We start from the raw sequence: 54114 nt of genomic DNA, 5'->3' as shown, positions 1-54114 counted from the left end.
CTACTTGTTTATGTTTTGGATTATCCTTTTGGATTATGTTTTCTCTTGCTTGTTTTGCTTGTCTTTTGTTTTTAACTTTGGTTTAGTTATTTTGGTATGATTTTTAAGTTATAACTTATGAAATTTGATCTAAGTTTTTCAATGTATATATAGGGTATTTTAAATATATATGGGTATTTCGATTCTAAACAGGTGAAAAATACTAGATCAAACTGAAAAATACTTATACCGAACCAAACCCAAAAAATACCGGGTATTTTCCGTATTTAATATCCGAACTGACCCGAACCCAAAAAAACCCGAACCGAATCCAAACCGATATTTTTATAATACCTATATGATTTTATAAATTATAAACCCGAAATACCCGAACCGACCCGAACTGATACCAAATGCCCACCACTAATGGAGTTTAGTACGACACGTTTAATTAAGCATCATATGAAAAAAGTTATCAACAATAATAAAAATGATAGAACCCAATTCATTGATGCGAAGTTATGCCAAGTTGCCATTTGATGACTTTTTAAAACAATAGACACAATACTGTATATATTCCAATATTTTGATTTTTTTTTCTCATAATTTAATGTCAAAAATAACGAACGATTATTTGATGATAATATATATATATATATATATATATATATATATATTTTACATTAGAAGATGTCAAGTTTTTTAATATAATAAGGGCTTTACTCTTTTTTTATATGGTCTATTTGGTATTTTATATTATTTTAAAATATGATATATTTATTTATATACTACTTAGTAGTCAAGCTAATAAAATCCATAAATTCTTGTGAAATATTTCATTTATAAAGACTCAGCTCACAAATTGTTTGTTAAAATGACCCAACTGAACATGTATTTTTAATAAGAATGATATCACAAATTGAGAATGACCAAACCAATAATATTAATACGTACATTTATGCAAAGTCGTATTCAAATTATTTTCATATTATGGCTTGCGTAGACCAACATATAATACCAATCCATGGGTAGTTCTTAATTTTTTTTTTTTTTTTGTAGACTACTAAAAACTATATATAGTCAATTTTTTTAATGATTCAGTCGTGTCACTAATCACTATTAATAAAAATAATTTGTGAGTTAGGTCTTTCTATATATATATATGTACTATTATTTGCACGTACGTTCGATCGTTCTATTTAGAATATTAGTAGTAGGTTTGGATCATTCTCAATAAACATAATTTGTAAGTTTGGTTATTCTTAACAATTGTAATTAACAAAGGTAAATAATAATTTTTGACAAAAAAGGTAAATAAATAAATCATATACATAAAATTAAGGTTTTGGTCTCTCCTTATTGGTTGATTTTTATTTAATGCTTTCTAATTTTATTTTATTTTTAAATTTGATTTCTAATTATTTAATCGCTTAAAACAATATTTAACACCCAATCAACACAATACATTTAACTCACACATTAAAATAAAATTATAACTGAAAATAAAAGAAATTATGCATTAATCATATTCTACCACTCAATTTTATTCAAACACAATAAATTATTATTGTAACATCATAATTCTAAATCTAATTTACATCAATTCTTATCATATAAATAAACATTCTCTCATTTTCTAATATTGGCACTCTTTTACTTCATTTTCACATTCTCTCATTCTCTTCCACAATACTTCAAATCATTTTTCATTTTTTTTTTTGTTTTCGATTTCTTACTTTTGTTGTATGAGTTACAAAAAAAACAAATGAAATATCATTGTAAATTTTTAATGCTAAATATAAATTTTAGAGACTACATGATATATATTTTACATTGTTCTTATTTTTAAAGATTCATCTCTATTATCTAATTTGGATTATCATCTTATAATTATAAGTAATCATTCTCTCCTCTTCTCCCACAAATATCAAATGTTGTTATATCTCATATGTGTTGTAAGAGTTTGATTCTATATTTTAATTTAGAAAGTATTATATATATTTAACATTTTTTCAATTTTTATTTTATTTATGTAAAAATAAAATATTTCTTTTATATTTCTTGCCTTTCTAATCGATTCATATTTATTTTTTAAATTTCCATAGTTAAATTTAAATTCACATATGTTAGTTTTAACAAAAAAAAATTCAGTTTATTTGAGAATTAGATGTTCCTATTCCTTTTAAATGATTAATGTGTAACATATTATACTTTTGAATCAAATTATGGACCCACCAACAATCACTTTTAAATTAAAAGGGTTTTAATTTTAGGAGTTAGAAAAGTATAAAAGTTTGTTTGTAACTCTCATAATAATATCATAGTAGTGTTCTCAATGAATTTAATTTAATATAATAGAACATGTTAAAAATGTATTAGTATGCACTTAATTGCACCTTTGTAACTCTCAAATAGTTACCTTTGATACATCGATTTATGTATTATCTATTAAAAGAAAGACACATATCTCACTATAACCCTCATGACCTCATATTTCAAATCTCACATAATTTTTTTAATTCTATAATATCATTATTTTTCCTTGATTTAACTAATGCTATCTTAACTTAATAAAAATTTCAATTTATTTGAATAGGATACATATAATATATGATATATAGTTTAATTATTTTTTTCTATATGAAACATTATCCTTTCATTTAAATCAAAGTTCAGACACAATTAAAGACTTTAAGATAATAACCTAATAAAGTAGTTGCTGTTTTTTATTTTATTTTTATGAAAAATGTATTAGTCTAATAATCTATTGTTAGACTCACTTAGTTATATATGTATGAGACACTGCAAACCTACTATCTATTATTTTGATTTTTTCTTAATTGAAACATTTTAAATCTCTTTAACCTACACCATAAATAAATAAAAATATGCATAACTAACACCACAAAATAAATTTTATGAAAATATGTATCACAATGATTTTGAAATATGATTACAACTACAAAAATATATGGCATGTCCGATACATTATGACTTAATTGCACTAAATATATTATCATCAAAAAAAAATTTGATTTTTTTATTTTATTTAAATTTTGATGTACGCCGAAAAAACAAAATAATAAGAACATATTAATATATATTATTTTTTCAAAATAGAGTAGCGATTTTGTAAGAACTAACTCATAACGTGGGCTAACATCTAGTAAATATAATTTGTAAGTTGATTGGGTCTGGGGTGACATACTTCACTTATAATTACGATACAAAAAAAAAAAAAAAAAAAGACGACGATATTAGTTATTCTTCTTTAGAAATTTCTGTTCTTTTTAATATGCATTTAAATGAAATGATGAATAGATGCATTGAGCATTTGGATGTGACTAATTAAATAGATTATTAAATTTATGATGTATTACGTCATTGTATAATGTAAGCACTCTATTATAATGAAACACGTAAATAATACTACCTCCTCGTTCAGTTGTCCCATGATTTCAACCATTAGATTGGAAAGGAATGTTCAGAGATCTGAGCCGTTAAGATCAAAATGAGAAATCTATTTAAGAAGATGGTTTCCTTCATTACTTCTCACATCAAAATATTTGAAAATATTTCTTCTATATACTATAATATGCCTCCATATATACAGAAGGTTCATAATAATTCTACGAAGCCGGTGCATGTAAACACGATTTCTGGTGGTGAGGGATGGGATATTGCTTATGGAGAAACTAAGGATATTAATGATTTTATATTACTTCTGATGTATATTCGGAGATTAATGTAGAAGATGGAGATAATTCTAAAGGATATCGGCTGAGGTACAGCTGGCCGAGTCAGATTATTTCTCTTAATGATAATATTGGCCTCAGTGCTGGTGTTGCAGATTCTGAAATTATTGCATGGAAAGATAAAATAAATATTGGTATACATGTATATGTAAGTTCAATCCAGATACATGGTAAGAATGATTATTTAGGGATACGTCAAGCTGATGAATCTGTAAAATATTATCATTCTATTACTGCAACAATCAAAGAAGGAGGAGGTGTTACACTTGAAGGATTTGAGCCTCGAGGTGGGAAAACTAAAGATGAGGTTGAAAAAGAGGAAGAAGCGTCAGCGGAAGATGGCGCAACTCAAAGTACCAGCAAGACTAATTAAGTCTCCTTTTCCCTTTAAGTTCTGTTTTCTTGTGCAAATAACACAGTGGCTTTATGTTCCTACCTTTAATACAGTGGCTTTATGTTCCTACCTTTGAGGGCAAAAAACCACGTTTTCTTTTCTGCTTTGTGTGCTTCCAAGTGTGTAGGAGTTGAGACTCCTTTGTAAATTGAAAATAAAACATTGAATAAAGACTTATTATGTTTGCTTATTGGAAGATTTGTTCTTGTGTTTGTATTGTAGAGTAGATATCACTAGAAAAGCAAATAAGAAATTTGTTTTACTAACAAAGTTTAAAAAATTGAGTGAAAGAAACGTAAAAAAAAATTGAAATTATAACATTCTAGAAAATTGAAATTATAACACGTGTTTTCAGGGTCTTTCCTACTCAAATAAATAATGTGCATGGATGTATATAATTTTTGGATGATCGGTTTATACCACACAAAGTCTAAGTCTCTTAAAAATAACTAGAGTTATTTGGGGTTTTAATATGTTTTTGAAACATAATTGGAAAACTAATACATTTACTATTTACAATTATAGAAAACCACATTTTTACTATTTACTTGCCTTACAAATCCCAAACAAACTAACATATTTACATTCATGTCATTAATATTAAATCAAACTTTTTTTTTCTTCTTTACCATCTTCCTTGATCATTCTCATTTCTTCCTTTTTCTTTATTTCTTTTTTTTTTAATTACAATTTAATTCTCGGACCACAAATCTTTTTTTTCTTATTTATTATTTCTCCCCCTTTCAATCCTATAACTAAAATATTAATTCATACAAATCTGATTAAAAAAATCCAGATATATATAAAATTATTATTTTATTCTTTATTATTTGGTATGCATTTTGTTTGATGTTTTTATTTCGTAATATCAAATAAATTTTACAAATTTTTTATCTGTACAACTTATTAAGTATACAAATATTATAATCCATACAACATTTTAGTGTACAGATGTCATAGTCCGTACAACATATTTAGTGTACAACTTATTAAGTATACAAATGCTATAATTCGTACAATATTTTAATGTACAAATGTCATAGTCCGTACAACATATTTAATGTACGGATGATATATATTAGTACACTTAATGGGATGTACGGATTACATCTGTACACCTACTAAATTGTACAAATAAAAAAAATATATCAAATGTATTTAAAATTATCAAACAAAATGCATATCAAATAATAGAGGAAAAAATATAGATTATTGTCTATCAAAAAAAAAATTTTAAAAAAATTACAACAACTAGTATTTTAATTATTAGAGTTTATGGGTAATATTTTTAAAATAAAAAAAAAATAATAGAGAGAGAAAGAGGGAGAGAACGTATTTGTGTCTCACTCACCTCTCTAAGACAGAAACCTTTTTTTGTAATTTATCTCTTACTCCCTCTACCCACCTCTTTTTCTATCTCACAATATCTCTATTACACACACCTATTTTGCTAATTGTAAATAGTATATGTACTAGTTTTCCTATTATGTTTGAAAAACGTACTAAAACTCTAAAACCATCTTTAGACGAGAACGGGTAAACGTTGCTCAGAAAACAAAACAAAAAAATTTATTATATATATTCCATTTTTATTTATTTATTAATATATGTACCACTGAGTAACTGACACATGTCTCTTTAGTCTGAGAAACGTTTCTCCAGATTCTCCACCAAGCAACGATTTCTCTTGTTTTTTTCTCTCTCTTTCTTTTGTTATTTTTTTAATAAAAGTAATTGCAATTGCAACTCCCACTAATGATGCTCTAACAAACCCAAAAAACTATATATACAATCCAATTAATCGAGAACGACACCAAAATGAAAATCGATCTACAACGACTTTGCATTTAGATTGTGTATGTTTCAATTCAATAACTTTTAAAACGTGATTTAAAATCTAAATTTACTAAATCGACTTCGTTAACCAATAGTACCCTACCCGAAAGACAATGATGAACGACCAATCATTATTTTATTACATTTAATTAAATAACCATCATTATTTGATTGGTCGTTTAATACTATTGTCATCTTCTTTCATAAAATCGTACATTGATTAACCAACCATTTATTTTTAGAAAACGTAATAATTTGCTATTTGCAAATTGCAATCTAACTGTTTAACCTACCATGCCATTTGGTTATTAGATAATGCACATGTTTCAAGTATACTCCTTCCCTTTCCATAGTATAGAATGTTTTAGAGATTTTTCTTTGTTTCATAATATAAGATGTTTTCAACTTTTTAAGTAACTTTTAGATTACTTTTATATTTTCATATTATTTATTTTATACAGTTTTATTTATGATTGATTGAACTTTTTTAAAGTGGTTATTTCTTAATCTGTGTGGTTTCACTCAAAACATGTTATATTTTGAAACGGAGGAAGTATAATCTTTTTTTGCCAGAGTTGCTTTGAGGAACAAGATAATAAAAGCATTAAATCACTTTTTTTAGATAGTTATCTATGTTTGGTCGGAATCTTATTATATAAGTGAAAATTTGCCCAACTTCGAGGAAAACCTTGCTTTCCTCTTATCCTTAGAGCAATCCTATTGCACAACCCATGAGTATGTCTTTTATTTTTTTATTATTTAAGTGGATGAAAAATAAAGTTTTAATTGTGAATTATGAGAGAGTTGTGTCTCTGCAACCATTTTTTTAGATACTCAGATCCGCGACGTGTCACTTATCTAGTGGGTAAGATTTATTTTGTTTTTTTTTTCTTTCTCTTTTATTCATTTGCTACCCTCTCTCTCTTTCGATACAACCAAAACAACGAAGAAACATGAATCGATTTATCAAAATCGTGGAAAACAAAACAATCGACTTTCTGATCGGTTTCGAGATAAAATTGATCACTCGTCGTCGTCTTCTTCTTGCTGAGATTTCTCCTTCTTGGTTTCACGGAACATATTGTATCAGCTATGGATCTCGATGTCTCTTTTCTAAGATGACATGAAGATTTAATTATCTCTATCTGTTTTGTTTGATTGCTTAGCATTAGCCTCTTAATTTGTGGTTTAGTGATCGTGATATACCTTCTTTAAGCTTTTGGGGTTGATGATTTTTGCAACTTTGATTTCAATTTGATCTACTTGCTTGATGAAATTTCCGGTTACATCACAAGTGCTACACCATTATAAACAGATATTCACCTGGTACATGTTTATACTGCAGTGGGATAGGTATTACAGAACAAGGCAAGTACCTACAATTGATGTTCGAACTCCGGATAGAAGAACAAGGCAAGTACCTGCAATTGATGTTCGAACCCAGCAAGTAAGCCTTTTTTTTACCTTTTATTTCTTTGGCTTGTAGTTAGAAGAACAAGGCAAGTACATGTTTTGATTACTCGATTTGCTATTTTTTTTTTGGGGTTTATCTGTCAATTATCTATGGCATTGTTCAAAGGAAAAATCCAACTATCTACAACTTGTTTCTTCTAATAAATCTGTGAATCTATATAGCTAATCTGTTGACATGGGTTTTGTGCTTGTTTTGGCAGATATTCTGGCATCTGCACACGAGAAGCTGTGTGCAACAGAAATGTTCCAGGGATGTTTAAATTTGCCCATCAGTCGAATAAAAAGGTGTGTTTTTTATTCAGTTGTGGATTGATTTATTTTGCTTGCTAGAATAAAAAGGTCTTGATTTATCTAGGGTTATGGTTATGTTTTAAGTCTTGTTTGAAGTCTTGGTTTGATTTTGACAGTGATAGTTTGATTTGTGACACTTATTGTTTTGGTAGTTGTCATTGATTGTTAAGCACTTACTCAAGTTTGAGTTGTTTTGGTAGTTAAGCACTTACTCAAGTTTTGGTAGTTGTCATTGATTGCTTGAACTTAAACACAAAACACACTTAAACTCCACCTAACCGCTTCACCATATGGGTTACGAACGAGTCTATTTATTTAGCTTCAATTGTTCTGTATCCCCAAACCACCGAAACCAATTCTTCTTCTCTCCATCTTTCATATAGTTTAGGGTATGGGTTCTAGCAATTCATATAGCTTTTCTCTAAACTTTACAGACCTCTTGAGTAGCCAAGTTAGAGAAGGCGTGGGAGATCAGGGAGAAAGAAATAGCTGCGAGAGAAAGAATTTCCAAGCAACGACTTCTAGAGAGTCTAGTCAGCAAAACTGATCAGTCCGAGGCTGAAATCAATTTGAGAAAGAAGCTAATTGATGATATGTTAGGATAGTTGGTTGTGTTAAGCTAAAGTTTGTGTTATGTGTTTAGTTAAACGAGTTTCTGTTTTGTGTTTAGTTAAAGTTTGTGTTATGTGTTTAGTTAAACGAGTTTGTGTTTTGTGTTTAGTTAAAGTTTGTGTTTGTGTGTTTAGTTAAAGTTTGTGTATCGTTTCTAATCATTGTTTGTGTTTAGTGAATGTTTAATCATGAGTCGAAAACAATGTATGTATCGTTTTTAATCAAAGTTTGTATCGTTTTCAATCAAAGTTTGTGTTTAATCGTGAGTCAAAAACAAGACACAAGCATACAAGTCGAAAACAGGACAAGCACATGAGAACTGAATAATCTTAAACAACGTACGACACATAACCATTACTTGTATTGTGTGGCTGTTTATTTGCAGGATAGGTTGTGTTTTAATTTTTGGTTGTGTTTTATTTGCAGGTTGTGTTTTATTTTTGGTTCTGTTTTATTTGCAGGTTTTTTATCTAGCACAACTCAATATTAAACCGATGCTAATTATGTTATTCATAATGCTTTCATATGTTTCTATCATTCTATGTTTTTTTTATTATTATATTCAGTTTTAAGTTAGTGGTTTTTTTAGGATTGTAATATATGTTTTAAAATTTTTTTAATGTAATATATTTGTTTTTTTAAATAAATGTATTCTACTACTAGTTTTATTTTCCTAATATTGCATAAATTATATAACCAACATTTATAATATTATAAAATATACTTTAAATACTTTTTAAATAAAAAAATTAGATATCCAAGGATGACTAATGGGAGGACAAAAGTAAAAAATAAGGATGCGAAGAAATTTGTATTATCTTTGGTATTATTAAAAGATAGAAACACTCAAATTAGTATGTGCAGTGGGTTTGCTCTTACTAACGATCATATTGGTTTTGGATCACTTCTTGACGAAGCCTAAACCTACGATTTAGGTTTTTGATATCTCGAATTTCCAACTAGCTAGTCCTAATGTCATATTGTATATTTTGATTTGAGTATGTGGAAAGATAATCTTTCTTTGTTAATCTGGAGCAGCCATGACCATGCATGTGGTTGTCCTAGAAATTTACAACTACAACGAGAGGTTAAAAGAAAAGACTAAACCCCAAACTCTTCGTGAATGAATAAGTTTTCTTTCCAACATACGAACTACCTATATACATATCCAACTCACCAAAAATCCATCATCGGAAACATTTTTCTGACTCTACTTATCTTGCACGCCAGATTCTTTTTTTATGGATCCCAAATATGCTTCTAAACTGTGGATTTCTTAAATTATTACAAACATTGAATTTTTTGCAGTTAAAGAAAAAAAACTCTGAGTTTATAAATTTGTTTAGAGTTTAATTTTTTTCTTTTTTTCGACATCCAGTTTTTTTTTAAAAAAAATCCATATTTCTTCTATAAGAAAAGCCACTTTTCACAAAACTAAGTGAAAATCAAACCAAAACTAAAATCGTTACATTGTTGCAAAAATAATGTGTTTTGTAGAGAGAGATGCATTGCGAAATCTACAAAAGTGATTGGTCAAAGTGAATACTTGGGGGGGGGGGGGGGGTCCTAGCTGGTTAAATTACTTGACAAAAGAAGACGCTGACGTGGCGACGCAGGCTTTTCAGTGTCCTGTCTTAAAGGACGAAATGGACTTTTTTTTCTTTCTTTTTTCTTCAGAAAACAAAATTAAGATATGATGCTCAAAAGAAATTGCGATCACGCCTCAAAACTTTGTATTAAACAGCTTAACCATGAATATGTAAATCAAATTCATCATTAAAATCATATAGGTAACACTTAACACCATCATAGTTAGTACTTAGTAGTTACTATTTTTTTGTTAATTTTATTCACAGTGGATAACTAACAAACAAAATGACAAAACATTATATGGACACCACATTTCAAAGTGATATATATTGATGCTTGTGTTTGGTGTTTAGAGCAAGTGATAATACAATTGTGTAATTTTTTCTATTCATCTTTGGTTTCCATATATATGTTTTTTTCCCTTCATTGAAATATATTGAGTCTTATTTATTTCGCTAAAAAGATTAAGATTTTAAATTCAAAAACTATTATAATTTACTTTTAATTAAAGTAAAATTTTTATAAACTAATTTTTATTGTGTACAATTATCATAGAAAAATAATAAGAAGAATTAATACATACATAATTTTTCATTTTTTAGTCAACTTTTGTTTTAAATTTTCAGAACATCAAATATTACATTTTCAAATAAATCATATCCTCAAATCCTCCAAAAAATCTAAGAAATAGGCAAATTTCCCATATAATATATTTTGCAAATTCGTTATCAGTTATGAAAGATTATTGAGTGGAAGTCCAAAATTGAATTTTGCAGTTCGTCTAAAGTATATGAAACATACGTTTACTCACGATTTCCATTTTCTTTGTAGATATATAAGAAAAGAAAAACATGCAAAGTAATTAGTTTCTATTAACTACAATATTTATACACAAAAATATCATTTCGATCAGTTAAACACTTAGGAAAATTCCTTTATAGTATATAAACAAAAAAAAGAAACTCTTCTACAACTGTTAGTTATATATCAACTATGTATACTTAATTTGTACCATTCAAAACCAAAATTCATATTATTATTCAAGTAAAATATTGTGTATAATTACTATATACTGTAAAGATATAGAAAGCACAGCACACATAATAAAACACTTGGAACACACTAAGCAAACGCTTTAATCAATCTTATAAAAATTTTCGTTTCTTATAACGCTTGAAACTAAGTTTACTCTCCTATCTATCTAACACAACATCCTGTGTAGATCTAAAAGAGTTAAAACACACTCACCTTCAAAACTTTTTGTGTTTGCTTGAAGGTTTACAAATCTCACAACTTTTATCCCACGAGTGCTAGCTCTTTTTGCGGCTAGCCCTCGTCTACTTATAACCCCACAAACGATCTCTAACCTAGATCTTTGTGTATCCTAACTAAAAGGAAATATTCTTTATCTCTAAGAAAATATCATTCCTTATCTCTTCTTATCAAATATACTCTCAATATCTTCGAGTATATCTTGATCTCTTCTTCCTTCCTTCTCACGCACCTTGTCACCGCGTTCCACAATATGTCTCCACATCAGCACGCCATGCCACGTCATCATATCAGACCTCTGAGACACTTCACAGCTTCCTGTTACCTTCAGAGCTCTGTTGCACTTTCTATCTCCCCCTTTTTGACTGAACTTGTCAAACAAGCATCCATTGCATTTAACCTGTCAAAACACAAACAAACAAAAACAACCAAAAGCAGACACAACTGTACCAACAGCGCATCACATCTCTCAAAGGCACCAGACAGTTAAAACGATCCAAAACACGTCTCAAATTCCAAACTAAAGTCAGGACAAAAGTCTGAAAAGAAAAATTAAACTACAAGTCCGAAAAAAAATAAAACTACAGGAGGCAGCAGATAAAAACAGCTCAAACAGCTCCCCTCAGCTCAAACTCCCCCTCAAGCATCTGAATCAGACTCATCTCCCCCTGCTTGGTTGGCACAATTTAGTGAAAAATATTAATAACAGCATAAGAGTGCACACAGAGAAGGGACTACTTACCAGCTTCCAAAGCATCTTGCAGAATTTTGATGGCCAATCAGATGGCTTTGCGCTCTGTAGACGAACCACTGTGTAGAACTGACTCCACAGGACGTGAAGCTGTCTTCTTCCCCTTGGTCTTCTTCGTGTCCTGCGACTGAAGAGACGGAACATGTCGCTGTGCTTCCAGGAGCTGATAGATAAGACTGGGAAACGGTAGACGGAATCCTGACTGAGCTTGCAAACCCAACTGTATGATCTGATCGTAGATCATTCTCCCAAAGTCAAACGGAATGCGATGCATGATCATGTAGATCACCATGGCTCTGTTTGTTGAAATGTACCCGGTATTCACCGTGAGAGACCAGTTGCTGCAGCATATCTTATGCAAATCCTTGATCACCGGGTCCTCTATTGCCATTGGCACCAGCTGCTTGCAGGTCTTCACTTTGCCACCAGATAGAAAGAGAGCGAGATCCTCTTCCAAAATCGCAGTTGTCTGCAGTCTTTGTTCGCGCACATCAACCGACTGAAGACCGAACAAGGCATTGATGCGGCTTGGGGAAAACTCATACACCCAATCTCTGACAAGCACATCAACCGAGTCCCCTTCAACCTTTACTGCTGGAAGATTTACCCAGAACTCATAGACAACATCAGTATCATAAGACCCGATTTGAGTAACGGTTTTCAACAGACCAGTTTGATCAAACAGCTCCCTAGCTGGATCATCTACTCCCAGAGAGTAGCAAACTTCAGCGGCAAGGGTTCGAGAAGCAAAGAAACCATACCTTCGAGCAGCATCAGAGGATATGAATCGTTTTGAGTCAAACTACTTTAAAGGAGCACCGCGAGACGTGGAAACACCCTTGTCCTTGGCAAGATACGGACGCTTGGGGTCGCGGCTGTCGGCATCAGCTGTTGATTGTCGCTTGCGCAGCCAGGACGAGATTCCCTGATTCGACAAAGTAGGCACAGGGACATCACCGGTGAGACCAACCACCGGATAACGAGATCGCACCTTCCTTGGTAGAGAAGATGAAGAGTTGCATGTGTCGTGATCCACCTCGACAGCAGCCTGCCTGGGCAAAGGATCCTCTGGCACCGGAGTTTCTGTAGGTGATTTGTCTCGAGGTTCATAGACGACATCGCCGTGGTAGGATCAATCGAAACATAAGGAGACAGCGGCGGTAGGGTTGACGGAGGGGTGTGAAGCTCCTCATCCGAACTAGAATCATAGTGAAAGCCGCTAAACACAGATTTCATGGTGATCAAGAGTTAGAGTACAAAATCAGAGGAGAAAAGAGATTAGAAGCTTAATCGACAAAGATCTGAAATTGCAAGGATGATGAGAAAAACTCAAAACCCTAGCCACTCCTTTTATACACCCTCGTGAAACCTATTGGGCTGCAAAGCCTCGGCCCACCAACCATCTCAACCCTGAAAACACTCAATAAATCTGTTATGGTACATCGAATCTTTTTCCCTTTTTTAATCTCAATTGCATTTATCACAGGATCCTAATAAATCACATCCTTCACCCCTTTAAGGGAAACTGAATCTGTTCATGAACCAAAAAACATCTGATACACACATCCACTAACGATGAACATAAAGGCACCCATATCGAGAAAAAACACACGTGAGCATAACCAAGTTTTTTTTTTTTTTTTGCTTTTAAAAAACACTAAACATATCTTTGCTGTGTCAACCACTTGTTCAGAACCTTTGCCAGGAGCTATCACAACCTCTTGAATTGTTGAAGTTCAGAGACTTGATGCATGTGGGTAGTCTTTCACACTGGCATGTCTTTAGTCTGCAATCCAACCCAAAATGTTAACGCAGGTGGAGATTCTCTCTTTGAAGAGCACATATATATATATATATATATATATATATATTTGATATATATGTTTCTCAGCCTTCTGTTAGCTGTTTCACCTACATGAACATCAGTGACATCACGAGAGATTGTCAATCACTGATATCAGACTTGTCATCCAACCAGAGTTTTATTTTTGAGAATATATGTACATGTCTCTTCACAGCTCTTTGACCTCCTTAAAACATGACAACATTTGACAGGATGGATAGACCGGCATGACAGACAGCTATTTCCCACAATTGCTTTCAAAGTGCTTATCTTCTATATATTCTAGGATTTCCATGATCTGTCCTAGCGCACGTTCCTGTCTCTGATCAACACAACTTAGGCAAAACATGTTAGAATTCACAAACACCAATAGACTTCCTAGATTTACAAATCTGTTGAAGTCCAGAGGCTTGGTAAACAAATCATCTAACTGCAAATCAGTGCTCACATGGTCAATCTCGATCAGTTTCGCCTCAACTAGTTCACGAACAAAGTGGTGTCTAATATCAATATGTTTGGTTCGTGAATGCTGAACAAGATTCTTTGAAATATTTATTGCAATCAAATTATCACAATGAATTAAAAGAGTATTAGAATTCATACCATAATCAGAAGCCATTTGCCGCATCCAAAGGAGTTGTGTGCAACAGCTTCCTAACGCAATGTACTCAGCCTCAGCAGTTGATAGAGAGACACTGTTTTGTTTCTTGTTGTGCCATGATATCAGGTTGTTGCCCATGGAGAAGCATCCTCCACTTGTGCTGCGATGCCCAATCAGCATCACAATACCCACTCAGACTGGTGTTGGTATCCTTGGTATAGTAAATACCAAAGTCCAATGTCCCTTTGATGTACTTGATGATCTTCTTTACAGCTAGTAAGTATGACATCTTGGGCTTGAATTGATAGCGTGCACAGATCCCTACTGTCAGATATATGTCTGGACGACTAGCAGTCAAATACAGTAGACTTCCAATCATTCCTATGTATAGTCTCTCATCTACATCCTCCCCTTCTTCTTCCTTGGAGAGTTTGTCATTTGCGCCCATAGGAATCTTTGCTTCTTTACTCTTTCCCAATCCAAAGCGTTGTACAAGCTCCTTAGCATAAGTACTTTGAGATACAAAGATCCCATCAGCCGATTGTTCAACTTGCAGTCCCAAAGAGTACCTTAGCTCTCCCACCATACTCATCTCAAACTCCTGAGACATGCTCTCCACAAACTGTTTTACGAGAGGTTGACAAGTGGAACCAAAATCAATCTCATCCACATAGATCTAAACAAACATCAGGTCGTTGTTGCTGTTAAGAACAAATAACGTTTTGTCAACACTCCCTTCACTGTATCCCTGATCCATTAGAAACTTAGTCAGCCTCTCATACCATGCTCGTGATGCCTGCTTTAGACCATACAGGACTTTCTTCAGTCGATAAACATGCTCAGGATGCTTTGAGTTCTCAAAGCCTTTTGGTTGCTCAACATAAACCTCCTCTTGCAGTATTCCATTTAGGAAGGCACTTTTAACATCCATGTGATGCAAGGTAAACTTAAGAGCACATGCCATACCAAACATAAACCTGATTGATTCCAACCTTGCCACCGGAGCAAAGGTTTCATCAAAGTCAATTCCCTCAATTTGAGAATAACCTTGAGCTACCAACCTTGCTTTGTTCCTCACAATACAACCACCATCATCACTTTTATTCTTGAATATCCACTTTGTTCCTACTACATTGACGTCAACAGGTCACTGAGTGTGTTCCCAAATATCACTACGTTCAAATTGTTCCAACTCATCTTGCATAGCAGCAACCTAGAACTCATCACGAAGCACCTCCTTGTGATTTTTGGGCTCAATAGAAGAAACAAAACATGCAAATTGCACTACATCAGAGGCATCCAAACACATGGAAATAGTGCACGGTTGGAGACTTCCCTTTCCAAAGCTCATAGGGAGTCTTACTGGTCCCTGGGCGAACATGCACACGATTGATGATATAACAGGCTTTGTTCACAGCTTCATCCCAGAACCGATGAGGAACCTGATTTCCATGCAGCATAGCTCGTGCCATCTCTTGCAGCGTCCTGTTCTTACGTTCAGCAACACCATTCTGTTCCGGCGTTGTTGGTGCAGAGTATTGATGAGTAATGTCTTGATGCCCACATAATTGTTCAAACTTGTCGTTTTGAAACTCACCACCATGATCGCTTCGAATGGTTTCAATTGAGCATTTCTCACTTTTAATCTACAAGGCAAGAATACGAAAGCACTCAAGAGTATCAGATTTATCACGAAGAAACCTTACCCAGGTGTAGCGAGTGTAGTCATCCACCATCACAAAGATGAATCGTCGGCCAGATATACTCTGAACTTGTATAGGCTCCATCAGATCTATGTGAACCAGCTGTAGAGGATGGCTTGTGCGAATGTCTATTACAGACCCATGAGATGCTTTGATCTGCTTGTCCTTGTTGCATGGACCACATACGAAGTGTGGGTCACCCTTCAGCTTGGGCAGTCCGCGTACAACTTCTTGGTTTGCCAATTTCAACATTGTGCGAACATTCAAATGACCAAGTTTCTGATGCCACAACTTTGTGTCTAACTCAGCAGTTGCATTGAAACATTGCATTTCAGATTTCCACATATAACAATTATTCCCAGATCGTCTTCCTCTGAGTTTGACAGACCCCTGTTGATCAACGGCTTTGCAATCCTTCTTGGTAAAAGTAACATCCAAGCATTTATCACCCAACTGGCTGACACTGATCAGATTGGCCTTCAATCCATCCACCAAGAACACATCCTTCAGATGTGGTTGAGTGTCACCACTTGTTCCACCTTTTTCTCGGATTGTGCCCTTTCCTCCATCTCCAAACGTGACTCTTCCACCAGCAACATCTTCTATATGAGACAAATTGTCAAGAGCACCTATCATATGTCTAGAGCATCTGCTGTCAAAGTACCATTTAGCCTGATGAACTTCAGTTCTATCCGTTGTGTATGCAACATGATAGTAGAGATCATCTTTTTTGACATACCCTTGACTAACTCTTCTAACAGCTAGATAGAAACCACCATTCTGCACTAGATTTGTCACACGATTCTAAAACTTGTAGCACTGGGCCTTATAGTGGTTTAGATGACCATAATACCAGCATCCTCTTCTCCTGCTGAGACTAACAGAGCGATGAGCAGGCTGTTGGTAATTATGTGAACCATATGGCTGTCTTCCAAACAACCCACGCTGCATAATCATCCGCCTGTGATGCGAATTCACCTTAGGAAACTGATTATGTTGAGCGATTGATGCAACAAGTTGTTCTTTGAGTTTTGGCTCAGTGTGCTGCCCTTTAACAAATTGCGTGGACTTGTCAGAGTTGATTCCTTGATACCCCAAACCCCACTTTGCAGTGCTTGATTGTCCAGTACTGAGTAAGATGTCCAGATCTTTAGTTCCATTACTCAACATCCTGATGTTCTTCAGTTGTTCCTCCAGTTGCTTCTCAAGACGCAGAGACTTGGCTTTTTCTTCACTCAGTTCCTTAGACAACATTGCAATGTTCATCTGAAGAGTATCTCTCTCGGCAGACAGCTCACTGTTATCTCGGGTCTTTTCCACAACAGTCTGAATAAGAAGCCCTATCTGATCTTTCATTGACAAGCCAGCCTCCTCTCCATTTGAGTCAAATTCAATCTTCTTGTCAAAGTCCTCTTCTAACAACAAAGCTTCGTCTCCTTCATCTTCCTCGATGACTCCCAGCAGAGCCACAAAGTTGTTCAGAATTTCACCTTTGTTGTCTTCTTCATCAGAATCACTTTCACTCCATGTGATGTAGGAATTCTGATTATTACCTAGTGAGGGACAATCAGTCTTGGTATGACCAAAGCCCTTGCACCCATAGCACTGCAAAGAGTTCTTACGTTTGTAATTTGGACACTCAGCCTTGTAATGTCCATACCCTTCACACTCAGCACATTGACGCTCCGGCTTATCACTTTTCCTGAACCCCTTTTCAGAATCAGCATTTTGAGAGACGTAGTTCCCTTTCGCTGACCTCTCTCCATCTTGCGAAAGTACTTCTTAACCAACAGACCCACCTTTTCTTCGTCTTCAAGCTCCTGAGATTCAGCAAGCCTTTGTTCCTCTATAGCTTTAAGAGCAAATGACTTAGCATTCATCTTCTCTTTCTTCTTTACTTGCATCTCAAACGCCTGCATCATCCCAACGACTTGATTGTACTTGAGCTCATTAGAGTTCAGAGACACATCAATAGCAGATTTGTGCGGTTGAAACTTGTCAGGTAGACTTCTGAGGAATTTTTTGACCAGCTTCTTGTCCTTGTATCGTTTGCCCAAAACAACAGATTCTTGAGCAATACCACTCAACCGGCTACTATAATCTGCCACATATTCGGTTTCAGTCATTTGCAAGTTCTCAAAGTCAGATGCAAGATTGTCCAACCTTGTGCGCCTAACTCGGCATGTGCCTTCAAACGTGACGACCAGAATGTCCCACGCCTCCTTAGCTGACACACAACCATAAACTTGGTTAAAGATGTCTCTTGGCAGAGATTTGAAGATGACCAACAGCTCCAACGAGTTGTGTTTGGAGTCAGCCTTTTCTCCAGCTGTCCATTTCTTTCTGTGTTTCTGCACCAGTTCGCCTTCTTCATTCTTCTCAGTTGGATGAGACCAGCCGTCCTCCACTGCAAACCAAGCTTTCATGTCAATGCTTGAGATGACTTGCTTGATTGAGACTTTCCAGTAACCAAAGCATTCTGGATCCAGTTTCAATGGTCCTTGTAACGCAACAACCTCCAGTGATTTCTCCATACCCTAGTCGCAAGATCTCACCTGTTGAAAAAGATACCAGAAATTTTTATCAGGTGTTTGCTCTGATACCAATTGTAAAGGTATAGAGAACACAACACACACAATAAAACACTTGGAACGCGCCAAGCAAACGCTTTAATCAATCTTATAAAAACTTTCGTTTCTTACAAGACTTGAAACTAAGCTCACTCTCCTATCTATCTAACACAACACCTTGTGTAGATCTAAAAGAGTTAAAACACACTCACCTTCAAAGCTTTTTGTGTTTGCTTGAAGGTTTACAAATCTCACAACTTTTATCCCACGAGTGCTAGCTCTTTTTGCGGCTAGCCCTCGTCTACTTATAACCCCACAAACGATCTCTAACCTAGATCTTTGTGTATCCTAACTAAAAGGAAATATTCCTTATCTCTAAGAATATATCCTTCCTTATCTTTTCTTATCAAATATATTCTCAATATCTTTGAGTATATCTTGATCTCTTCTTCCTTCCTTCTCACGCACCTTGTCACCGCGTTCCACAATATTTCTCCACATCAGCACGCCATGCCACATCATCATATCAGACCTCTGAGACACTTCACAGCTTCCTGTTACCTTCAGAGCTCTGTTGCACTTTCATATACTCCTTCTGTCTCACATAGATTGATGTTTCAATAGTTTCACACATATTAAGAAAAAGTTAAGCTTTTTATTTTTAAACTAATTTATAATTATTTTATGGTAGAAAGAGAAAACATAACCCACTAAATATTATGCCACTTGGAATAAAATAAAAAGTAAAAAAATCATTTTAGTTTTTTAATCTAGAAAATCAATTGTTTAAAGACAAAAAATATTCTCTAAAACATCAATCTATGTGAGACAGAGGGAGTATTATATTAAAACAAATACTTTTTTTTTGTCATGATATGATCAAGCTACTGTATATATATTTGAGGAAAAAAGATAGTGAGCTACACGAACTCTAGGAGAATGCATGGTCACATATGCCAACTATACTATTGTATCTTCAACTACACAAAGTAGATGTATTACATGGTCACATGCATAAACTATATAACATCATGTGGTCAACACCATAAACATATAATTCTGGTACACCGGTCCATTAATTCCGGCGAAGACTGATATTGACTCCGGCGTTGACCAATATTGATCAAAAAAGTATTCTAATTTTCTTTTTACTATTAAAAATCAAAAATAATAAATTTCTATATTAAATCGTTTATGGTTTTTATAATAATAATAATAAACAATTATATTCAATATCTAAATATTTTGTATATATCTTTAATGTATTCATTCTTATAATTAGTTAACTTTTAATTTCAAAGTTAAACTATTATATAGATAAAATCATTAATAACTATTTTTAGATATATATATATATATATATATATTAGTTTTGCTAACATAAATTTTTTGGATCTTCTATATATTAAAAATAAATATTGTGAGTTGTTTTTGTGTCATTTACATGTTATTACGAGTATGTAAACTTTGAAATAACGAGTATGTAAAATTTTCTATAACTTTTACCATGCAAATTTAGACTAAAGAGTCTATATTCAATACTTTGCATAGTATTATTTTCTAACTAAAGTCATTGAGTTTGATTTTCTTGATATTTTATGGTTGAAAAACATTAAATAACATAACATTTTTCTATTTAAATAAATAGATTAAATACTAAGATAATGTTTTTAATTGACAATGTAAAACTAAGCAGTTCCCTTACTAATCTATTATAATAGGATTTTCCAGTTTTAAATTAAATTTTCATATTTTCAAAATAATTATTAATGATTATTATTTTACTATTAGTTTAGCTTTGAAATTGAAAATAATTAAGTATTATAAGAAATGAAACATTAAAGATATATACAAAATGTTTAGACTGAATATAAATATTTTTTTAATTATACAAAACCATAAATGATTCAATACAATAATTTATTGTTTTTGGTTATAATATAGTACATACAAAAATATAAAAATACAAAAAAACTAAAAATTGGTCAATGCCGGAGTCAACATCGGTGTTTGCCGATTTAATCAACCGGTATACCAAAAATGTATGTCTATGGTGTTGAACACATGACATCATATAGTTAATGCATGTGACCATGTAATACATATTTTTTGTGTAATTAAAGGTATAATAGTATACTTAGTATATGTAACCATATATTCAGTGATATTTGGTGTAGCTAGCCATCTTTTTTTCCTATATTTGATTTAAGCATGCTAATTAGGTTCGTGAGTCGTGACTATTGAAACCACCAATTCCTTGCATATAGCCAAATTTCAATTTCATATTTCAAAGTCCTATTTTAATGAACAGAAATATCAATAGCTTGATTTGTTCCAAATATATATATATATATAGATATATATATCAATAGCTTGATCATATCATGACAAAAGGTATTCATTTTAATTTTTTTAAAGGATACACTTTTACTAGGGTTTCATTGTTTTGACGTGACTAATTATAGTGGCATGCATGTCAACCATGAAACAAATACTACAAATACGAGGAGAGAGAAACAGAGACTTTGCATTTTAATGATTGTTAAGGTTGTAACGTCGGTCTTGTAATTGATTCATGTATGCTTTTCATGCTAGATTTGATTTTTATTTTATTTTAAGTAAATAGAATTTGAAGGGTTAAGAGATATGATCTTTACAAAAAGCATACACGATCCATGCATGCAGAAATACATATGATTAAGTCCACTCCCTCCATGCAAGTTTCGATAGATCCTTTACTTGTTTAAGTTCATTCCACTTTCATTTATTTATTTGTTTTACAGGTCTATCAATTATCATTGTTACTTTGAATCACATCATTCTTATAAGTTATAAATATCGATATAGGTTTAACCGTTTAAGTATCTTCTTAAACCATACACACACACATTCTCATGAAAATCTTTTAAACTATTTAAAATTTAATATTTTTGAATTTTGTGTTTCAAACTATACATGATGTTTGTAAGTAGAGTTGCAACAATAGTTATCTAAAAAATACTTCAGATGTTAATTACATGTAAAAAATGGCTCGTCCATGGCCTCATTAGAAAAGTGGTTTTATTATCCTAATTGATTTGTATTTCAAAGTCTTCATCGAAATAAACGATCTGCTAGTTTTATTCGATACACACCTTTTTCGGTATATATATATATATATATAGAGAGAGAGAGAGAGAGAATTAAACTTCTGATTTTAGCATAGATCATCTAAAATAGATGGATTCCAAATGTTACATTTCAAATAATTTCGTATACATTATATTTCCTAAGAAATCATTTGTTTTGAACCTTTTATTGAAAGACTAATAATATCTCTGCATCGTAGATTTGTAACGTGGGAGCTTGATTGTGTATGTATCATTTTGCAGACAATGATGAACTGTTTGTATTTTCCATATGGGATGCAATAATACCTCTCGCCATGCAATGCAACTTACGTAGTGTACGCAAATTATTATGTATATACTAATTTATCTATTTCTGTTGCTGAGAAAGTACTTTTACGAAAATGATACTTTTTTGAGTTTTTAAATACTGCGACATCTAACTACTTTGGAAAATAATGAAATTTCAATATTATATTTATGTGTTCTAATTCATATCTATTTACTAGTTACATACATTAAGAATACTTTAGCTATCCATGAATATTTACTTTTATATGTTTCTAAATATCGCATTTTTTGTTATTAGATAACTTATATAGAAGACTAATCTTCATGAAAACGAGAATTTAATCATGAAGACCAAATTTATATATGAACATTAGTTGAAATATTATTTAAGGTCTTCTAATTACCATTATATGATAGAAATGAGAATTTAATCATTACAAATATGCTTTCAAAATTTTAAAGGATAAAAAGTTGTGTCCTTTTAAAAATCTGTGAATATATATTTCTATACATATTTTGTTAAGGAACCAATAATAAGAATCCTAATCCATGTTTTACTCCAAATCTTTTATACATATGATTTCTAAATATAATTATGTACGTAAGGAAATCAAGCACTGACGTATTCTACACAAATTAACATACATGCATGCGCAGAAATAAGGTTCAAAGGCAGATACATTAAAAGAAAGTAATTATTCTACTTATAGCTCGTGCACATGAGTTAGAGAATCGCAAATCAATCCATTTTCTTTGTAAAAGAAAGTATGAGAAGCAATCATACACAAAGCCAATAGCTTTTCGAAGTTTGAAAAAAAAAGTCATGTATATATTATCACTGTATTTGTTTTATTAAAATGGAAACGAGATCTACATAGGATGCCTCCAAAATCTACCAATTTCTTATAAGTTTGAAAACAGATACATCACTCATGCATTTGCCTTGTTGAATGAGACCGTTTATGAAATATTTGTGGTCCTAAACTAATTAAAAATATCGAATCGCATTGTTCTCATTTGTGGTTTCTTGACATTTTGTCGTATATATACGTCTAGCTTGGTCTACTCATCTTTCAATACATACAATTTATAGTATCTAATTATGTACCAATGGTGATTTGAAAACCTAACAACAAGAAAAAAAAAATCGACCGATAGATGTTCTTATCTATTTTAATTTACTAAACATACTACACATTTTTACTGCGATTATGAAAAACACAGTTTTTACCATTAAAATATTTATGAAAAAAAACAGGGAAGTAGATTTTATGAAACATTGACCCATTTACTCCACCTATTTGAAATTGTGTACATAATTAGAAATGCTAGATACACCTAAGATTTCCTGTCCCCAAAGAAATAAAGAGAGACATGAATGAATGAAGTTTTGATATATATTAAAACCAAAAAACAAAACAAATAAAAAAAAAAAGAAGAGAAAAGGGTCAATTTAATAAATTAATGAATGAATGTTGCCAAAAGAAAAAAAAAACAATTAATGAATGAATGGGTTACAACACTACTTTGTTTTTCTTTTCACTTGGCTCCCAATTTTGCAATACTTGTCCTTTTTATTGCACTTGGTGACAATCTTAGTACTACAACAAAAAGATTTTGACCAGTCTTCTCAATCACACACCCACATGAAAAACATAAAAGAAAATAAATCAAACTATCCCCAAAACTTAAACACACACTACACCTATCCCCACCTCAAGACAATCCCTTTCTTCTCCCCTTTCTCCAACACCTACCAAAAGCCTCTCTCTCTCTACACTAATCTCTCTCTACACTAATCTCTCTCTAGTTCTTGATTTTTTCAAGATTATTTCAAGAAAAAAAAAAACATGGCTGACCAAAGTGGTGGGTTGGTTATGATGAGAGAGTACAGAAAAGGTAATTGGACTCTAAACGAGACCATGGTCCTCATTGAAGCCAAGAAGATGGATGACGAGAGGCGGATGCGACGGTCCATTGGCCTTCCACCGCCGGAGCAGCAACAAGACAGCCGTAGTAGTAATAAACCAGCTGAGCTACGGTGGAAGTGGATAGAAGACTACTGTTGGAGAAAAGGCTGTATGAGGAGTCAGAATCAGTGCAATGACAAATGGGATAATCTCATGAGAGACTACAAAAAGGTTAGAGAGTACGAGAGACGAAGGGTAGAATCGTCTTTTACCGCCGCTGAGTCGTCTTCATCTTCAGCTGCTGCTGCCGCCGCCTCTGCTGGGGATACGCCGTCGTACTGGAAGATGGAGAAAAGTGAGAGGAAAGAGAGAAACTTGCCGAGTAATATGTTGCCTCAGACATACCAAGCTTTGTTCGAAGTGGTTGAGAACAAAACGCTGCCTTCTTCCACCGCAGCAACCGCCGTGACCGCTGCTGTTGCTGCCGCTATTGGAAGTGGAAACGGTTCGGGCGGTGGACAGTTACAAAAAGTGTTACAACAACAAGGTTTAGGATTTGTTGTTCCAAAAGTACATCAAATCATTCATCAGCCTCCTCCTCCTCCTGCTGCTGTTATAGTATCCCTTCCTCCGCCACCGTCTCAACCACCGCCGCTGCAGCCGTTACCACGACCACTACTTCTGCCACCGCCTCCACCGCCTTCTTTTCATGCTCAGCCAATACTGCCCACAGTAGGTACCTTCTTTCTCTCTCTTCTTAACTTCTAGCATTTGCTCTTAAGTTTAGTTTTCATTATTTGAGAATACTAAAAAAAAAAATCTGACATTAAAAGAAAAACCCACATTGTAATTTATGTCAATAATTAGGCTGATTAAACCTGAAAATAATTTACAATTTTAATGCAACTTTTTGATGTATAAAAGCTAATGTTATTCTTTTATTTGCTACAACTCTTAATTAAGAACAAAAAAAAAACCATACATTAGTTGTGTCTTGATATTAAGTTGGATTATTTTAGTTATATATATATAGATAACGTTATCTTTAATTGGTATTAACAAGTAATTGGTTTCGGGTTATGTTTAATAAACTTTGTTGAAGAAGGATAGTAGTAGCTCAGATTCTGATACAAGTGAGTATTCAGACACATCTCCGGCGAAGAGAAGGAGAACAATGCCGACCACAACCGCCGGTCCTAGTGGTGGCGGTGTAGAAGCGGAGGAGGCTAGACGCAGTAAGAGAGATGAAGAAGAGACGACAGTGGCAGCTGCGTTATCAAGAAGTGTGACTGTGATTGCAAACGCGATTAGGGAGAGTGAGGAGAGACAAGATCGGAGACATAAGGAAGTGATGAGTGTACAAGAGAGGAGACTAAAGATGGAAGAATCTAGTGTTGAGATGAACAGAGAAGGCATGGATGGATTAGTGGAAGCCATTAATAAGCTAGCGAGCTCCATTTTTGCCTTAGCTTCTTCTTCATCATCTTCATCTGCTCGCCATAATAATCAACATCAAGGAGGTCCACCATAATATATAACTTGAATAATTGTTATGTAGTTAATTTGATTAGGGAAGTGATTAAATCGTGGAGAGTGATGACCGGAGTACATAAATTGATATTTGAAGTCTTAATATTGTTTTTTCACTATCAAATGTTTTTTAAGTAAGTGAAATTTGTTGATTCCATGCAAAATCGAAATGTGATACTTATGTACATGGTAATTAAACTGTGGACTTCATACCACAAGGAAACTATATGTTTCGATTTTGATTATGTATGCATGTTCCTATACAATAAATACACCAAATTAAGGTGCTTCGCTAGTAATAGGTCAAAACCGTAGCTTTTGTTACTAATTATCAAGTTAACTTACGTTACATGTATGTATGCTTTCTTGACATATATGTATGATTCTATACAAAATACATGATCTATTCGTATTAGAGAGATCCTTGACGATACTTAGACAGTTTGTGACTAAAGTTCAAAAATATGGAGCCTTAACGTATACACGTAAGTGTAATGCTACTCAATTACATTGGTGTAACCAAAAAAGACTTGGAAGGACGACGTAGATAGCTAATCATGGACCTAATCATGCAATTAAATAAGAAGAAGCTATGAAACTTTTGGATGGGGAGCGTGAGATGAACGAGTAGGAGAGAGGAGCGTAGGGAAGCATTTAAGTGAGAGAGAAAGTGGTCAAAGGGGGCAGAGAGAGCAGTCAAAGGAAGGGGAAGAGTGTGGAGGCCATTCTATTGAGTATTATTGGTTCCCTTCTCATTCTTCTCTCTTCAATGCATCAAAAAGCTTAGTGACAAAAAAAACAAAAATCCTTCTAATTCTTTTTTAGCTTCTAAGATTTATGATCGTTAATCAAAGTGTAGAGTGTAGTTAAGATACAAACCTAAGGTTAGGACCATCCTGTCCAATATACATACTAATTATTTCACAGTTGGTATATGGTATGTGATCTCATTACACTATAAACCGGTACACTTCGCGGTTAACTCATTTCACTAGACCTACATTTTTGCAAACACCATAATAAATTGAGAAACCGTCCCATAGCATAATGGAACAATGGGTTAGACACAACCCACGTACGTTAACCCTAGCTATAGTCAACAATCCTACCATAGTGGGGTTAAGGTAGAATTACTTAAGCCACGTTTCAATTTTCCTTTAATTAGATTTCAATCTCTCTAAGAGCATTTGCAATGGTGAGTCTCTCCACCAAAGTCTCTCACTTACAAAAAGTATTAACAAAAAAATAAATAATATTTTTTAATTAAACGAGTCTCTCAAAAAAAAATGAGATAGTCTCTCATTTGAAAGATTTAAATTTATGGGCGAGAGATTGTGTATATGCTCTAAGAATGTAGTTAAGAAAAGTGGAAACTATTCTGTCTAAGTTGAACTTGAATAACCCATGCTTCATATAGATATATAGTCAATGCGCAGATCCTATAAACACACGTAAGGTCCATCTTATGAACACGATAGTTCGATATTTTATTTGCTAGTGAAAAAGGGGAAATAAGAGGAACCCATGGGGGTCACAACAATAAATCACAATGGGCCAATTTGGTAAGCAATATAATATGATATAAAATTATAAAATGTTTATAAGAAAGAGAAAAGAAAAAGAAAAGTGAAGTATGTAATGTGGTATAGTGTTGTACTCTATGGCCAAAAGTGCCTCTCTTTTTCTCCCCCACACACCCCCCTTCAGATGCAGCTTTTCTACAGAGAAAGTGAGCTGTGTTGAAATAATGACAATAATAATAATAAAAATAAAATAAAAACATTTTAGATAGAGACTGGTGCGCTATGTTAACTTATGACACACCAAATTGTACCTGAAAATCAAATACGTATAGAAAAATCTATTCGTGTGATTAAAAATGGTTTACTTAGACTGATATACAGACAAAACAATTTTTAGATTGTATGGTTAATGTATGTGCTTACATCGATTATAAACTTGGTCTGACAGTTTAGTCGTGATTTAGTACTAATGATAACAATTACATTAATGTGGATTCTATCACCGCCGAGATTCAAAACCGGTAAAACGCATGGTTTTGACATTTCTTTTTCTTAATAAGAGAATACTATTCATTTTTCACAAAAATTAAAAACAAAACATTATTTTTTTGTCTTACAGAAACAACAGAAAATAAAGTAAACAGGACTAAAAAAAAATACACAATCAGTCACATACCGTTGTTTGTATCCGTACATTCTAATTATTATAAAAAGAGAACTCAATGATGTCGACACAAACGAATACGCAGTTTATGTGACAGTGCAGTATTCATATTGTGCAATTGTGTTCGTTGATTGGGCCTATGAGCCACCACCGATAACCACAACAACTAGTCCACATAATGGCCTTCACGAGCGGGGTTTTAAATACGTGTTAGAGTTCCACCCAACTCTACGCTATTATCTATTTTACTGTTATATCCTAACCTAAACTTTAAATCTTTTGTCATCTATACAAATTTGTCATCTATAACCTAAACAACAAATACAAATTTGTTGTTTTAATACATTCATAGTTTTTGTTACTGAGAAAATTGAACCAAATATAGTAAAAATTACCAAATGTTTTCTTCCTCTAGTTTTCACTCTACATGTAATTAAATTAAAACCCTAAGAACCAAAAAAAAACTATAAGAATGAAAACAGAATTACATTGTATACTGAAAAACGTAAAGAGAGGCTTGAATTTTTGATCATTTACAGAGTCAGAGGATCGTATCATTTTTGGTTTTTTTTTCCTTTTTCTTTCTCCATCAGACAAAAACTACTTACACTAGAGAGACAGACATATGTCAGAGGGACGAAGAAGAGAAGATGATGATCTGATGAAACAACATTGTGAGGAAGAGGAAGACTCACCAATCCTCAACATTCACATCTCTTAGCTAATGTTTTCTTTACCCCTCTCACAATCTTCCCGAACCATACCAAGTTCATGACACCAAGCGCAGCTGGTACCCCGAATACCAAAACGTAACCGAAGATGTGCATCCTCATGACCTACCACAAAACAAAGTAATTCCCAATCACATAAACCAAAAAAAAGCACATCCAGAAATTTGAAGCATTGTGATGTATTGACTTCATGAGGAAGTTTTTGAAGACATAGGGTATCAACACAACAATAAAACCGCTGGATAGTAAGGAGAAGGGGATCATGAGTTTTACCTGGTTGTAGTGGAGATAGACATGATAAAACATGTATATGAACAGTAGGATTCTAGCAACCTGACATGAAAGTATTTGAGTCATATGTAGAGACATAAATGCCTAGCATCAAAATGAATCGAATGTTGATTAGGGTTTTAAAATCATTATGAAAACGCCATTAACAACGTACCAGCCAGGCCAAGAAGATGAAAACGCCATTAACAACATATGCCAATGACTTCTTCATACCAGCGGTGTCCAGGTACCTTCATAAGACCCCCGAGACAATCCACTTTTTTTGTCAGAAGAGAAATTGATAATGTGATACATCTTGTATGGTATATGGAAAAATAGGGAAGTACCATCTCAAGTTGATCTCTGGTGTTGTAATCTCTGAGATGAGGACCATGTAGGTATACAACTGTCCTTCCCCAGAAAACAAAGAGTAGGCGACTGCTACCCCCGATAACGAGTGATGCACAATCTGAAATCAATATGCCAATCTCCGTCTTAGTTTCAAGCGTGTTAGCAATCTTTACACATTGATACCATTGAGCAATGCAGAGGTGTACAAGTTGATAAAACGAAAGTGAAACATCAACAAGCCGAATATTTGGGAGGACTTTGAATATCTTTGGAGAGAAATCACTTGATGAAAGTCAAGTGTTTGGTCAAGAAAAGTGACTTACATACTCGATCCCACCCAAAGAAGGATACTTCCAGAAGATCATCCCAAGATCAGCAATGAAGTAACCAATAGATATCTGCAAAAAAAAACCATTAATGTAATAAAATGTTAAAATTTCTTCTCACATAGACTCTACATCAGCTTTTGGATCCATTTAAATTAGTGCATACCCCTAAACCAAGAGAGGAAAGCCGTGAGCTCCGGAAAACAACAAGATCATTATGCCACCTATCGGAAAAGAGGTCGGACCAAAACACAAAATACAGGGACAGAGCCGAGATAAATATAGCATGAACTGTTGAGATACCCCTGCCAAACAAGAACAAACGATTTTCAAAAAAAACCTAAACAACCACACACAACAACACTTAAAAAAAAGAGTAAAAAACAATCATCAAAAACACACAAACCGGTTATTCCATTCGATTCTTTGGATTTTAGTGAGGATGATAAAAGTCTTAGAATGTGAGTTGCTGATAAAATGACAAAGATCATACACCTGCAAAACACAAAATAACATACAATTATCAATCAATCACTGCATGGATCTCGCATCTCCTCAGATCTATAGAATCCATAAGTAGATAAAAAGAAGAGAACTTTACCACTTTGCAAAGGAAAATGCCGGTGAGAACAGAAGTGTAAGGAATAAAGGGATCAGCTAGTAGATAGTTCTTAACCAAATGCTGAGCTTGGTGATGATATGACTTAATAGCACCAATCGTTTGCAAAGACGTCGTCGACATTGCAGACAATAACAAAAATTCTGGGTCTTTCCTAACACTATCTCATCGTCTACAAACCTACACACCAAAATCCCAAATTGACAACAAAGAGATCATCATTCACCAATCTCAAAAAAAAAACTTTCTCAATCCAACCAAATCCAGAGTTCAATTCATAAATATTCTCAATCTCGATACCTTAAAAATCGAATCTTAGTTATCTGAATTAGAGATACGATAAACAGATTACACCAGAGACGAACCCAAATCTCAAAAATCTCAAAAAAAAAAAAAAAAATGCAGATTTGAAAAGAAACAGATAGACAGAGAAAGGCCAATACCTAGATTGGGGACGATCCAAAAAAAAAACCCGATCGAGGGATAACGAAACTGGGATTCAAATCGAAGTCAAATTAAGATCCATAGAACCGATGAAGAATCTCAGATTATAAAAGGAAGGGAATCTGAAATTGAAGAAATGTCACGCAAAGGGAGAAGGAGAAAACTGTGAGAGTGAGAGTGAGAGAGAGAGAGAGGGGAAAAAGCAGAGAGAAAGGGGTAAATGGGAAGTAGCATCAATGAAAGAAGAAGAAGAAGACGTTGAAGATGATGATGAAGAAAGCTTTAATCAATGTGAACGGACGATGTTGTTACGATAGAGAAGAAACAACAACACAAAAACACTCCATCTCTGGGCATACACACTAAAATAATATAAATATACAGCTGTTACACGAAAATAAGAAAAAAAAACAAACAAATTGTTAAATTTAAAGTGTGTATATATATATATATATAGTTAGGTAATTTAATTCATAGGTTTCATCTTTTTTATTTATATGCCAAACTTTAGGGTAATTTTTTTTTTTTAAGTATAATATATGCCTAACTTATGTTAATGAGTAGGTTAAAAAAATAAAATTAAAACCCTTATTTATTTGGTAAAAATAACAGAATATACGTTTTTTTTTTTTTTGTGGAATATACATATGAAAATAACATGAACCCAAAGGATAAAACGAAAAACAAAAAAGATGATAGAATGAGGATAAAATAAAGAGTATAGATTATTATAGTTCGATTCGTGTGAATCACTTCGACTATCATGTCTTTTTCACTTTTTTTTATTTTATGAAATATACAAAAGAAATAAAGTATAACAAACAAAAGTTTTGTTATTAGATGATTTTATATATTTCCTGGAAAAAAATGTTGCTTATAAAACAATCAATAGTACGTGACTCTTTTTTAATTTACAAAACGAGTATATATATATATATATATAACATAAATGTTGTAAATGAGAGATTCTGAAAGCAACAGAGCAACCAATCAATGAGAATATTTTAAAAAACCATATTCTAATTTTAGTAATAAAACTTTGACATTGTTCAGAATCCACCTTCAACGATGTCTTATATTATTTTAAAAGTTAACAGCTATGGTTCATGAACCCAAGAGAAATATCGGTAAGGTCCATCAGAAAAATACACAAAAAGCCCATAATCAGAGAGTAAAAACATTCACCTCGAACGCATTATTTCATCATCTCTTAGATCTCAAGATTTCACTAAACATGAGATACTTACTGAATCCAGAGTCTGATCTATATATAATAAAATACCATCCTAATATGACATCGTTTCAGCTCTAAAGAGCATTACAAATTTACAATACCAAGAAATAAACTTTATAAAACCGATTAGATTCACGCAAAAACATCTTTTTTCTAACCAAGAAAAAGGAGTAAAATTTGCGTATTAAGTTCAGACAAAGAACATAACGTTCTCAATATTTGTGTGCACTTTGAAGACCTGTTTGTCCTCCACTGTCAGAGATGAAGTAACGAACGTTGGAAATGACTCATGTTCTGACAAGAGTCTCCGGTACGTTTTCATTTCACGATACGAACAAGTCAACCGAGTTAGTCAACAAACCGGTCAGGTTTCTTGCGACGAAATCAATCACAAGTTCGTGTTCGCATGACTTGGACTTTTCTTGAAGGCTCTCTGTTCACAAGTATTTAATTTTGGTTCGTGACTGCTGCGGTTAGCGCCGCCATGTATGAACATCTTCTTCATTTTTATCCGCATGGATGCGAGACCACCATGACCTTGCTCCATAAGAACCATATAAACTACCATTTGGTTTGGAACCATACAAAACATCTGAACCAACGATTGCCTTGAGCGAGCTGGTCGATGACCTTGTGGAGACAAGGGTTATTTTCTTCTCAAATGGTGGTCGATGCCCCAGATTTTGTGACCACCACTTGGTTCTAACCACCATGACCTTGCTCCATAAGCTTACAGAGGTTTCGGCTCAAACCGAGCTCGTTGGTTCAACCAACAACACAACTTAACACAATTCAATCCATACAAAAGCTCCATATAAACACTCGAATAATTCACAAACTAACCGTTCAAATCGGAACTCCACCGTTGGTTAAGGAGCCTGTACTATCACGAATCTCTCCACAAAATTTCGTCTCGATCAGACTAGTTTTGGTACTCCAAACGACGCCTAGAAAGAACCATCTCGGAACAGTTTCTAGGGCTCATACTTAACCCAGATTTCACAGGTTCCAGCAATTACTTGTCCAGGAAGCAACGCACATATCTCTTCGAGATTAACTTCAAATGATGCTCTCTCAGCTTCTGTCGATTCTTGACTTGATGGAGATTACACCTTTATCATCCGGTTCCCGTAAAAATTTCATATATGGCGCCAGAAAGCCGCCAAATTAGACTCCTCCACACTGACTTTATCTCCAACCTTCTTTCACTTTCTTTCTCCTCTTCACCTCTGTTCACTCCAGCTCTGTTCTCCCACCACTAACGGAGCTTCCCACAGCCACAAAATGACCAACCAGATCCATCAATGGTTCCCACCATCTCTGAAACGTCACTTCTCTCTCCTCTCTCTCTCTCCCCTCTTCCTCTTTTCTCACTTTCCGTTAGCAATATGCCAACCATTATGATCGGTTCTATACATTGACTATGATCCATGGTTTAGCTGGTTTAATTTCTCGCTTTAATCATCATGACAACACATACACGAGGGTTAGGATCCGCTGTTACCTTTCTCGGCGACACCGGTTTGCTTTCCGGTGAAAACGTTACACATGACGGAGTTTATCTTATTTTTTCCATTTCTCTACTGATTAAACTGGGAGTTCATGACTTTTATCAGCCTTAATCTTGTTACTTAAGTTCACAATCTTGGACAATAGGGCTTAAAGAGTTTAAGAGATGGAAAACTTTGCTACTTTTTGTAGTTGTGGCATTACTTAAGGAGTTAGGACTGGTATGTCTTGATAGAATAGTTCGAGAGCAAGCAAAGCATGTTGAGTTAGAAAAGTTTATATGACATCTTTAGCATCTGATTCAAAGATGACATGCCTGAACCTCAAGTTGCTAACAGAGAGGACTGCCCATCGCAGGTACTGCTTCTGCTTCATCATCTAAGAAAGTAACGAGTCTTGTTAAGGTTCAGAGGCTTAAAAACGCGACTTTATGAGCTTAAACCCAATAGAATCCAAGGTAGTTTGAGACAGTACAAATGAATGTAACTCAGGAAGTAGAACAATAAACAGAGAGAATGACGAATATATGACAGTATGAGAGAAACAGGGGAGCACGCACGAGTTAACAAGTTTACTGGTCAACCAACTCCCTATGTAATGCGGATAAAATAAGTTAACAAATGAATATAAATAATGTGTCAGAGCAGGTCTTTAGAGTTCAGAGCAGGTCCCTATCACTACATAGATTGCGTAGAAGAAAAGGTAAATGCTAAATTAATAAAAGTATTAATTACATTTGAATATAAATAATGTTTCAGAGCAGGTCTTTAGAGTTCAGAGACTAGCATATATTTTTATTCACATTGATGATCTTTTGTATTGTATTACGTGTTAGTTTACAAAGCTCAAAAGTTGAAGGAATGATGAATTAAATGATGCAGAGCTTCACCATATACTTGTGTAACAATCAGTCACGATTGATGCAATTACTAAACTTCAGACACAATCTGAACATGTAAAAGCGAAACTAACGATATATTCCCATGTGTACTTTGTTGTTTCATCTGTAAGATCTTACGTTTTAATAAAACTAATAACCAAATTTGCAAAACGCAAGCAAAATATGAGAGTCTGAAATACTATAAAACCAGAAAACACAAAGACGTGGTTTCTGCTCTAAAGAGCATTACAACACCAAAAAGAAATTCATTTCAACACACCAACCAAAATGAAAGAAACACACTGCGAAAAACCCAATTAGATTCACGCACAAACTCCTTTCTAACCAGAAAAAGGAGTAAAACTGCGTTCTCGGGGCGTTCCGATTCCGAAAATAGTATTAAGTTCAGCTTGGGACCCAAAACACAAAAAAAAACTCACACTCTTCTTCAGACGAAGAACATAACATTCTCAAGCTCTGCGTGCAGCTTGAAAATTGCTTTGTCCTCGATTGTAAGAGATGATAATGAAGAGGCAAGCGAAGCAGCAGACGTAGAAGCTCCCCTCGGCTGCCTAATGTTCCTCTCACGAGAGCTTGCCTCATGGTAAATCCTTCCTCTATAGGCAACCATGTCAGCATAATAAACCGGAGGAACAAGAGAGACGGGTTTGGTGCAGCGAGTGAAAGTGAAACACATCTCGAAGATGAGCTTCTGAACCTGATCTGATGTGAATCCAAGTTCATCCCAAAGAGTGTAGTAATGAGTCGGTTTGCTTGTCCCGATCCCTCCGTGGTGACTGAATAGGTAGAAATCATACTCATACGGGTGAATGACTTTAGTATCAACAACCGTACCTGAAGGCACATTCCCCTTATCACTTCCATCATTGCTTGTGGCGGGGAAGAAACGAGTTTGATGACGTTTCTGTGCTACGATTACCGTTATCTTTGGATTGTAATCATACTTTTGAAAAGTCAGCTTGACATCAAGCAACTCCACATTGAGAACCATATCGAACTGAGCATCGCTGACACCATCACGGAATATCACAATCTTGTTAGGTCGTTTCCCAGTGGACTTAAAATGAGCTTTGACAAGCTCCAAGCAAGCATCCCCAAATCCTTGTATTTCCTCTTTACGGTGAGGCTGGGCAATGACTCTAGCTGCATAACGGTTAGCTGCAGGCCAGTTTAGAGTTCCCACAACAGCAACAATAGACGGACTCATCTTGTCTCGAGCAGCGGGATGATTGACATCGGCACCAATGAACATGACCTCATCATTTTTTTGGAAGAAAGAGAAATTATTATCCATCAGCTCGACGTTGCTTCCACCAACCTTTGCGTTTATCTTGAGGGCAAGATTTGCAAGGTACTGATCAGAAATTCTACCTCCTCTAGTGGCAGACCCGGTCAAGAAACACTGAGTTACCAGACCCAGTTTGGTTTCTGCTACCCATTTCAGAGTCTTGTAGCCATCGGCCCTCCCAGACATAGCAGAAAGAACAAGAGTAGGACGAGCCCCACCATGCTTACGAGAAGCCTCTTCAATTACGGACCGAAGCAATTCCTCAAGAGCATTACAATTAGAAAGCGTATCCATTCTCGATGTTTTGTAAACGATAGGAGGCTCCATCTGCATCCCAAGTTTCCAACAACGTTCCATCAGGGCATCCACAAAGTCATTAGGCATCTTGTTAAATCTCTCGGATGCGGTGAAGTCAAGTACAGCCCAATGCTTGACTATAGATCCCCTTGTGACTCCCTTCCTCATAAGGTTCCATTGGTTGTTCTGTCTCGCGTTGGGTTCCTCGCTCACAGCTCTCCCTCTATCTGCCAACTTCAATGTTGGGGCCTTTAGTACACGACCTTCCACATGTGTCATGTTTGTATCCACTTTCAATCCGAAGTTTCCAATGATTTCTCCACTGTCATAAACACACATACAAAAGGATTAGACTAACAAAATTTTTAAAAGAGAAAATAAAAGTGAAGTTCTTTGTACACATACCCGCTCGGTCCATTACGAGACTTTATCATCTTATCAATATTTTCCTGCCTTTGTTTTGGACTGACCAGTGACAACTTCTTTAACCACAACGCTGAATCCTTATCTAAGTCATCCTTTGGATAAATCTGACCCTCAACCAAGTCGCAGAACTCCATGGGGACAAAATTTTGCCGACCATTTTTCCCCAAATCCAAGCAAGGAATATCTTTGTGCTCAATGTCTCTTCCATACTTGATCCTGAAATACTCAACAATGGTAGTTTTTCTTGGCGGCTCGTTTCCCTCTTGATCAATAAGATCAAACTTTATGTCTTTTGTGTCTTGCTTACTCAGCCCTACAATGGTGAGTTTCTGCTTGTTCTTTCGATGATTGACAGTGACTTTCAAACCAGTCAATTCCATTTCTACATCACCCCTACAATTCCTGACCTGACGAATATCAGACAAGTCAAAGTACAACTTCAAGTAGTCGATGACTGACATTGCTTTGCGAAACGCCAACACGGAGTAGTCCAAGCACAATGATAAACCTTGTGCCGTGGGCTTCAGAGTATGACGATACCCTCTCGCAGCTGCAACCCCGAAGCCAAAGTCTTCACCACGCTCAGGCTCACGAATGAAAAAGCTTTTACCAACAGTGATCATACACTTAGAAGGATGCTCCTTCATCACAACATCCATCCCTTGCAATACATCACGCGGATTGGAAGACGTACTCCCTGTCATGTACTCTTTCAAGTCACGTAGCTTCAGCGCATTCACCTGCTTGATGGTAAACGTATAGCTACGACCTCTCATCTCTTCAGTTGCAGGGAACTCCACCTTGAATGAACCCGTAGGCAGTTCAGCCGCGCTGAAAATGTTCTTCTGACCATCATAAGCAGTCATAGCGATGGGAAACTCGCCGGGATTATCGGTGAACACCTTGTCCCTGACCATAGCTAGCTCAAACCTCGATATCTTCTTAGTAGGGTTATCTCCTTTGATTTCAACATCATAATGTCTTATGACACTATCAGGATTGAAGTTGACTCTAAAATGATTGACATATAGATTAACACGCCGCACAGCCACAACACCGCCACTATCAGGTCGCTTCATGGGTTCTTTCCTATCAGTAGACGCAACTTGTACAGATGGTCTTGGATTCATCACTTCAGCAACTGTCAAATTAATATACAAACAACTCTTAGCTTAAACTAAATAATCATATAAATAATCTCCTAAGGATTCATAATTAAGTTGCATTCATTTTATTGTAATCGTTTTATGAAATTTTCACCAATCTCAGTTCCCAAAATCTCCCTAATGATTCATAGTTAAGCTCAATCATTTATTAAAATCGTTTCTGGAATTTTCCCTAATCTCTCAATTCCCAAAGGTATGAAAACAAAAAATTGAAGCTATGAATAAATTAAGAGCATACCACGAACGGGTTCAGTAACCACAACGGAGGTGGACGGAGAAGCCGAATCAGAAGAAACCTGTGGCTTACGACCCCAAGCGCCTCCAGCATGAGGCACTTGTGTCACCTGAGCCGCCTGTGGCCGAGGTTGTTGCAACTGAGTACCACGGCCACCGTGACCTGACGGAGGTCCTGCTTGTGTCACCTGAGTCTGCGGAGTCGCCTGTGGTCGAGGTTGCTGGAACTGAGTCCCACGGCCACCGTGACCTGACGGAGGTCCCCACTGACTCTGGCTTCTGAAATCCTGTTGCTCACCGCGACCTTGACCACGATTCCCACCGCCTCGCTCTGTGCCGCGACCACGACCGCGATCTCCGCCGCCATAACCGCGACCACGGTCTCCTCCTCCGCCGTAACCATGACCACCACCACCACCATCGCCACGACCTCCGCCGCCTCTGCCACGGCCATCACCACGACCTCCTCGGTAACCACCTCGCTCCATAGGATTAGGATTTGATTGGATCGTAACGGGAAGACACTTTAGTGAAATAAAAATAAAAGAAAGCTTTGGCTCTCTGCTCAGGTTAAACAACACAACACAACTTGTGTGAACGAAGAACCAATCCGAGGTTTTTTAAAAGAAGCCAATAAAAGAGAATTTGTCTCAGAGAAGCTATTATATAAAGAAATAAAAAAATAAAAAAAAAAAAAAGGAGAGAAGAAGCCTTAACTCGTAAGGAGGGAGTTTTGGTATAAAAAAAAAGTTCTCGAATGTTCCTTTTGTAAACCCACCGTAAAACATGGGAAGTACAATCGTCTTGTTACTTTTTTTACTTTTTTAATTGTCGTCGTCTCGTCTCTTTTTCTTCTTCTTCTATACTTTATTGTTTGTTTTATTCCTTAATTACAACTTTTATACGCATAATAAAAACCTTTTCCTTAATTACAAATATATCAAATTTTTATTGATTTAAATCAATTTATGGGGGAAAAAAAGTTTCATGTTTATCTTGACACTCAAGGTCCTACTCATATAAAAAGTTTTATGAAAAAAGTTTCATGTTTCTACTATGTGTCACCCTCGTATCAAATTTGAATTATTTTAGTTTAAAAAAAAAATTGATATACGATTTATTTTCATTTCACTAAACTTATGAAAATATATATTGTCCAACAAATACATCTAGCCAAGATAACTTAGCTTCAGCTGCTGCTGTTAGTTAGAGCTAATACATATGAAATCAGATAGGCGAACATACACTAAACTCTGCTGTTGTTGCCTTAGCTGATGCTATTGAGATTGCAAAGGTTGCAGCTGCTGTTGATAGTGTAGCCGCATTAGCTTCATTGCATGCAAACTTCTTGGCTGAAAAAGCTTATGGTGAGGAGCTCTCCTAAGTAATGCTAGGCCTGTGTGGAAAAGTTGATCTTGTGATCGGTTCTTAGTGACACCACACATAACACTTAGTTTATAAAAAGATATAGTAATTGCATGAATTTTTCTTTTGTCAAAGCAATGTTTTTTCCTGAACTGAAATTTAAAAGTTTAAAACTATAATGGCTCCACCACTATTTTTGAGCCAATTTTCTACTTAAAAAAACAAAAAAGGAAGAGGAGTAGCAACTTCATGGCAGCTGAGAGCCTGAGATCGAAAATAATGTCTGAAAGTTGATGATTTCATACATGTAGTTTCAGTTTCACACCTAAGAGATCAACTTTTTACACCGTTGGGAAAAAGAAAATTATCAAACCGTCATGGCTGAATTAACTTAAGTCTTCAAAATCTAATATTCTTAAGTTCCTTCTTTAATCTTTTTGAAGCAACTTGACCATTTTAAAAATAAAAAAAATAATAATAATATAATTAAATACAGCAATGGCGAGTCTGGATAAATCACAGAGGATTCACATCCCAAGATTGGAGAGGGAGCTAAATACAACATATAGAGATGAAGAGTATTATTGGAAGAATAAAAGTCGCAACCTGGCTTACACTTGGTGATAGAAACACCGCATACTTTCATGCGAGTACTAAAACTAGATATGCCAGAAATCATATTACAACTATCAAGGATGATATGCAAAATATTCACCAGGGAGACTATGAAATCAGTTCTCACGCACAAAGTTACTTCACCAAAGTCTACACATCTAACCGCAATCCAGTCTCCCAAATAGATTTTGGCGACTTTCCACCAACTGTAACTTCTAAAATAAATGCAGAACTTACAAAAGATTTCACTAGTGTTGAAATATATATTGCATTGTCTTCTATAGGGGATGACAAGGCTCATGGGCCAGATGGACTCGCAGCTAGATTCTACAAACACTACTGACATATTATTGGCGCAGATGTTGTAACCGAGGTCAAGGAATTCTTTCAAACATCTTATATGAAGTCAGGTCTGAACTATACTAATATTTGTATGATTCCAAAAATAACAGAGCCGGATACTCTTGTTGATTATAGACCGATTGCTTTGTGTAATGTGCTATACAAAGTAATATCGAAGTGCTTAGTGAACAGATTAAATCATCATCTTGACTCTATTGTTTCTGATTTTCAAGCAGCTTTTATACCTGGTCGATCAATAACAGATAACGTGCTAATAACACATGAGGTTATGCACTCATTAAAGCCAAGGAAAAGAGTATCACAAAACTACATGGCAATCAAAACTGATGTCACTAAAGCTTATGATCGGGTAGAATGGAACTTCCTGGAAGTCACATTACACTTATTTGGATTCAATGATCAGTGGATATCGTGGATTATGGTTTCAGTACGATCGGTTAATTATTCTGTTTTGATTAATGGTTCACCCCACAGAATGATCATACCTGAGAGAGGAATTAGACAGGGGGATCCTCTTTCCCCTTATCTATTCATTATCTGTGCAGACATTATGAGCCATCTTATTCGATCTCGAGTACAATGTGGTGATATAAAAGGAGTAAAGGTTGGAAATGGTGTTCCGGCGATCAGTCATCTGCAGTTTGCCGATGATTCTCTCTTCTCTTGTCAAGCAAATGCTAGGAATTGCAGAGCAATAAAAGAAGCCTTTGAAGTTTATGAATATTATTCAAGACAGATGATAAACAAAAGGAAATCATTGATAACATTTGGATCACGCGTTCATGGCTCTACACATGAACGACTTAATAGAATTCTAGACATTCCTAGCTTACCAGAACAATTTGGACGCAAAAAATCGGAGATGTTTAACTATATAGTAGACAATGTACGACAAAGAACTTCTTGGAGTACTAAAAGACTGTCTCAAACTGGCAAAGATATAATGCTCAAATCTGTTGCTCTGGCAATGCCTATATACTCGATGTCATGTTTTAAATTGCCTATGGGTATGGTTTCTGAAATAGAGTCAGTGCTTCAAAAATTTTGGTGTGAGAGGAGTAATCGTGAGAGAGGCATATTATGAGTTGCTTGTCAACGTTTGCAGTACTCAAAATCGGATGAGGGTTTAGGATTCAAAAATTTGTCTAAATTTAATGATGCTCCTAGCAAAACAGGTGTGGAGATTAATACAGTATCCAGAAACACTCTTTGCAAGAATTCTGAAAGCAAGATACTATCCTGATGATCATATCCTTGATGCCAAAAAAAGACCAAACCAATCATATGGATGGACATCAATACTGGAGGGTCTCAAAATCATTAAAGAAGGTTCAAGATTTTTTATTGGTGATGGTGCCTCCATTCGTGTAAACATTGATAATGTTATACCTTCGACACCACCACAACCTATTCATGGTTAGCCTTGGGACCAAATATCCGGATCATGTATCCGCTCCGAAAAACCGGATATCCGACCGAACGGATCCGGAGACGGATAGTAGAATAACAAATCCGGGCGGATCCGGATATTGAAATATTTTTGGGCCGGATATCCGGATCCGGTCCATATATATACTTTTAAGCCTTATCCACATAAAAACATAGATCCATTAAATCATGCAAGCCCATAATTCTAAAAGCCCACAAGAAAACTAGGGTTTTCACCCTCTTCATTCTTCCCCCTCCTCTTTGCGTCGTGTGTGTTTTTTTTTCTTCCCCTTCTTTTCTTCTCATCGATCAAATTTCTTTTCTTTTTTTTCTATCTTTCAGATATCTCATTTTTTCCTTCTTATTAGTCTTTCTATGCAAGTTTCGTCGCTCCAAGATGAGTTTCAAATCCATCAGTGGTGGCTGCTCGCTCTGTTGTGGGGATCTGATCGAAAAAGGTGATTTTTGTTGAATCTTCCATGATAAAAAGAAGAGGAACTGGCGGGTTAATGAGAAAGAGGGCGGTGGAGCAGTGAGAAACAGGGCAAAGGTTATTTTGGTGATGAAACGATGGATGGAAGGGAGAAGATATCGAAGAGATTTTTTTTTTTAATTATATTAAAAATTTTAGTTGTTAAAAAAAAAATATAACGGATACGAATATCCGACGGATATTCAGATTTTTTACGGATATCCGGGATTGGCGGATACGGATTCAGATACCAAACTAATGAATCCGCCGGATACAGATCCGGATCCGGATACCTCCAAAAAACCCGGATATCTGGATTCGTCTCAGGCCTATTCATGGTATCTCCATTGGCAATAACCTAGTGGTTAAAGACCTAATTACAACCTCGGGACCTTGCCGTTTTTGGAATGATGAAAAATTAACAAATCATATCCAACCCGATGAGCATGATTAGGTTAAATCCTTATATTTACCACAGGTTCTTAAACCAGACAAAATAGTTTGGCATTACAACACATCTGGAGTTTATACTGTCCGTTCAGGCTATTGGATGCAAAACGTTTTGAATTTGGATCATCCACCAATACCTCATGGTTCTGTAATATTAAAACGCAGAATCTGGAAACTAAATATTCTGCTTAAAGTAAAACATTTCCTATGGCGAGTTCTGTCCAAAGCATTACCATCTCTATCTAGACTGAATACTCGCGGAAAAAACATTGATCCTGTATGTCCTCGATGCTTCCAATCTGATGAAGCAATTGCACACATTCTATTCCATTGCAAGCATGCGAGACTAACTTCGGAAGCGTGTAATGTTCCAATAGATATTTTTTTGGATATGAATTATGATTGTGAGTCCACACTGACTGCCTTCTTAGACATGGATTCTACGGCTGATGTCAATACTACAACTCAGTTACTACCTCTATGGTTACTATAGCACCTATGGAAATCAAGGAACAAGTTTATTTTTGAATGTATTACTGATCAACCAAGGATCCTTTCTCAAAGAGCTCAAAATGATGTTCAGGATTGGCTTCTCAATAACCCACACAGTACGTCAACACCTACACACCGTGTGCAGGAGGCCATCAAATGGAGAAGACCTTTGGACGCCTTCTATAAGTGTAATTATGATGCGGGTTTTGATCAACAATCTCACCAAGCAACCAGAGGCTGGATCATAAGAAATAGAGATGGCATATCAAATGGATGGGGAGCCACAAGGTTAGGAATAACAAGCACACCTCTTGAAGCATAAGCAAAAGCTCTTCTAATAGCGATGCAACATACATAGATTAAAGGTTTCACATCTGTTTGTTTTGAAGGAGATTGTCAATTACTATATAAGATATTGATTTCAAAACATGAAGACATATCAACATAAGGGATTATTCAGGACATTAGATTATGGGTATCATACTTTACTAATTTTGCTTTTAGTTTTACAAAAAGAGAGGGCAATCATGTTGCTCATCTTCTTGCAAAACATGAGTGTCTTCATTGTAATTTTTACTTTGACTGTTTCAATCCTCCTACTTGGCTACACAAACATTTGTATTTGAACTATCAAAATTCATCAGTATAATTTCTTTTCGACGCAAAAAAAAAAAAATTAACATGAACTAACCATCAACATCCACAGCTGAAAAGAGGAAAAGTTTATGCATATATCAAAATCTTCAAAAAAAAAATTAACAAACAAAAGTTACTACAAATATTACCTTCTCATCATCAAATCAATGCTGAGATAGGCGATGTAGTGCCCATAATCTAGTGATTCCCCAATATGATTCACAAAAGCATAAAGATGGTATTGATGTTTAGGACCCTAGACCTGAAGTGGGTGCAACACGTTAGATCTTGATGTAAATGCAAATGTTGAGAACTTGAAGAAAAAATATTGTTAGTTGTGCATACTTCTTTAAACTGCGTGAATGACTTCAACTCTAAAAGGAACATCTACAGGCTTTGATATCATCTCCGTGCTATCTTTATCAAACCTAAATCTTTTGAGATGCAATTTTGTAACTAATGTGGTCTAGTTTTCCCACACTGGTAAATGAGCTTAGAGCACCCATAAAGTTTGTTCACTAACGTTGCAGGTTGAAAAAATTGATAAAGATAGTCTGCCAACTTAGGATTCATATATCCTCTTCTATACAAGATAAGAGGAGGTGCAAGGATTCCTCGAAGCTGCAATAAAATCTGTTATGAACCTGCATGAATCTATTATGACCATGGTAGAGTGTAACTCTTCATTGTGGGTTTTATTATCTTTCTAATTAACGTTGCACACTCATTATATTAACGTTGGAAGCTTTTAGTTGAATTTTCGAAAGATTCGAAAGATTGAAAAAGTTAAGATGAGTGGAGATAGGTAGAAGTAATTATTGTAATTTGTCATAAATCTACTGCATCTATATAAACACCTTCATTGAGAAGCTTATAATCAAACCCACTAAAACATAAACTTAAAAATAAACTAGGTTGATACACGTGCTACGTTGCGGGTTGTTTTTAGATGATTTTTTCATTTTATATTTGTTTTTCTCTGCAATCAAAATTAAATTAAAATTGTTTGAATCTTTAGATACATTAGCAATTATATTATTGCCCGAAGATGTTTTGATTTCTCTTTAATTGTTGTTTGCGACTGTTTTGCATATTTTGATATGTACTTTTGAGCATGAAAATGCAACGAATGCTTCATCTAAATATACATATATCAATTCATTAACTATATGCAATTTTGTTTTTCTTAGACACATATATCAACGAATTCTTCATCTAAATAGCTGGAAGACTTGTTTCAGTAGCTTCTCCTGTAACATCATCCCCTCGAAGAACATTACACATCCATGTCATCAAAACCTGATTATTGTGGAGACGGATAAAAGAACATAAGCACTCAGCCCAAAGATATTCTTCTACACATGGTAATTGAGGAGTAAGAGAAGTTCCTTTTCATTTTCTAGGGAGTCTGTTTGTATGGAAAGTTTGAGAAACACAATTAATGTAACATAAAAACGGGAATAAAAAGGAGACTGACCATTTTCAAAGCTCCTCTAATGACTCCACTTACAACATTGCAGTAGTAAAGACCTTGGCAAGTATTGGGAAGTCCTCCAAGATTAGACTTGCGCAACAATTAAAGTGATGAGGTCGAGGGAAGTAGGGCTCCTATTGACTAAAGATCGATTTAGTGATTGGGCACACGCTTCCGTTACGGCGTAGAACCGGTTTCCACTTTTTCTGACGCAAGGTCAGGGTCTTTACAAATAGGGCAAATATACACCAAACCTTTAAAGGATGAGGTTCTAGTTCGCCATTCCTATTATTTATAGGGCAGCAAGTCTCATCTGCACCCCAGCTTGTCACTGATGCAGTGACCCCTAAGAACATCTTGGAACCCACCTGTGTAATAAGGCAAAGCATGTTACTGCTTCTCAATACTATTAAACCAAATGAGATATCTATCGGATATTAAACACTAATATCCGATAGAGTTGGCTATGACTAAACTCAGATTAAACAATTACGGTTTGGTTTGTGACTTGTTTTGCGGTTTCGTAGTGAAATCCTTAAACAAAGACTATAGAGTTACCAAAATCATAAACACGTTTATATCCCTTGATGAAACCTAACACATTCTCATCGTAGTGAAATCATGGGATCCACACAAGAGAGCCATAGCCAAATACCCACATCATCATGTTCTCACGTTAATGCTGTATAAGGACAAGAATATAAGCATAAGTTAGAAATTATTTGTTTTTGGAGGGAAAATAGCCAGAGAAATAGGACCAACATGTAAAGACAAGTCAAGTGTTAAACACACATATGCAGTTAACAATTAAGAAAAATGACAATGGACCAGCATTCGAAATGTTAGTTACTCTTTTAATGTGAACAGATAAGCAATAAAGACCCAAATCAATACCAATGAGGCTACTTGGAACCCAATTTTCTCTTCTTGTAAACCCAGTTTTTGAATATACCCTAATCATAAACCCTTAAAGAATCTCAATTGTAACATACGAAAATAATTTTAAACAAATCGCATCATATCTATTATTCCTAGATCAATCTATTGTACTAAGAATTGCTACACAAACATATTAGAAAAAAATCTAGGAAATGAGAATGAATAGACAGAGGATTATTGAAGTTTAACACAAGCATTGAGGACGACGTGAGTGACTGAGAACTAATACAAAAAGAGGCTAACAAATCGGAGTTTATCATCCATCTCTCAATTCTCAAGTCGGAGAAGATGTAGCAAAGATGCGTTTATTACTTCCGTTTCTTCTGATCAAATTTGTTACCTAGCAACTCAAAGTAGATCATGCTCTTACCAGAAGAAATCAACACACGACAATGTGAATCGATTCTCATCGGAGAAGAAAGCATAATATGCTTTAAATCAAATTAGAAATTGAATAAGAAAGCAGAAGATGAAATTGAGTTATCATGAAATAGATTCTCATTGGAGAGAAGAAGTATTATGCTCTAGCTTAAGAAGATTTTTATGCTTTTAAATGACAGCGTTAGAAAGAAGAAGTTGGAATCGAGATGTTTAGTGATTTTCATGGACGATAATTTTTGTTTATGTGTCAGCTTGGCAATTTTTTGGGTGAACTGTATTAATTATTATATTTTGATAGGCTATTGATTTTAATTAACGTGTCACCACCAGAATTGTTCTGAATGCTGATGTGTCGAGCTCTCTTCAACTGTATTAATACAAAAAAATTAGAGAATATCACTAGATATATGAATGTTGACTTTGACGTTAAGTCTCCTCTAGACAAATTGTTTTAATGCTTTCATCGAAGCATTAAATTAAAGACGATGCTAAATATATTAAGATGTATATATAATTGAAGAATTTACAGAGTTCTTGTTATGTTTGATTTCTCTTCAAGATGAATTTGTTAATTAGTTTTGACGAAAAATGAAAGTTATTTGTTTTAAAAATAATAATATGGGAAATATATTTGTTGAGAAAGGGATGTAATTAAAAGATAGATAGTGTCTGCCTTGTGTGGATCAGTTGAATATGAGAGGTTGTGTTCATTCATATTTTAACTAGAAATGAGGATAAAAACATTGTTTGGCGAATTGTTCTTCACAAATTTAATTGAGTCACCAAAAGGAGTTTTTCTTTCTCTTTAATTAACTTGAGTGTTAAGGTTATTTTATCTGCCACATTAAGAAACTAATTGCAAAAATACGTAATGTAGATTTTTTTTAAGTTCTTAAAACGATTTTTTGGGCTGATCGAGTCTAACAAAAAATATTTTGACTAACGAGTATCATAAACAATAATTATAAGAGTGTCCAGTTTATATATTTTAACAAAAGAAAAAAAGAGTATGCAATATTAATGTATATAACTATGACATACAATATGCAATAATATCACTGTGTTTATCATATAAATGGTATCTGATTGACTTATTGGATTCTTGGTTTTAATGGATTTAAAAATCCAAGTTAAATCATGTGTTATTCAGTCATTGATTTTCAAATATTTATTAAAATTATGTATTATTGGATCTATAAATTCTAAATCCTAATTAAAACCGTCCTTTATTTATTATTAAAGATTTGAGTATGGATTTGATTTCATATTGAATTTGGATGGATTTGAAAATATGTTTTAGTTATAAATATAGAGATTGAAATCCTTGGTCTCCACCTAATTATTTGGGTGGATTTGGAAAAAAAAAATTACCTAATAGCACCATACTAGTCACTAGAAGATAAGATCATTAAAGAAAGAATGACGTGATAATAAAAAAGCAAAAAGGGTGTTCATGCACGAAGTGGAGACATAGGTGACGACAATACTGAAAACTACGTAATAGCAAACCAACTATATTAGAAGACAAAAAATCATGAAGCACCTAGTAAAAATAATTCAATCTGTAACGATACCAAAAGAAAAAAAAATCAACTTATAAAGAGAAAGCAGAATGGGTGTCCCCTAATAATAATTAGCACTCCATCACGTTACCCTTAATCCAACCATAACGCTCATCAGTGGACATGCTAACAAAGACTTCTTTTATAATAACTATTTTTTTTTTATAAATTTTGAATTTTATTCTCTAGGATTTTCAAATCCACTTTTTTTTACTTTCAAATCCATATTATTTGATTTTAAAAACCATGAATTCCATTAAAATCAAGGATCCAATAACCCAAGACGAAATATGCATTCAGTTCTTTTAATCAACAACTTCGGTATCTTATAGTTTTCTTCTGAAATTACCATTTAACTTTTAAGATTTTTTTTGTTTGTGAACCCTTACAAATGTTACAAACTCTTACTAAAATATAATCTTGAGGTACGGTATTTGAGATTTAAAAAAAAATATATATTGGACAAGAACAACACAAAATTGGATGTGTAGGGGATTTCTCTAAAACAACCATACTTGATCATTCAAATAATCCTTAAAATTGGATGTTTAGGGAGTTTATCTTATTTTTTTTCCATTTCTCTATTGATTAAACTGGGAGTTCATGACTAGGTTTATCAGCCTTAATCTTGTTACTTAAGTTCACAATCTTGGAACAATAGGCTTAAAGAGTTTAAGAGATGGAAAACTTTGCTACTTTTTGCAGTTGTGGCACGTTAGGACTGGTATGTCTTGATAGAATAGTTCGAGAGCAAGCAAAGCATGTTGAGTTAGAGGAGCTTATATGACATCTTTAGCATATGATTCAAAGATAACATGTTTGTACCTCAAGTTGCTAACAGAGAGGACTGCCCATCGCAGGTACTGCTTCTACTTCAGCATCTAAGAAAGTAACGAGTCTTGTTAATGTTCAGAGGCTTAATAAATGTTTTATGAGCTTAAACCCAATAGAATCTAAGGTAGATTGAGACAGTACAAATAAATGTAACTCAAGAAGTAGAAAAATAAACAGAGCGAATGACGAGTATATGAGAGTTTGAAAAAAAGAGAGGAGCACACACGAGTTAACAAGTTCACTGGTCAACCGACTTCACCTATGTAATGGGGCTAAAATAAGTTTCGGCTTAAATGAATATACACGTTATTTGCTTCGCCAACAAATGAATATAAATATCATTACATAGAAAGCCTAGAAGAAAAGGTACATGCTAAAAGAGCGTTCAGAATTCAGAGACTAGCATATATTTTATTAACATTGATGATCTTTTGTATTATGTGTTAGTTCACAAGGCTCAAAAGTTGAATGAATTAATCGAATGATGCAGAGCTTCACCATATACTTCTGTAACAACTGGACACGATCAATGCAATTACTAAATTTCAGACACAAAATGAACATGTAAAAGCCAAACTAACAATATATTCCTACATGTACTTTGTTGTCTCATCTCTGAGATCTTAAGCTTTAATAAAACTAATAACCAAATTTGTAAAACGCAAGCAAAATATGAGATAATTACTGAATCCAGCCAGAGTCTGAAATACAAAAAAACAAAGACGTGTGGTTTCTGCTCTAAAGAGCATTATTACAACAAATTCATTTCAACACACCAACCAAAATGAAAAAAACACACTGCGAAAAAACCAATTAGATTCACGCACAAACTCCTTTCTAACCAGAAAAAAGGAGTAAAATTGCGTTCTCGGGGCTCACACTCTTCTTCAGACGAAGAACATAACATTCTCAAGCTCTGCGTGCAGCTTGAAATTTGCTTTGTCCTCACAAGAGCTTGCCTCATGGTACATCCTTCCTCTAGAGGCAACCATGTCAGCATAATAAACCGGAGGAACAAGAGAGATGGGTTTGGTGCAGCGAGCGGAATTGAAACACATCTCGAAGATGAGCTTCTGAACCTGATCTGATGTGAATCCAAGTTCATCCCAAAGAGTGTAGTAATGAGTCGGTTTGCTTGTCCCGATCCCTCCGTGGTGACTGCATAGGTAGAAATCATACTCATACGGGTGAATGACTTTAGTATCAACAACCGTACCTGAAGGCACATTCCCCTTATCACTTCCATCATTGATTGTGGCGGGGAAGAAACGGGTTTGGTGACGTTTCTGTGCTACGATGACCGTTATCTTTGGATTGTAACGATTGTTTTGAAAAGTCAGCTTGACATCAAGCAACTCCACATTGAGAACCATATCAAACTGACCATCGCTGACACCATCACGGAATATCACAATCTTGTTAGGCCATTTCCCAGTGGACTTAACATGAGCGTTGACAAGCTCCAAGCAAGCACCCCCAAATCCTTGTATTTCCTCTTTACGGTGAGGCTGGGAATTGACTCTAGCTGCATAACGGTTAGCTTCAGGCCAGTTTAGAGTACCCACAACAGCAAACAATAGAGGGGCTAATATTGTCTCGAGCAGCGGGATGATTGACATCGGCACCAATGAACATGACCTCATCATCTTTTTGGAAGAAAGAGAAAGTATTATCCATCAGCTCGACGTTGCTTCCACCAACCTTTGCGTTTATCTTGAGGGCAAGATTTGCAAGGTACTGATCAGAAATTCTACCTCCTCTAGTGACAAACCCGGTCAAGAAACACTGAGTTACCAGACCAATTTTGGTTTCTGCTACCCATTTCAGAGTCTTGTAGCCATCTGCCCTCCCGGACATAGCACAAAGAACAAGAGTTGGACGAGCCCCACCATGCTTATGAGAAGCCTCTTCAATTACGGACCGAAGCAATTTCTCAATCTCAAGAGCATTACAATTAGAAAGCGTATCCATTTTCGATGTTTTGTGAACGATAGGAGGCTCCATCTGCATCCCAAGTTTCCAACAACGATCTCTCAGGGCATCCACAAAGTCATTAGGCATCTTGTTAGATCTCTCGGATGCGGTGAAGTCAAGTACAGCCCAATGCTTGACTATAGATCCCTTCGTGACTCCCTTCCACATAAGGTTCCATTGATTGTTCTTTGTCGCGTTAGGTTCAACGCGCGCAGGTCCCATTCTATCTGCTAACTTCAATGTTGGAGCCTTTAGTACACGACCTACCACCGATGTCATGTTTGTATCCCACTTTCAATCCGAAGTTTCTAATGACTTCTCCACTGTCATAAACACACATAAAAAACGATAAGACTAACAAAAATTTTAAAAGATAGAAAAATAAAAGTGAAGTTCTTTGTACACATACCCGCTCGGTCCATTACGAGACTTTATCATCTTATCTATATTTTCCTGCCTTTGTTTCGGACTGACCAGTGACATCGTCTTTGGATAAATCTGACCCTCAACCAAGTCGCAGAACTCCATGGGGACAAAATTTTGCTGACCATTTTTCCCCAAATTTTACTGATGGTCTTGGATTCATCACTTCAGCCACTGTCAAATTAATATACAAAAAACTCTTAGCTTAAAAACAAAATAATCACATAAATAATCTCCTAATGATTCATCACTTCAACAACTGTCAAATTAATATACAAACAACTCTTAGCTTAAAAGAAAATAATCACATAAATAATCTCCCTAATGATTCATAATTAAGTTGCAATCATTTATTGTATAATCGTTTTATGAAATTTTCCCAAGATTGAAGATACGAATAAATTGAGAGCATACCACGAACGGGTTCAGAAACCACGACGGAGGTGGACGGAGAAGTCGAAACCGGAGAAATTTGTGGCTTACGACCCCAAGCTCCCTTAGCGGCGCCTCCAGCATGACTCACTTGTGTCACCTGAGCCTGCGGCTTCTGAGGAGCCGCCTGTGGACGAGGTTGTTGCAACTGAGTACCACGGCCACCGTGAGGTCCTGCTTGTGTCACCTGAGTCAGCGGAGTCGCCTGTGGTCGAGGTTGCTGGAACTGAGTCCCACGGCCACCATGACCTGACGGAGGTCCCCACTGACTCTGGCTTCTGAAATCCTGTTGCTCACCGCGTCCACGACCGCGATCACCGCCGCCATAACCGCGACCACGGTCTCCTCTGCCGTAACCACGGCCACCACCGCTACCATCGCCACGACCTCCGCTGCGGCCATCACCACGACCTCCTCGGTAACCACCGCTATCATCACCACGACCTCCGCTGCCTCTGCCACATCACCACGACCTCTTCGGTAACCACCTCGCTCCATAGGATTAGGATTTGATTGGATGATCGTAACGGGAAGACACTTTAGTGAAATGAAATAAACAATTAATACACACAACTTATGTGATGTAAACAAAGAACCAATCCGAGGTTTTTATAGAGAAGGAATACGTAAAAAAAAGAAAGCCTTAACTCGTAAGGAGTTTTGGTAACTCAAAAAAGAAAGTCTTAACTCGTAAGTAGAGTTTTGGTAAAAAAAGAAAGTCTTAACTCGTAAGGAGAGTTTTGGTAAAAATAAGTGTTCTCGAATGTTCCTTTTAACTTTTTTATTTATTTAACTTCTTAATCACAAATATATAATTTTTGATACTGAGATAATTCAATTTACGGGGGAAAAAAAAAAACAAAAGTTTCAGATAGTGCAATATCTTTTCGTGTGCAAAATCTTTTAACTGTTTCAAGTTCCATCATTATAAATTAACTAAACCACTTAAGGGTGTTAAAGCATGCATGGGTGTAAATAAAAATTTTGTAATTGGGAATAATTAATACTACTGATTAGTAGTAGTAACTTGTAATAAGTTTGTCTTTAAAGTTTTAGTGGTTAGAGAGGCTGTAATGGTAGCTTTAAATTGTAATTGTATTTTTTTCTTTGTAATACATCTATGTTTATATATATATATATATATATATCATACTCATGGGTACAATACTTTACCGTATTTTTTTCGTTTTTACCAGCTTAAGAAGAAAAACTCCATAAGTTTTCTTTATGTTTGGACGGTTATCGGTGTTAATTTTCATTTGATTTCTCTTATAATCAAATATTCGTGAAGATCAGTTTATTATGTTGGTGTAAGTATCCATATTTGACCTCTATTCAAATGTGCCTATTCTGGTTATTTGATTAAATTATTCATATACATTTTTTGTTAAGTTAGATTTTGTCTGTATGTTTGAGTTATTAAGAATATTAATGCATTTGTAGTTGATCATAATGTTTTTTTCTTTCTTTCTCTTAAGTTAGGTATTTTCTGATTAAATAATTGATTTATCACAATTGGGCCTATTGTTTGATTAAAGAATAGATTAGCACTTGGGCCGTATGTTAAAACTTTCCTCGTCTCTACTAAACTACCAACTACCAAATATTTCTTTCACATCATTTTCTTTATTTGTTGTAGAAACTTGTATATTAACCATACGTACTGTGTATGGGTTGCCAAAAGAAACATATTTGAATGTTTTTTTATATAGTTAATTTTTGTGGTGTACACCAAGTTACCAACTTGTGATTTAGCATTATCGAGTCATAATCAATATTTTTAAACATCATAAATAAAAAACTAATTCCTATGCGAGTGTTTTCACAGGAGCCTTTATCTAGTTTTATCTATATATACATTTTTGAAGACATTTAGCAAATAAATCCTAGAGTTGAAATCTATTTACAAACATGCCATTAACATTTAATATTTAGTTAAATTTTTTTTAATAGAAAATAATTGTTATACATAAATTTGTTCTAATTGTTAGAAGAGCATATGCCATATATTTCGGTTTAACTGTTATACATAAATTCGAAATGTTTTTATAGAAACTAATTAGTTTTACCAAAATTATTAAATAAAATTTCCTAAAATATAGCTATAAAATCGCAAAATTGAAACCGAAACATAAATTATATAGTTATAAAATCAATGATTCCTAAAATATCTCTACTAAATTAATTTCTAATTTCCAAAATCATTTTTGGTTTATACTTATATAATCTTTACATTTAAAATCATATTCCTAAAATATATCTACATAAATTTTTGAGATTTCTTTCTTGCTCACCAATTTATTATGAGTTTCATATCACACTTAATTCTATCATCTTTAAAGCATCTATTGTAACATTTTTGTAGTACATTTTTGTGTCATCCTTTCTTATCTTTGTATCCAAACAAGTCCCAACTAAATTCTCTACAATCCTTTCAACCAAACACAATGATTTCCTTATTTGATAATATTAATTTCCTAAAATCTATCTGCCTAATTTAAAGCAGTTAGATTAAAATATAATTCTCTTTTCACTTTTATTTAATTTTATATTTAATTATTTAAATTACTATTTAATACATTAAGTTAATAAAACTTTAGATTTTTTTAGCATATGATGTGATTTGAATTTTTGCCTCACTGAGTGTTTATTAAATACTCATGCATCTCAATTTGTGTTTGCGGTGCAGGTAAAGGCAAAGTGTGAACGTGAAATCAATGCGATGAGGAGGAGGATGATCTAGGGTCTCGTTTGTGTGATGTTGGTTATGTATGGTTTTGTTG

The 54114-nt window shown here is 34.7% G+C and overlaps 4 protein-coding genes, 2 long non-coding RNA genes and 1 pseudogene across 11 annotated transcripts; 2 read left to right on the top strand and 5 right to left on the bottom strand.

Annotated features, from left to right (window-relative positions):
- Positions 1–6892: 6892 nt before the first annotated feature.
- Positions 6893–8588, top strand: LOC147928251 (uncharacterized). Its single transcript, XR_015581010.1, has 3 exons — positions 6893–7411; positions 7638–7722; positions 8163–8588. It is a non-coding gene; the product is annotated as an uncharacterized LOC147928251 (long non-coding RNA).
- A 6485-nt stretch (positions 8589–15073) lies between these two features.
- On the bottom strand, positions 15074–18634 carry LOC147928250 (uncharacterized). The gene is made up of 5 exons (XM_087486073.1): positions 17900–18634; positions 16983–17810; positions 16104–16880; positions 15761–16043; positions 15074–15522 (listed from the first exon to the last, which is right to left on the bottom strand). Exons 1-5 carry the CDS (start codon positions 18632–18634, stop codon positions 15074–15076), a joined length of 3072 nt encoding a protein of 1023 aa, XP_087342199.1.
- Positions 18635–23704: 5070 nt separating this feature from the next.
- LOC104741743 (uncharacterized) lies at positions 23705–25672 on the top strand. 5 transcript variants are annotated; one of them, XM_010462656.3, is made up of 2 exons: positions 23705–24710; positions 25084–25672. In XM_010462656.3, the coding sequence occupies exons 1-2, from the start codon at positions 23919–23921 to the stop codon at positions 25507–25509; spliced, it is 1218 nt and encodes a 405-aa protein (XP_010460958.1). In that variant the 5' UTR covers positions 23705–23918; the 3' UTR covers positions 25510–25672. The 5 variants fall into 5 exon arrangements, with proteins under 5 accessions (XP_010460958.1, XP_087339584.1, XP_087339582.1 ...); XM_087483458.1 differs by having other exon boundaries at positions 23746–24714; XM_087483456.1 differs by having other exon boundaries at positions 23784–24710; positions 25124–25672.
- A 2393-nt stretch (positions 25673–28065) lies between these two features.
- Positions 28066–31480, bottom strand: LOC104741741 (uncharacterized). The gene is made up of 9 exons (XM_010462653.3): positions 30436–31480; positions 29975–30172; positions 29780–29868; positions 29540–29678; positions 29371–29445; positions 29044–29165; positions 28872–28947; positions 28700–28759; positions 28066–28531 (listed from the first exon to the last, which is right to left on the bottom strand). The coding sequence occupies exons 2-9, from the start codon at positions 30113–30115 to the stop codon at positions 28397–28399; spliced, it is 837 nt and encodes a 278-aa protein (XP_010460955.1). The 5' UTR covers positions 30116–30172; positions 30436–31480; the 3' UTR covers positions 28066–28396.
- Positions 31481–34241: 2761 nt separating this feature from the next.
- Positions 34242–38250, bottom strand: LOC104741738 (protein argonaute 2). The gene is made up of 3 exons (XM_087485854.1): positions 37496–38250; positions 36071–37232; positions 34242–35987 (listed from the first exon to the last, which is right to left on the bottom strand). Exons 1-3 carry the CDS (start codon positions 37977–37979, stop codon positions 34508–34510), a joined length of 3126 nt encoding a protein of 1041 aa, XP_087341980.1. The 5' UTR covers positions 37980–38250; the 3' UTR covers positions 34242–34507.
- A 6179-nt stretch (positions 38251–44429) lies between these two features.
- LOC104741739 (uncharacterized) lies at positions 44430–46227 on the bottom strand. Its single transcript, XR_015580878.1, has 4 exons — positions 46096–46227; positions 45345–45468; positions 44790–45154; positions 44430–44611 (listed from the first exon to the last, which is right to left on the bottom strand). It is a non-coding gene; the product is annotated as an uncharacterized LOC104741739 (long non-coding RNA).
- A 2926-nt stretch (positions 46228–49153) lies between these two features.
- Positions 49154–51914, bottom strand: LOC104741740 (protein argonaute 2-like; annotated as a pseudogene). Its single transcript, XR_015579216.1, has 3 exons — positions 51314–51914; positions 50886–51073; positions 49154–50799 (listed from the first exon to the last, which is right to left on the bottom strand). The product of XR_015579216.1 is annotated as a protein argonaute 2-like (transcript).
- Between the last annotated feature and the right edge of the window lie 2200 nt (positions 51915–54114).

The sequence above is a fragment of the Camelina sativa genome, chromosome 14, assembly GCF_030686135.1.
Source record: "Camelina sativa cultivar CO46 ecotype springtype chromosome 14, ASM3068613v1".
NCBI lineage: Eukaryota > Viridiplantae > Streptophyta > Magnoliopsida > Brassicales > Brassicaceae > Camelina > Camelina sativa.
This window is presented reverse-complemented; position numbering and strand designations above follow the sequence as displayed.

Coding starts and splice junctions, on each gene's coding strand:
- LOC104741738 (XM_087485854.1), bottom strand. CDS start 37,979: ATGGAGCGAGGTGGTTACCGAGGAGGTCGTGGTGATGGCCGTGGCAGA. Junction 37,233..37,495: donor GGTTACTGAACCCGTTCGTG/GTATGCTCTTAA, acceptor TTAATTTGACAG/TTGCTGAAGTGATGAATCCA. Junction 35,988..36,070: donor TCTCGTAATGGACCGAGCGG/GTATGTGTACAA, acceptor TGTTTATGACAG/TGGAGAAATCATTGGAAACT.
- LOC104741741 (XM_010462653.3), bottom strand. CDS start 30,115: ATGTCGACGACGTCTTTGCAAACGATTGGTGCTATTAAGTCATATCAT. Junction 29,679..29,779: donor AGAATCGAATGGAATAACCG/GTTTGTGTGTTT, acceptor CTTGTTTGGCAG/GGGTATCTCAACAGTTCATG. Junction 28,948..29,043: donor CCAGAGATCAACTTGAGATG/GTACTTCCCTAT, acceptor GGTCTTATGAAG/GTACCTGGACACCGCTGGTA.
- LOC104741743 (XM_010462655.3), top strand. CDS start 23,919: ATGGCTGACCAAAGTGGTGGGTTGGTTATGATGAGAGAGTACAGAAAA. Junction 24,711..25,080: donor CTCAGCCAATACTGCCCACA/GTAGGTACCTTC, acceptor ACTTTGTTGAAG/AAGGATAGTAGTAGCTCAGA.
- LOC147928250 (XM_087486073.1), bottom strand. CDS start 18,634: ATGGAGAAATCACTGGAGGTTGTTGCGTTACAAGGACCATTGAAACTG. Junction 16,881..16,982: donor AACAGCCTGCTCATCGCTCT/GTTAGTCTCAGC, acceptor AATCTAGTGCAG/AATGGTGGTTTCTATCTAGC. Junction 15,523..15,760: donor GCATGTTCGCCCAGGGACCA/GTAAGACTCCCT, acceptor TCAATGTAGTAG/GAACAAAGTGGATATTCAAG.